We start from the raw sequence: 72,089 nt of genomic DNA on the forward strand, positions 1-72,089 counted from the left end.
GGAATATAGTCAGTCCCTCACTTACAAATGGAGGGAGACAACAGGAAGTGAGTGGCAATCCTACCCCTGTAAGAGTTATCATGGGGAAAAGGGTGTCTCCTCTGAAGCTGTATCGCCAATCCTAGTTTCCCCAACAACCCAATATTTTTAAAATCCAATTGTCATAGGGACAGAAAGTGATGCTATCGAAAAACATAAAAAAATATTTTTTGAGCTGGAGTTACACTTAAAAAAATTTACCTGTTCCAACTTGCATACAAATTCAAACAAAATACATACAAACCTACAGAGCCTCTTGTTTGTAACCCAGACTGCCTGTATTCCTGGTGCTCAATAAAGCTGCCAACTTTAATGCATCTTGTTGAACTTAAGCCGACACATCTTAGAAAGTGGCTGAATTCCTGGGAGTTCAGCTTTAAGCATTAACCGCTTGCTTGCTGACCAGCCGCCTGCTGCAGGTCGGCATGATGCTGTGAACCGTCAAAGCTGTACATCGGTCCCTTTAAATGGGATAGCAGGCGCGCGCCCACTGCACTGTTGGGTGCCAATTCACATGGCCGGCGGTTGTGATGACTGCCCGCCACGCGCGATCACATGATGCAGAAAAGGGACGTGCGTGCGTGCGTGCGTGCGTGCGTGCGTGCGTGCGTGTGTGTAAATCCCTGTTCTGTGAGGAGAGGCAGATCATGAGTTCCTACTAGCTAGGAACAATGATCTGTCATTTCCCCCAGTCACTCCCATTCCCCTATAGTTAGAACACACACTAGGGAACACAGTTAATACCCTTGATTGCCCCCTAGTGTTAACCCCTTCCCTGCAAGTGATATTTACACAGTAATCAGTGCATTTTTATAACACTGATCGCTGTATAATTTTCAATGGTCCCAAAAAAGTGTCAAAAGTGTGGTTTTGTCCACTATAATGTTGCAGTCCCGATAAAAATTGCTGATCACCACCATTACTAGTAAAAATAATAATAATACAAATGCCATAAATCTTTTCCCTATTTTGTAGACGCTATAACTTTTGGGCAAAACCATCAATAGACGCTTATTGCGATTTTTATTACCAAAAATATGTAGAAGAATACATATTGGCCTAAACTGAGGAAAAATTCGCTTTTTTTTTAACCACTTCAATACCGGGCACTTAAACACCTTCCTGCCCAGACCAATTTTGAGCTTTCAGCGCTGTCGCATTTTGAATGACAATTGCATGGTCATGCTACATTGTACCCAAATTAAATTTTTATAATTTTTTTCCCACAAATAGAACTTTCTTTTGGTGGTATTTGATCATCTCTACGGTTTTTATTTTTTGCTAAACAAATAAAAAAAGACCAAAAATTATGAAAAAAAATTGTTTTTTTTTTGTTTCAGTTTCAAAACTGTAAATAAGTACGTTTTCTCCTTCACTGACGGGCACCGATGAGGTGGCATTGATGGGCACTGATAGGTGGCACTAATGGGTGACACGGATGGGCACCGATATCTGGCACGGATTGGCGGCACAGATGAGCATGGATGGGCACTGATAGGTGGCATGGATGGGCACTGATAAGCGGCATTACATTGTACTGATGAATGGCAATCAGTGCCAAACAATAATGCATGCCAATCAGTGATGCCCATTGTGGGCACTGATTGGTATCCCTGGTGGTATAGGGTGGCATACTTGGTGCTGGGCATCCCTGGTGGTCTGGTGGCATCCCTGGTGGTCCAGTGTGGGCATCCTCGGGGGGGGGGCTGCATTGATAATCGATCAGCACAGACCCCCCCCTGTCAGAGGAGCAGCCGATCGGCTCTCCTCTACTCGCGTCTGACAGATGCGAGTGAGGAAAAGCCGATCATCGGCTCTTCCTATTTACACTGTGATCAGCCGTGATTGGACACGGCTGATCACGTGGTAAAGAGTCTCCATCGGGGACTCTTTACAGAGATCGTAGTTGCGGGGTGTCAGACTGACACCCCGCAACAACACTCGCCGCGATGCGCACAGCGGCTCAAAATCCTGAGAACATCATAGGACGCCCTGGTCAGGATTTTGAAATCACTTTGCCGCCGTCATTTTGCTATAGGGCAGGCGGCAAGTGGTTAAAAATAATTGGGGATATTTATTATAGCAAAAAGTATAAAATATTGTTTTTTAAAAATTGTTGCTCTTTTTTTGTTTATAACACAAAGAAAAAACACTGCAGAGGCGATCAAATACCACCAAAAGAAAGCTCTATTTGTGGGGGAAACAAAGGACATCAATTTTATTTGGGTACAATGTTGCAATACCACGCAATTGTCAGCTAAAGCAACGCAGTCCTGTATTGCAAAAAATGGCCTGGTCATTGAGCAGCCAAATCTTCCGGGGTGAAGTGGTTAAAACGCAGCTGTAGCTCACTAATACAAACCAAATTCCTCATCATTTTCACAATAATTCACATGCACCATTTGTTCAGAAATCTGTTCCATCTGCACTGACCCACCAAGGAACCAATGTGTTCTATGCTTAAAGTAGTGCTGAAGCAACCATGTTTTGGAGAAGAATTGGAGCCATCACATCACTGGGGACATTAAACTAGTTATCACAAAACAGGAAGCATGGGGAAATCTTGTATTGGTGTCACCTGTTATAGATATATCTGTGACTTGAGATTCAATAAAGTGTAGGAAAACAAAAAGTGACCCCTCACAGCACAATGAATATACACTCACTGACCACTTTATTAGGTACACCTGTTCAATTGCTAATCAACCAATCACATGGCAGCAACTCAATGCATTTAGGCATCTAGACGTGGTGAAATGGAGCATCAGAATGGGGAAGAACGGAAACTTAAGTGACTTTGAATATGGCATGGTTGTTGGTGCCAGACAGGCTGGTCCGAGTATTTAAAAAACTGATCTACTGAGATTTTTTCACACAACAATCTCTAGGGTTTACAGAGAATGGACCGAAAAAGAGAAAATATCCAGTGAGCGGCAGTTGTGTGGATGAAAATGTCTTGTTTATGTCAGAGGAGAATGGGCAGACTAGTTTGAGATAATGGAAAGGCAACAGTAACTCAAATAACCACTCGTTACAACCAAGGTATGCAGAATACCATCTCTGAACACACAACACATGGAACCTTGAAGCAGATGGTCTACAGCAGCAGAAGACCACACCGGTGTCACTCCTGTCAGCTAAGAACAGGAAACTGAGGCTAAAATTTGCACAGGCTCACCAATATTGGACAATAGAAGATTGGAAAAACGCCTGGTCTGATGAGTCTCGATTTCAGCTGTGACATTCAGTTGGTAGGGTCAGAATTCTGAGTAAACGACATGAAAACATGGATCCATCCTGCCTTGTATCAATGGTTCAGGGTGGTGGTGTAATGGTGTGGGGGATATTTTCTTGCCACACTTTGGGCCCCTTAGTACCAACTGAGCATCGTTTAAATGCAAAAGTGAGTATACCCCTAAGTGAAAATGTCCAAATTGGGCCCAAAGTGTCTATATTTTGTGTTGCTGCCTTTATTTTTCCAGCACTGCCTTAACCCTCTTGGGCATGGAGTTCACCAGAGCTTTACAGGTTGCCACTGGAGTCCTCTTCCACGACATCACAGAGCTGGTGGATGTTAGAGACCTTGTGCTCCTCCACTTCCCGTTTGAGGATGCTCAATAGGGTTTAGGTCTGGAGAAATGCCTCGCCAGTCCATCACCCTCAGCTTCTTTAGCAAGGCAGAGGTCGTTTTGGAGGTGTGTTTGGGGTCGTTATCATGTTGGAATACTGCTGCTCTGTGGCTCAGTCTTCAAAGGGAGGGTGTCATGCTCTGCTTCAGTATGTCACAGTACATAAAGGAAAAATAAACTGCGCTTGAGTGAAACAACACAAACAAAAATTAATAATAATCTATAAAGAAGGCAGCAGCAATAAGTGAGATACACACACCTAACAACAATAAGGAAATACAAAAAGCTGCGCCAACAAGAAAATAATCTATACGTTAACTACCCAAAATACAAAATATAAAAAAATATATAATAAAAATTATAAATAATTAATATATTCAAAACTTATAAATAAAAATTACAATTAATATGAATTCATAATTAAAGAGTTCATGAAAAAGTCCATAGATAATCAACAATTGCGATCCTATGTAAGAACACCGCGGTGGTTACACACACTCGAAATGCGCACAAGTGCCCGTCACCTTATAGTGAGTGCGCTTACCAGATGGAAGCTTAATGAAAGCGTTGTAAATATATTCTCAATCTCCTCAGAATACTCCTCCTTTTAATGGATCAGCTCACCGTAATAGAAAGCAGTATTCACATATACACATCTTATTCCATGATCCCAAAAATTACTGTAGGCCATTTGGATCCTCACAGAAGCCTGGCCACTGTTTCTTGGCAGAGATAATGGAGTCCATTAGACTCCATTATCTCTGCCAAGAAACAGTGGCCAGGCTTCTGTGAGGATCCAAATGGCCTACAGTAATTTTTGGGTTCCCTCAACGAACTGTAGCTCCTCAGTGTCGGCAGCACTCATGCAGCCCCAGACCATGACACTCCCACTACCATGCTTGACTGTAGGCACTTGTCTTTGTACTCCTCACCTGGTTACCACACATGCTTGACACCATCTGAACCAAATACGTTCATCTTGGCCTAATCAGACCACAGGGCATCTAGTAATCCACGACCTTACTCAGCTTTTCAGCAAACTGCGGGCTTTCTTATTCATCATCTTTAGAAGAGGTGCCCTTCTGGGATCACAGCCCCATGGAGACCAATTTGATGCAGTGTGTGACATATAGTCTGAGCACTGACAGGCTGACACCTCCCACCTTCAACCTCTGAAGCAATACTGACAGCACTCATATGTCTATTTCCCAAAGACAATCTTTGTAACACGAATGACTCTCATGACACCAGGGGGGGGGAGATGGGTAATCGGGCCCAATTAGACATTTTCACTTAGGGAGTGTACTCACTTTTGCCAGCGGTTTAGACATTAATGGCTGTGTGTTGAGTTATTTTGAGGGGACGGCAAATGTACACTGTTATACAAGCTGTACAATCACTACTTTACATTGTAGCAACGTGTCATTTCTTCAGTGTTGTCACATTAAAAAGATATAACATTTTTACAAAAAATGTGACATATGTACTCACTTTTGTGAGATACTATACGTGCGCTAACATCCAAATTTTCAGAACCAGTTTTGGGGTTTTTACCCAGTTCAAGGTCAAAGCACTACTAATACAAAGTTTTATCAGATTGTTAATGTTGGTGCACATAAAGTCATGGACAATACTCAATTGTGTTTGTAATAAGGGCACTAATATACAATTGCCTGAAACCTGTCATCTGGGAACAGGCAAATAAAAATTCAATCTGTGCTTTTTTTTTTTTTTTTTACTTTTCCACTGGTACCAAACCTCAGATTCTTCTCATTATTTAACCTTCACCCAGTGATAGGTTTTATAGAAATTGAAAAAGAAAACAATTGTTTGGGACTTTATGAGGTAATGACCAATTAAGTCATGTACCTCCATCACTATCTGATGACAAATGCGGGGAAAAGGGGACAATAGGGGCAAGTGGGACTTTGTATGAAGCACACAGTCTCAGGGAAAACCATCAATATTATAGACCATATAGGTGCTACTCGAAAAAATAGGATTTTTGTACTCACCGTTAGGGATGAGCTTCGTGTTCGAGTCGAACATACGTTCGACTCGAACATCGGCTGTTCGCCCGTTCGGCGAATTCCGAACGTTATGGGCCGTTCGCACCAAATTCGTGTAGCGCTCACGGCCCACAATGCACTGCGATGGCGCAGTGCATTGCTGGCTCATGATTGGCCAAGCATGCACTGTGACCCCGCATGCTTGGCCAATCACAGCGCCGGCAGCGAGGAGAGCCATGATTGGCCACAGGCAGGATGCCTGTGGCCAATCATAGCTCAGGCTGTGTAGTACACGCCCCACACTATATAAGGCCGCCAGCGCGGCGGCCTTGTGTAGTGTGTTGGCATCTGTAGCAGTTAATGGGTGTTCTGTGTACCTTCAACACAGTATACACCGATCGTTATCGGCTGATTTTTCGTTCTTGCTCTTCTGTAGATGTTGTCTGCGTGCCCTGACCGCAGTATACACCGCTATATTCACCTATATATCTAGCGATATATCTATCTTTTATAATAGAGCTGTCAGTCAGTGTTAGGAGATTGTGCGTGCTGTCTGCGTGCTCTGAACGCAGTATACACCGCTATATCCACCTATCTAGCTAAATATCTTGCTCGTTTTAAATAGAGCTCTCAGTCAGTGTTAGGAGATTGTGCGTGCTGTCTGCGTGCTCTGAAAAAGACGGACGGCAAAACTAATTATACAGGGGTGATAACCCTTCCCTATGTTTTCCAAAAAGCTTAAAAATAGTTTTTTTGACTGGAGCTACACTTTAAAAATGTACCAGTTGAAAATTACAAACCGATTCAAATTAACACAAGAAACCTACACAGTCCCTGTCTTGTTTGCACCGCCTGTATACTGCTGTTCTGAGTATATAGGGCCTGGGGGCCACACGTATTTCCTTTTCTTAATATGGGTACGGGGTTCCCCTTAATATGCGTACAAGACCCAAAGGGGCTGGTAATGGGCAGGGAGGGCTACCCATGCCATTTTTCTCAATGATTTTCAACCATATTGCAGGAACCAGATATAACATTAAAACCGCAAGCAGCTTTAAATGACGTTATTTCCGTTAAATGTCATTTTGTGCAGGGACTGTTCTAAACACGGGAAACACGTGGCACTTCACAGGCATACTACATACCACCCCCCCCCCCCCCCCAGGCACCATATTTAAAGGAATATTTCACTTTTATTTTATTTTTTTCATTTTAATCGTCATTAAAATCAGTGCTCCCGCCAAAACGGCCATTTTTAAAAGGTTTTTTTGCAGTGATCCATGTCCCCTGGGGCAGGAGCCAGGTCCCCAAACCCTTTTTAGGACAGTATCTTGCATATTAGCCGTTAAAATTAACACTTTTAATTTCGAACGTTCGAGTCCCATAGACTTCAATGGGGTTCTAACGTTCGTACGAATTTGGGGTCCGTTCGAAAGTTCTGGTGCTAACCAAACCGGGGGGGTGTTCGGCTCATCCCTACTCACCGTAAAATCCTTTTCTCTGTAGTTCACTGACTGACAGCTCCTTTACTTTAGGCCAGGCATGTCCAAAGTCCGGCCCGCGGGCCAATCACAGCCCACCTGGTTATTTAAACATATACATCTTTTGTGGCCCCCGGCGCGGGGTCACAAAAGATATATAGTCCGACTGCCTCGGAGGGAGGAGGCGGGACGAGGGCCGTGCACACAGGAGGAGAATTTCCTGTTTACACGGCAGCTGTAATAGGAAGTCCCATCTCTGCCATTGGACGACTGTTCTGTCCATCAGAGGAGGCGTGACTTTCTCTTAAAGAGGCCGTTGTGTAAACAGGAAATTCTCCTGTAGGATGTCTTTGGCGCTCGTCCTGCCCTCCATGGCTGCACTGATGGTAATGGTGGCTGCATTCCTGGCAATTGCAATTGTGGGGGTGCGTTCCTGGCAATGGTGGGCGGTGCGTTCCCGGCAATGGAGGGCGGTGCGCGTTCCCGGCAATGGAGGGCGGTGCGCGTTCCCGGCAATGGAGGGCGGTGCGCGTTCCCGGCAATGGAGGGCGGTGCGCGTTCCCGGCAATGGTGGGTCTGCAGGTGGGCACTGACCCTTATTTTGCTTCACAGTTCTTTATTTAAAATTTAAATTTTTTTTTCCTGAAGCTTCCCTCTTAAAGTGAAGGTGCGTGTTATACGCCAATAAATACGTTGTATACAAATAATACACTTGAGTTCATCTCTTCACCACACACAGCCACAAAGGCAAGAGAATTATTGTTGGGCCGTGTATTAGTGCTTGGACGAACACACTTAGACCAAATTTTAATGGTTCAAAGAATGTCAGGCAAAATGGTCGGCCCTCACGCATGTTCAGTTCATCAAATCTGGCCCTTTGAAAAAAAAAAAAAAAAGTTTGGACATTCCTGCTTTAGACCATTGGGTTGTTACACCACCTTCAGGAGAGGACTAGGCAGAACATGTTATGTACAAAAAACAGAACTTTCTAGTTCTGCCCAAGGGGCGGTCCCTTCAGTAACAACCCCCCAGCCTGCATCCTGCAGCCTCAGTATGTCAACAAGCAGTATAACGTAAACAATAGGAGGGGAGGGTGCTGTGTCAGTCAGTGAACTACAGAGAAAAGGATTTTACGGTGAGTAAAAAATCCTATTTTCTCTTACGTTCACTGACTGCCACAGCTCCTTTACTTTAGACCATCGGGACGTCCCCAAGCAGTGTCAAAACGAGGGGTGGGAAACAGCATAAAAAAAACTTCACCCACAGAAAGAGTGCTCCCTAACCAGGGAGTCACCACCTTATCTAACCGCATCAGAACTTGCGGTAACAATGTAACAGTGCATTTTACTTAAAGGTAACGGTTTATCAAAAAAAAAAAAAAAACAGAAAAAAATTAAGTGCAATTGCAAATTACATTGCCGTCTTCAAAACTTTGCAGCCAAAACAGGCATCAGCTGATGCATTGACATCTACCTTGTAGAATTTTGTAAAGGTGTGAACAGACGACCAAGTCGCCGCTTTACACACTTGAGCGGCAGACGCTTGATGTCCGAAGGCCCAAGAGGTTCCAAATGCCCTGGTGGAATGGGCCGTGACCAGAAAGGGGGGCACCCACCCCTTCAAGGCTTAGGCCTGTACCACAGTCTGTCTGATCCACCTGGAAATGGTGGCTGACAAGACCGCCATGCCTTTCTTTGGACCAGCTACCGCAACAAACAGAGTCTGACTTCCGAAAGGAAGCCGTGGCAGACAAATATACCCTTAGAGCCCAGACCATGTCCAGGGAATGGAGGGCCACCTCCTTAGGATGTGTCGGTTTAGGACACAAAGATGGTAACATGGTGTCTCCATTGATGTGCCACGCCGAAACCACCTTTGGCAGAAAAGAAGGTTGCGGATGCAACACCACCTTATCCTTATGGATAACCAGATAAGGTGACTTGCAAGACAAGGTTACCAATTCCGAAACCCTCCTGGCCGAAGTAATGGCCACTAGAAAGACCACTTTCTGGGAAAGAGTCAACAAGGGAATTTCTCTGATATTCTCAAACGGTGGTTTCTGAAGCGCCGATAACACCAGGATCAGATCCCACTGGGGTAACGTCGGACCCCCTGAACAAAAAGGTGCTCACTAGAGAGTGAGACGCCAGGGGTCACTGAAAAAAAGACAGCCAAGGCTGATATTTGTCCTTTAATGGTGCTTAAAGTTAACGTTTGGTCTACTCCTCGCTTGATCCTGGAAATAGAATAGGTGCGCGGCCACCATCCTTTCTCCTCACACATGGAGATGTATGCCTTCCAGGTACTATGATATATCTTCCAAGAAGAAGATTTCCGTGCTCTCGACATAGTTGAAATCACAGAGTCCGATAGGCCCTGGTTCCTTAGCATCTGGCTCTCAACTGCCATGCCATTAAAACCAGCGATGGTAAAGCAGGATGGAGAATCGGACCTTGAGACAGAAGGTCCTATCGTAACAGCAGTCACCAGGGGGCGTCTGCCACCAGGCGCACTAGGTCGGCGTACCTGGGACACTAAGGCCAATCTGGGGCAAATCAGAATGACTGGAATCCCCTCGGCCTCCACTCTGCGAAGCAGATGTGGCAGTAGCTTTAGCGGAGGAAAGGCTTAGATCAGTTGATACTGATCCCACGGAGCCACCAGCGCGTCTGACGCGTCTGCCCAAGGATCTCGTCCTGGACACGAATCTTGGCACCTTCTGATTGAGACGGGAAGCCAGGAGATCCATGTCTGGTGTGCCCCATCGCAGGCAGTTGCCTGGACACCTCCGGATGCAGCGCCCATTCTCCTGAGTCCAGCATCTGGCGACTTAGGTAGTCCGCGTGCCAGTTCTCCACTATCGGGATGTAAATGGCCGATAGAGCCGGTACATGTCGCTCTGCCCACTGAAGGATGTGAGCGACCTCCCGTGTGGCGGTCGAGCTTCTTGTTCCTCCTTGGTGATTGACATATGCCACAGCCGTGGCGTTGTCCGACTGGATCCTGACTGGAAGCCTTCGAAGTCTCATTGACCATGTGGAGAGGCATAGCCTGATCGCTCATAGCTTGAGCACATTGATCGGCAACTTGGATTCCTCCTCCGACCAGAGTCCCTAGGTCGACTGTATCCCCAGTACTCCACCTCAGCCAGTCAGGCTGGTGTCTGTTGTGATCATTGTCCAATGTAGAGGTAGGAATGACTTCCCGGACCGAAATGTGGGGGATCTCAGCCACCAGAGCAGGGAGTCCCTGACTGACTGGATCATCTGAATCTGCCGATCCAGGGATAACCCGAGATTTGTCCCATTTCATCATCTCCTTCTGCAAGACTCTGGTGTGAAACTGGGCGTACAGCACTGCCTCAAAGGAGGCCACCATGAGCCCCAGGACTTGCATGCAGAAGCGTAGTGAAGACCACCTGCAGTTCATCAACAGTTTTACTGTGGCCCTGAGAGTCTGCAGCTTGTCTGGAGGGAGAAACACTCTCGCTTCCACGGAGTCCAGCAGTAAGCCTAGGTACTCCAAAACGCAGAGTCGGTATGAGCACTAACTTTTTTAGGTTCAACGGCCACCCAAATTCCTGCAGGGTCTGCATGGTGATCACCACATCCTCCTTTAATTCTGTGGCAGAAGATGCTCTCAGGAGGAGATCATCTAGGTAACCTATGATTGCGATCCCGTGTCGTCGCAGCAACACCAGAACTGGAGCCAATACCTTGGTAAAGACTTGGGGGGCTGATGCCAAGCCACAAACTGGTAGTGGGCATCCCCGACTGCAAATCGCAGAAACTTCTGATTCTGTAGGCATATGGGTATGTGCAGGTATGCATCCTGGATGTCCAAGGACGCCAGGAAGTCCCCTTGATGGAATGCAGAGACTACTGAGCGAACTGATTCCATTCTGAACCTCTGTACTTTCACAAAGCAATTGAGGGCTTTTAGGTCCAAGATTGGACGTACCCCTTCCTTTTTGGGGACTACAAACAGATTGGAGTAGAACCCCTGGAATCTTTATGGCTCCGGAATAGGTACCATCACCCTGCGACTCAGAATATCCCTTACCGCCCCCATGAGGGCCTCCCGGCGAGCCGGGAGTAAGGGTATACTGGAGTGGAAGAATCTGTTTGGTGACCAAGAGAAGAATTCTATCTTGTAGCCAGAGGAAATCAGTCCACAGACCCATTGGTCAGACAGCTGAGAGGCCCACGAGCTGCAAACTCCCGAAGGCGACCCCCCACCCATGAGACGGTCAGGGGCAAACCTTCATACGGTAGCACTCTTGCTCGCAGTTCCAGGGACGCTTTTGTCCTTCAGAGGTCGTCCTGTTGGGCTGGGGACGTTTAGCCGAAGCCCCGGATGGACAAAAAAGCTGCTTGTAAGCAGAAAATGAGGGCCCTGCCTACGGCGTGGCTCCTTAGCATTCCTGGCCTGTGGGAGTAAGGTAGTCTTCCCACCTGTGGCATTCTTAATGATGTCATCCAACGAGGCTCCAAAGAGCCGCTCACCAAGGAAGGGTAAATCCGTCAGGGCTTTTTTAGATGCCTGGTCCGCAGACCAGCATTTTAGCCAAATCAGGTGCCGCAGTACCACAGCTGACACTAAAGCCCTGGAGAGCAAGGGAAGCGTATCCAGGGCCCCATCAAACGTACTTAAGGCCTTGCACTAACTGGTCTGCTAGATCCACACAGACAGGAGAAGCCTGTTGCTACCCCAATTCGCAGTGCAAAAGTTTTGCCCACTCAGTAAGTGTCTGTGACACAAGTGCAGAGGCCAGTACTGGTCGCATTGCTGATCCCACAACCTTAAACAAGGAACAGGCCACTGCCTCGGCCTTCCTGTCCATGGAGTCCTTAAAGGCAGGAGTCCCCTCTTCTGGGATCGTGGTTACTTTGTTTAACCTGCATACTGGGAGGTCCACGACTGGAGGAGCCGACCATTTTTCGAGAAGGCTGTCCTCAAAGGGGTAACGCACCGCCATATATTTTGGGACCGATGGTCCGTTGCAGTCTACCCCATTCCTTGTATATGAACTTATCTAAATAAGTCAGATACGGAAACACCTTTAGGTGCATGGGCTGGCTTACGGGACCCAAAAGGAGCGCTACTTCAGGAAAGGAATCTGCTGTGTCCTAAATCTACAGGGTATCACGCACAGCTGTGATAAGTGCTCCAACTAGCGATTTGTCACGCACGGACCCGGACTCATCCTCACTGTCCGATCAGTCCTGGTCAGCGTCATCTGAAACAGAGCAGGGGCCACCAGCCTCAGCGGGGCCCGAGTCTGCACCAGAGCTCTCCTTGGAGGACGGGGGCCGCTTTTTACCACATTTGCGCCAACGCACCGCCTCCATCTTGGCAACGAACTTGTTAAGGACCGCCGACAAAGCGTCCAGAAGCCCTACACTGTCTGCAGCCAAACTGGTTGCAATTGCCTGGAGTTCAGGGAAGAAACGCCAGTTTCTGAAGCCATGCTGACCCTACCCTGTCTGCCATCTGTTGGAAACTGAGGACAGTGATGGTCCCACCCTCCTAACTGCTGCAGGCTGAGGGGCCCCCACCGCAGGACTCACCACCCTGACCGAGTTCTGCTCCATCCAGCTAGGTGTGCCTGTGTCAGCTCCCAGGTGTCTGTGAGAGAATACCGCGCTGTTCGGAGCCTCAGGGATCAGCGCTGGGCATGAAAAACGTGCTAGGCTACAACAAAATGGCCAAATGTCCAGTATAAAGGACATAATCACAGGGAAAATGGCCACCGAACTACAGAAAAATGGTTCCTGACCATACTTCTCCCTGGTCACACCAAACATGGTTGCCAAAGCACTGTATACAGAGAGGGACAGTGAAACACAGGCAGAGGAAATGGCGGCAGACAGCGCTACAGCAGAAACAGACCTCCAGACACCAAAGGGAGACACAACAGACACCCAGGGCACAGCCACCCACCCAAGGTGTGAGCTCCTCCAGGGGGCCCCTGTCTATGTGGCACACACCGCTCAGTAGCCCACCATGCAGCATCCCCCATGGGGGGGGGGGGGGGGGGGAGAAAGGGACAGGGAGAAAAGGGACACCCAAATCACCCTCCCAGGGAATGCCCAGCTGCTCATCCCCACGAGACAGGGAGAGCTGTACTTACCAGTTCGGGCAAGCTGGGGAACATTCAATCACAGACACACTCTACAATCAGTATGGGGTGGCTGCTGGCCCAGCACACTGTGACGCAGACATCAATAGCCCAGTCATATGTGTGCCCCGGAGCATTGCGCTCACCGGCCACCCCTGGAGCCTGAGGGGCATGTCGTGGTTGGCCTAGCGGGGAGCTCTGGTCTTCACACACTCGCTGGCCAGGCTGGGGAGACTACAAGGATAAGGGTATCCAGCCTGTCACCCAGCCGGCTGTTGATAGCAGATCACAGGATCTTAATCTTGCGCAAAAAGGCAAACTTCTGCAGAAAAAAATCAATGGTCTTTCTTCACTAGGCAGAAAAAAAACTAAAAAAAAAACTGAGGCTGCAGGCTGGGGGGTTGTTACTGAAGGGACCGACCCCATGGGTGGCACTAGAAAGTTCTGTTTTTTGTACATGTTAACATGTTCTGCCTAGCCCTCTCCTGAAGGTGGCGTAACAACCCGATGGTCTAAAGCAGGGATCTCAAACTTGTGGCCCTCCAGCTGGTGCAAAACTACAAGTTCCATGAGGCATTGCAAGGCTGACCATTACAAGCATGACTCCCACAGGCAGAGGCATGATGGGACTTGTAGGTTCACAGCAGCTGGAGGGCCACCAGTTTGAGACCCCTGGTCTAAAGTAAAGGAGCTGAGTCAGTGAACGTAAGAGAAATTTGAATATCGTGCAAAAGTTAATTTATTTCACTAATGCAACTTAAAAAGGTAAAACTAATATACAAGATAGACTCATTACATGCAAAGCAAGATATTTCAAGCCCTGATTTGTCATAATGGTGATAATTATGGCTTACAGCTCATGAAAACCCCAAATCCACAATCTCAGAAAATGTGAATATTACATGCAATCAATAAAACAAGGATTGTACATAGAATATCGGAACTCTGAAAAGTATAAGCATGCATATGTACTCAGTACTTGGTTTGGGCCCCTTTTGCAGCAATTACTGCCTCAAAGTGGCGTGGCATGGAAGCTATCAGCCTGTGGCACTGCTGAATGTGTTATGGAAGACCAGGCTGCTTCAAATCGCAGCCTTCAGCTCTTCTGCATTGTTGGGTCTCATGTCTCATCTTTCTCTTGGCAAAGCCCCATAGATTCTCTATGGGGTTCAGGTCAGGCGAGTTTGCTGGCCAATCAAGCCAGCATGGTTCCCATGGTCATTGAACCAGGTTTTGGTGCTTTTGGCAGTGTGGGAAGGGGCCAAAGTCCTGCTTGAAAATTAAGTCAGCATCCCCATAGAACTCATCTGTGGAAGAAAGCATGAAGTGCTCCAACATCTCCTGGTAGACTGCTGCATTGACCCTGGACTTAAAGGGGTGTTCCAGCATTAAAAAAAAATTTGCTCTCATCAGAAAAGAGGACTTTGGACCATGTCTGTTTTTCTTTAGCCCAGGTAAGACACTTCTGACATTGATTGTTGTTCAGGAGTGGCTTAACAAGAGGAATACAACATTTGAAGCCCATGTCCAGGATCTGTCTGGGTGTAGTGGCTCTTGATGCACCGACTACAGTCTCAATCCACTCCTTGTGAAAGTCTCCAACACTTTTGAATGGCCGTTTTCCTGACAATCCTCTCCAGGCTACGGTCATCCCTGTTGCTTGTGCATCTTTTTCTTCCACATAACTTTCTATTAATGTGCTTTGATAGAGTACTTTGGGAACATCCAACGTCTTTTACAATTACCGTTTGAGGCTTTCCCTCCTTACGGAGGGTGCCAATGATGGTTTTCTGCCCACCCGTCAGGTCAGCAGTCTTTACCATGATTGTGATGCCTACTGAACCAGGCTGAGAGACCATTTAAAGGCACAAGAACCCTTTGCATGTGGTATGGCTGAATTAGATGATTAGCACCTAGAATATTGCACCTTTTCACAATATTCAAATTTGATGAGATTATGGATTTGGGGTTTTCATGAGCTATAAGCCATAATAAATCACGGCTTGAACTATCTTGCTTTGCATGTAATGAGTCTCTCATATTAGTTTCACCTTTTAATTTGCACTGGTGAAATAAATGAACTTTTGTACAATATTCTAATTTCACATATTACCTGTAGATAACATGATTAAAAATCATATTTGATAGTGGTAATGTAACCCGTTAATGGATTACATTACCACTATCAAATATTGTTTTGATCTTGATATCCATGTTCTTTCTGTACCAAAATAAGCATAATTATACTATCGGTAGTTGGTTCTCTCTGAGACGGTGTGCTTCATATAAAGTCCCACTTTTCCCCACATGCTTTATAGAAATTAATTGGGTTCTTTATGGCACTGTAAGACTATTAAAGCTTTCTGAGCACTTGCCCATTTGTGTTGTATCTTTGATAATTACTCCTCTTTAATCTCAAAGCTTATCGCCTTTACGTGTGTCCCCCAAACTTCTAAATAAGTGTCTGAACAGCAGGATTACATAGCACAATGATATCCCTGAAAACTTGGTTCATAGGGCAGAATTAAAAGATTGAAACATCACCTTATCAAAGTTATTGCTATGTAGAAGAGAAGGAAATGGTTTGGGACAAACAAAAAAGTTAAATAATTGGGGAAGGAGTGCCATTCTATGCAGGTTCATATACTGGGCACACAGCAGACCTCCATGGGCTGAAAATTGCCCAAGATGTTTACTCACCAAATATTGAGCTGCTGGAAGGTAGGCAGTAAGGTTCTCCATAAGCCTTTAATAAAATTAAACATCCCTAATTTTAAGGGCATTCAGACATCCAAGATGTAGTGAGTATGTGTATTTTTGTAGGCTTTCAGCTATAAAGAGTGCTTAGTTTAGATTTCAACCCGCCCTATGAAATATTACAGTCAAAGTTGATGTGTTGGGACAGTACCATATAATAAAATAAAGTGCCTTACCATGACTGCCATTCCTTTTGCTATACATGCAATGGCCACTTTATTACTTACACGTTGCTAGTACTGGGTTGGACCCTTTTGCCTTTAGAACAGCCTTAATTCATAGAGGCCAAGATTCCTTAGAGATTCTGGTCCATATTGGCTTGATAGCATCAAACAGCTGCACATTCATAATACGTACCTCCAGTTACACCACATCTCAAAACGTGCTCTATTGCAGCAGTTCTTGGTCTTAAAGTACCCCCAGGCTATGTTGGCAGGTTTTCCTTTATCTTTCACAGGTTCTTTAAATCTCAGTCAATTGCTTGACATTTTATCTAGAATTACCAAAACATGGCCTGTTGGGGGTACTTGAGGACTGAGGTTGAGAAGCCCTGGTCTACTAGATTGAGATCTGGTGACTGGAGCCCATTGGCATACAGTGACCTCATTGTCATGTTCAAGAAACCAGTATGAGATAATTTCAGCTTTGCGACATGTAAAAAATGGTGGCCATACAAATTTTCACACTTTGGACATTGACTTAAGGGGCGTACTCCTTTTGTTGCCAGTGAGTTAGACATTAATGGCTGTGTGTTGAGTAATTGAGGGGACAGCAAATTTACACTTTAATACAACCTGTACACTCACTACTTTACATTTTAGCAAAGTGTAATTTCTTTAGTGTGGTCACATGAAAAGAAACACTTTACAAAATTGAGGGTGTATTCACTTGAGATACTGCAAATATAAATTATACCCCTTGTTTGACAGTTTCCAGCAATAAATCCTCCCAAGATTCTCTGCCATTGTAGCAGATATTAGGGATGTTGTGAATGCATCACATCCAGCATTTTATAAACAAAAGCCATAAAAAAAATAAAAAAAAATAAATAAAAAGCTATTAGTGCTTTGTAAGGAGGACCCATCAGATTCTCAAAAAAGAAATCAATTCACAGAAGTGTAGTGCGTTCATCTGGTGTAGATTTGAAAATATCCATAAAATGCTTCTAGCATGTCAAGTTTGATAAAACCCCACATTTTCTAGTTCTAAACTTAAAGGCCCAAAGCCAGCCATACAGGGATCAAATTTCAGCCAGTTCTGTAGGGACCAGACAAATTTGAACCAATGGATGGGCAGTTTGGTTGTAGCCACAAGTTAGTGTACACCCAGATTGTCAGATTTTTCCCAGAATGACAAGTGCTGCTGGCTATAGCCAACAACCTTGATCACCATTATTGTAGCAGAAAAGGCTGTCAAAACACAGTACAAATATAGGTTGTAAAGTTTAAAAGTGCTACATCCTATATAAGAATACAAACTTTTTTTCATTCTAGCAGCTGAGTTTGGGAACAGGGTACTGATATTGCTATACCACCAGAGACCCAATATTCTTTTAGACATGTCACAGCCAGACTATAGTACATTTTTAAAGTGGAAGTAAACTCCCCTCTCTTTTTCAGCCAAGGAAGCTGCCATCTTTGCCTCTGTTTAATCTTCAACTGCTATGGTGCTGCACATGTGATTCGTTCTGACACCAGCCATTGGATGGTTTGATAGTTTGGCTGAGAGCACAGCCAATGTGCAGTTAGCATTCCCAGCATGCCTTATTTTTTTAACTGTTTAAATTGATGGGTTTACTTCCACTTTAATGCAATAGTATATTTTCACAGGGGTCTTCCTGTAAAAGTAACAAATAGAAGTAAAAAGTTGTTAAAGGAAAAGTAAAATTTTTTGAGTGATACTATTTAAATGTGTGGAATTCCTACTGAACAGGAATACACCTTGCGTAAGGTGCCAAGCAATCCTTTGCTGGATTCAGCAATAGGAGATCAATGGCACTTCCACCTTTGACAGAAGTCACAGGCAATTTTGAGATGTCGTGCTGTGCTTTTCTACCAAGATGGCCACCTTTGTACAGAAGAATAAAAAATATATATAAAAAAAATAAAAAATATAAGACTGCTGGGAGACACTAGGCCAGGAATATGCAAACAGTGCACCTCCAGCTGTTGCAAAATGTAATGTCCCATTATGCCTCTGAGTATCATGCTTGTGGCTGTCAAGAGTCTTGCTATGCCTCATATGGGACTTGTTCTAAAACAGCTGGAGGTCTAATTGCATATCTGTACCCTTGGCAATGCTTGCCCATCTTTATGTTGTGGGTCCTTTGTTGTTGCTTAGTTTTTTTTGTTCACCAATTTAAAAAAAAAAAAAAAAAAAAACGAATCAAAGTTTAATGTTACCAGTGTTTTTTATATAAAATTATGCAATAGTTGCTAACAGCACTTGAGATTGATTTACTGGAACTGAATGAGAGAACCATACTGCAGACAAAAAAAAAAAAAAAAACAGAACAAGTGTAAATATGCAGTGGCTAAACTGAACAATGACATACAATTCCATTTTACTGGCAAATTCCAATGACTCCACAGGCCAAACGCCCACCAGCATTGCCAGTTATCAGGCTCTCATTGTCTCCACCTTTTCCCAAGTCGTCTGCCTTCTCATGGACCTAAAAAACAAATAAATAAAAATCAAACAGGTTTTTATAGTTTGCCAACTTTGATTTTGTTTCAAAGACTTTCCACTACCACCCTTTTTTTCAATCCACACCCAAAACTAAACTCAGAGCACGCTTGTTATCAATAAGGCATATGGAGATTAGCGTACAAAAAAAAAAAAAAAAAAAAAAAAAAAGAAGGTTAAAAGGGTTGATTTGTTTGCAATCTAGAAAGTATGATACCCATCACACAGCAGCATGATTCTGGTCAAAATGAAAAATCATTTTGCTTGGCAAAGATCTTTCACATTATGAAAAAACTGGTTTCAGTTAATTGAACTGTATTTTTCCCCCCCAAAAAAGCGTTCAAAAGACTGCTGTGCAAACGCAGTGTAACAATATCGCAACAGCTGTCATTTTATTCTCTAGGGCAGGGATATGCAATTACAAGCTGTTGCAAAACTACAAGTCCCATCATGCCTCTGGGCGTCATAGTTGTGGCTGTAAGAGTCTTGCTATCCTTCATGGGACTTGTAGTTCTGCAGCAACTGGAGGTCCGCTAACTGCATATCCCTGCTCTAGGGTCTCTAAAATAGATGTTTGGGGGTGCCAAGTAATTTGAGCAGAAAACACTGATTTTAACGTGTAAGCAATGACAGTCAAAAAAAGGCTTGCGCTTTACCCGATTGCCAACCGGCTGCTGTATTTATATGTCGGCAGAATGGCACAGCTGTACATTACTTTGAATTTCCCACTGCAAGCTGTGACTGCAGGACCTGATGTCTGCAGGGATACCCGCAGCGATCATGTCAGAGCTGAAGAACAGGGAGATGCCGATGTAAACACAGCATCTCCCTGTTCTGCCTAGTGACAGGACACCGATAGTCTGCCTCCCTGTCATCAGGAGCAGCGATCAGTGTCGTGTCACTGCTAGACCATCCCCCAGAACGTTAGAATCACTCCCTAGGACACACTACATACACATCCCCCATTTTGTGGGTGCTATAACTTTAGCGCAAACCAAACACTTATTGCAATTTACCAAAAATATGTTGAATATGTATTGGCCTAAACTGAGGGGAAAAAAAAAAGGTGAAGGGGTTGAATTGAGATTGCAACCTTTTAACAATTGTGCAGCTCTAGTGCACATACAATACTGAAGAAATCAGAAGAGTTCATTAGAAACTTGGGTGTGGCACTACATCTCAGGAGCAGGGTTACAAGTAATTGATGACCAAGCTGAGTAGGAGAGGGGAACTTAAAGCAAAAATCAGTTGGGTTTTAGGACAAAATGCCCTAGAAAGCCAACTGCTTTAGAAACGCTGGGCAAAATATAAATGGTTTTAGCTTCACCAGATGTCAGCATTTAGCCTAGTATGTATGCTACATTTAGTAGCTTCAGTGTAAAAGGGGGTTGTTATGCATCAAAGTTAAATTGTGTAATCCCCTTACATTATAATCCAATGTGCCGTATGTGGGTTAAAGGGGATTCAGTAAAATACTATGTTATGGTAATGCTGGGTGCTTGTGACCTGCTGCTCTCCTTCCTTGATCTGAGAACTACAGTGGGAGGAACCATTCCCCCCCCCATTGACGGAAGCCAGTAGGAGGAGAGCAGCAGGATGACGGGCACGTAAACTGACCACAGTAATTAGGGCTCAGCTGCCATGATTACCATGGTCAGCACAGAGGAACAGACAGGTTTATTATAGCTTAGAGGGGGACAAATGAAAGGGCACCATGCTTTGCATCATGCTGTAAAGGATTTTTTTCTTAGGGTTACAATCACTTGGGGGAGTGGGGCCGCCAACACCCTTAGCCAGTGAATAGCTGTTGAGCAGGCTGGGAAGCTGGCTGCCGCATTCTCAACACAATACATAGATTCATACCCCCTGGTCTACATCCATTGTCAAATCACACTAACCCAAAACAACCTCCAAGCCTGATGAAGGCTCCTGCCGTCTGAAAGCTCTTAAATAACCAAGGGGCACCATCCAAGCATGCCTTCTGTTAAGGATGTCACAAGGGGCGGTGCCATCTAAACAGAGCGAATTAATTCCTTTTTATAAATAACGGTCTTAATTTATTTTATTGGTGAATAATTAGGGATACTACAGTGGCTACAAAAAGTCTAAAGACCCCTGTTAAAATGTAAGTTTTTTTTTATAAAGAGACAAAAAGTCAAGTCATTTCAAATACAGGGGTTAAAAAAAAAAAATAGGTTTCATAAGTCTTATAACTGGAGATGTAGCTGTATTCAGACTTCAGCAATCGCATGCAAACTCAATAGGAGTCAGTACTCATCATATAAAGTGCCTCTGATTAAACCTAAATAAAGTTCAGCTGTTCTAGTAGGTCTTTCCTGAAATTTATAGTTGTACCCTACAGCAAAAGCGATGTTCTGCAAAAGGTGCTTCCAAAGCAGAGGGAAACCAAGGTTGAACTTTTTGGCCGCAATTCCAAAAAAAAAAAAAAAGGTATACGTTTGGCTCAAAAAAAAAATAAAAAAAAAAAATAACCTGCACATCACCAAAAGAACACCATACCCACAGTAAAGCATGGTGGTGGCAGCATCATGCTTTGGGGGCTCTCTTCAGCTGGAACAGGGGCCTTAGTCAAAAATAGAGGCAATTATGAACAGTTCCAAATACCAATCAATTGGCACAAAACCTTCAGGCTTCTGCTAGAAAGCTGAACATTAAGAGGAACTTCATCTTTCAGCAGGACAATGACCCAAAGCATAAAAGCGAAAGCAAAAAGGAATAGCTTCACCAAGAAAAAAAATAAAAAATTTTTTACTCACCATAAAATCCTTTTCTCTAATTCACTGACAGCTCCTCTTAGCCATTGGGTTGTTATGCCACCTTTAGGAGAATACTAGGCATTACATGTTATGTAAAACAGAACTTTTCCAGTTCTGCCCAAGGGGTGGTTCCCTTAGGCAACAACCTCTCAGGCTGCCATGCAGTCATCAGTACGTCAACAAGCAGTATAACAAAGAAAAAAAAAAAAAAAACAGGAGGGGCGGGTGCTGTGTCAGTTGGTGAATTACAGAGAAGGATTTTACGGAGAAAACAAAAAAAAATAAAAAAAAAAAAAATCCTATTTTCTCTTATTTTCACCGACTGACAGCTCCTCTCAGCCATTGGGACATCCAAGCAGTGCCAAACAAGGGGTGGGAAAACAGCATTTAAAAAAAATAAAATAAAAAAAAAAAAAAGTATCCACCATAGAAAGTGGGAACTAGTGCAACTTCACCCACAAAAACAGCGCGTGGAAACCACCACAAAACCAGGGTACGACTCAACCGCACACAAAAAAAAAAATTAAAAAATTAAAAAATTAAAAAAAGCGGTAACTAATGCAACAGTGCATTAGCTTAAAAAGTTACTGCTTTTTTTGGTAAAAAGGAAAAATTGCATACACAATGGCAACTATGCAAAACTTTGCAGCCAAAACACTGACATCTACCTTGTAGAACTTGGTAAACGTTGTGGACAGATGACCTGGTCGCCGCTTTACACACTTGAACAGACGCTTGATGTCAGAAGGCCCAAGACATTGCGATTGCCCTTGTGGAGTGGGCTGTGACTGGAAAGGGGGGGCAGGTGTAGGCTTGTACTACAATCTGTCTGATCCACCTGGAAATGGTGGCCGAGACCGCCATGCCTCTTTTGACCAGCCACCAAAAACAGTGAGTCTGACTTCCGGAAGGGAGCAGTGACAAAAAAATAAATAAAAAAAAAAAAAAACACACACCAGGGCCGATTTTTCCTTTAATAGTGCTTAAGGACAATTTCTGGTCCACCCCTTGAAGAAACAGCGGGATCCTTGATATAGAAAAGCGCGGATGCCAGCCTTCCTCACATGGAGATTTAGGCCTTCCAGCTATGATGATATATCTTCCGAAAAGAAGCCTTCCGCGCTCTCAACATAGTTGGGATCACCGAGTCAGACAGACCCAGGTTCCTCAATACCTGGCTCTCAATAGCCACGGCATTAAAGCAGGCTGGAGAATTGGACCTTGAGACAGAAGGTCCTCACAGCGGCAGTCAGAGAGCATCTGCCACCACTTGCACTACCAAGGACGCTGAGGCCAATCTGGGCAACCAGTATTACTGGGATCCCCTCGGCTTCCACTCCGAGAAGCAAAACGTGGTAACAGTTTCAGTGGAGGAAAGGTGTAGATCAGCTGGTACTGATCCCATGGAGCCACCAGCATGTCTGACGTGTCTGCTCACAGATCTCGTCCTGGACACAAATCTCAGCACCTACCAATTGAGACGGGAGGCCAGAAGATCCACGTCTGTGTGCCCCACCGCAGGCACAGTAGCCTGAACACCTCCAGATGTAAATACGTGAGGCTCTGTCCTATGATGTATGATAAAGAAACTAGGATTTTTTAAAACGGCTTACTTGTAAAATGCCTTTTCTTGGAGTACATCATAGAATCAGAATGTGGGTCTCAATAGCCAAGCCGTTAAATTTAGCGTTTGTAAAGTAGGATGAAATATCGGCCCCTGAGATAGCAGGTCTGATACCATGGACCCTTCACTGCCATCTTTATGATCTCTGCATACCATGACCTTCTGGGCCATGCTGGTGCCACCAGCATCACTGACTTTTCCAGCTTGATCCTGCAAAATTGTCGTGGTAGCAACTGAATCAGGGGAAATGCATAGATCAGTGAGAACTGATCCCATGGGGATCACCAATGCATCTGTTCCGTAGGAGTGGGTCCCTTGTCCTGGACACAAAGTTGACTATCTTCGTGTTTAATCTGGAAGCCAGGAGATCTACGTCTGGAGTCCCCCATCTTTGGCAAACAGCCCAAAACACGTCGGGGTGAAGAGACCATTCCCCCAGGAATAACTGCTGGCAACTCAGATAGTCCGCTTGCCAATTCTCTACTCCCGGAATGAAAACTGCCAATAGGCATGGGACATTCTCTTCTGCTCAAGTTAGAATCTGGTTCACCTCTGAGCTGAGAGACTCCTGGTGCCCCCTTGGCTATTGATATATGCCACAGCTGTGGCATTGCCAGATTGGATCCTGACAGGACAATTCTTTAACCTGAAGGTCCAGGTCCTTAGAGCCAGATATACTGCCCAAATCTCTAGGATGTTTATGGGCAATGCTCTTTTGGTTCTTGGCCATTGTCTCTGGACAGTCGTCCTTTCTAGTACTGCTCCCCAGGCTGAAAGGCTGGCATCTGTCGTTACCATTTTCCAGATAACTGGTCTGAAGCATTCTCCCTTCAGCAGGTTCTGGGATAGCAACCACCAATTGAGGCTTTGGGAAACTCTTGGTGACAACCGCATTGGCAAATCTAAAGCTTGAATCATCTTGTTCCAAGAAAATAGCGTACGGTTTTGAAAGTCTCGAATGGAATTGGGCATAGTGAACTGCCTTGAATGAATCTACCATCTTCCCCAGCAACCTCATGCAAAGGCAGATTGAAGGACTTTACCTTGACCTGATCATCCTCACTAGCTCCTGTATGGAGCTGATCTTTGCAGGAGGCAAGAAGACTCTTCTGGGCTGTGTCAATGATCATGCCCAAATACTCCAACCTCTTCAGTGGCTTTAGGGAGGACTTCTTTAGGGTGAGAAACCAACCCAGGTCTTTTAGGCAACTGCTTGTAATGGCTACGCCTTGCTTCAAACGAGCCACTGACTGGTTTATCAACAGAACGTCCAAATAAGCCAAGACAGTAATGCCCTGTGCCTTTAACTGTGTATAAGTACAAGCGCCAGGCATGAAGCCTGCTGAATAGAATCTTTTATAGCATCTATGGCAAAGCATAATGCCCTAGTTAGCTCAGCCAACTCCTGAGCTTGTTGTGCAGGAAGCTCTTTGAGAGCATCTAAATTGGTCCTTTAAGGACTGACAGATGCCTATAGCTGCTATTGCAGGCTGAGTTACGGTCCCTGCTAAGGAAAAAAAGGTTTTTAAACAGACCTTCCAATTTTTTATCTGTTGGCTCCTTGAGCATATGTGCATTGTCCACTGGACAAGTTAAACGTCTGTTCACATTGGAAATCGCAGCGTCCACTGCTGGAACCTTCCATCTTAGTGAATTTTTCCTCCATAGGATAGAGACTAAAGAAGCTCTTTGGAGGGGGGAAAAAGGTTTATCCGGATGATCCCATTCGGCATAAGCTTCTCTAGTAATGCGTGTATGGGAAATGCATGTAAAGGCTGTAAAGGTTTCAGGGAACCCAAGGAAGAGACTGGACCTTCAGCTAACTTTGTTAGAGGAGCCCCTGCACATGACACAGCTGGGCAGTCACACAGCATTCCCCACAGGGAGGGAAGAAAGGGACAGGGAGAGAAGAGAGGGCAGGGACCCCCAAAGTGACCTCCCAGGGAATGCCCAGGTGCTCTGCCCCACCAAGGCAGGCCGAGCTGTACTTACCAGTCCTGAAGAGCTGGGAGACATTCCATTAAAGACCCACTTTGATCAGTACAGGGTGGCTGCTGGCCTCGGCACACTGACGCAGACATCAGTAGCCTGGTCATATGTGCGCCCCAGAGCATTAAGCTCACTGACCACCTCTGGAGCTGAGGTATGTCGTGGCCGACCCAGTGCGGAGCTCTGGTCTGCACACGCTCACTGGCCAGGCTGGGGAGACTACAAGGATAAGGGTATCCAGCCTGTCACCCAGCCAGCTGTTGATAGCAGATCAGAGTCTACCTTGCGCAAAATAATAAAAATAAAAGATATATAAAAAAAAGAAGACCGATGGGCCCCCATCAGGGTTCCTAGGTCCTTCTCTAGGCAAAATAAAACTCACTGCATGGCAGGCTGAGGGGTTGTTGCCGAAGGGACCGCCCCTTGGGCAGAACTAGAAAGTTCTGTGTTTTACATAACATGTAATGCCTAGTATTCTCCTAATGTGTCAGTCAGTGAATATAAGAAAGATTTTTGGAGTGGCCCAGCCCTCAAGATTGAAAACCTGTGGGGTGATCTGAAGAGGTCTGCACAGGAGATGCCCTTGCAATCTGACATTTGGGGTGTTTTTGCAAAGAGTGGGCCAATATTGCCAAGTCAAGATTTACCATGCTGATACCCATGCCCAAAAAGACTGAGTGCTGTAATTAAATATAAAAAAGGTGCTTCAACAAAGTATTAGTTTAAGGGTCCATAATTTAGTTTATTTTTACTTCCCTCCACCTAAAAGATGTGTTTGTTCAACTGTTTTAGTTTAATGGAAAAAGTTATGAAACAATTTTTGGTCTTTCACAGAAACATGACATTAACAGGCATGTGTAGACTTTATAGCCACTGTATTTACATAAGGGCCTCCCTTGTTAAAAAGGGGCTTCCCTATGCCAACAAGCCCCCCACAACCACAGTCCATAGTTGGGAGGGGGTTGAAGAGGCCCTTGTCAACATAGTGACAAGGTGCTTTGGGGCACTGCCCTCCCTGCCCCAAAGCACAACCCATGTTGAGGGGAATGTGGCCTGGTAAAATTCAGGGGCGCTGGCTTGTTGCACCTTTCTTGGCCTGTCAGGCTACAATGACTTAAGGGTAGGCACCCTTGGCCGTCCAGCCGTTTTGAAACTACAAGTTCCATGAGACATCGCAAGACACTGACAATCACAGGCATGACTCCTAGAGGCAGAGGCATGATGGGATTTGTGGTTTCACCACAGCTGGAAGGCTGAGGCTGCCTACTCAGATAGGGCTCTGGTATGGATTTTGGTGGACTACATTTTTAAAAGGGACATGGGATTTCCCCTAAACTACATACCAGACCCAAAGGGACTGGTATGGATTGAGGGGACCCCCATGCTGTTTTACTGCCAACAGCCATCTCATCCATTAAAGACATGGTGCCAGCTTCCCAGCCCCTCTAACCAGCAATTCACTGGTTAAAAACACTGGCAGCCACAGCTTAACACAGAAAAGACAACTGCCAATTGTTGAACACCTGTCTGTTTTTCCGCCAAAACACTGCTGCTCCAAAATGCACTCAGACTAGCGTTTTGTGGCAGAAAAAAATAAATAAAAACCCTATGTGTGCGCATCACCACATGGAGGCAGTTAAACATCTGATGCCCAAAACTGCTGGGGGAGGGGAGAAAAAAAAAAAAAAACCCACACACCACACCCCTGGTGTGCAGGAGGCCTTAAATTCAGCCATCATCTCAGGCCATCCCCACCTTGCATGATCAGTCTGTTATCAGCCTAACTTTTGACAAGCTCAGAGGCCCAGAGATAGTAGTGTTGGAGGAGGATGCTATAAATGGATTAGCAGACTGCTAAACTACACATAGGCAACCTCTGCATGTGTGGAAAGGGGTGTGTGCACCTTTTCTCCAATCAGCTGTGTCTCAGTTTCTAGCAATGATCTCCTCCTACAGGGGCACCAGGAAATGAAAATTCTAACAGAACTTGCACTCAACAGAATATCAAGGTGCAGACAGAAGATATACATGCATGACATATAGGGAGATTTTTCATCCCTGGGCATCATCTGAGGCTGTTCACTTCACATCCACTTTAAGTAAGAACACTTATGGGGGGGGGGGGGCCTTGCAAGAATGGGCGTTTCCTTGGCTGACATTTCAACCGACATCACGGCATGTGGGATTGACATCTTCCTGCCTTATCAAATTTTTTTTTATGGACATCTTAAGTTTAAAGTCACAGGCTTATTTACTTTTTACATAATTCACATTTACTGGGTATTGATGACTTTTCCATTTACAAAAAGTATCTCACTTTAACCACTTCCCGACCAGCGCACGATGTACGTCGACAGAATGGCACGGGCAGGCATATTGGCGTACATGTACGTCCAATATTCGTTGCCGCCGTGCCATCGGGAGCGCGCCGCCGGCGTGCTCCCCCGCGCTGGTCGGGACCCCCGTGAGTCCGGTCGCGGGACCCGCGGACTCGATGGCCGCGAGCATCCCCGCAATCGTCTCACGGAGCGGCCGAATGGAGGAAATGCTGTATAAACAACATTTTCCCATTCTGCCTAGCAACTAGTGACGCTGATCTCTGCTCCATGTGATTTGAGCAGAGATCAGTGTACACTAAATGAAAGCCCAACCCCCCCCACAGTTAGTAACACACCCCTAGGAACACTTAACCCCTACACTGCCACCCACTGGTTAACCCTTTCACTGCCAGTGTCATTTACACAGGAATCACTGCATTTATATAGCAGTAATTACTGTATAAATGACAATGGTCCCAAAAATGTGTCAAAAATGTCTGATGAGTCCGACAATGTCGCAGTCACAATAAAAATCGCAGATCGCCGCCATTACTAGTAAAAAAATAAATAAAAAATGATTAATAAAAATGCTATAAAACTATCCCTATTTTGTAAACGCTATAACTTTTGCGCAAACCAATCAATAATCGCTTATTGCGATTTTTTTTACCAAAAATATGTAGAAGAATACGTATCGGCCTAAATTGAGGGAAAAAAGTGTTTTATTTTTGGGGGGATATTTATTATAACAAAAAGTAAAAAATAATGCGTTTTTTCCAAAATTGTCGCTCTATGGGTTGATCTGCGCAGTGAAAATGCTATAACAAATAAACCAAATAAGCCAGAAACTGCCACCCCTACCCTAAGGTGGGGTAAATAGTAAGACATATGGTACAGTAGGTTTTGGCACTGTTCCTTAAGCTGATAAGGAACATAATATATAAATTTCTTATGAATGACAATTTTTGCAAACAAAAACTTTATACTAGAAGAAAAAAAAAAAAAAAAAAAAAGCTGTGTTAGAACCTCTGGTCTTTTCATGTAGACCCAAAAACTTGTGTGCTAAAATGCCTTTTAATCCTACAGTTCATCTCCGGAGAAAAAAAAGAGGAACCTACTACTATGAAATTAATCGTACAAAATACTTGGTGGAAAAACCCAAAAACCACACAAAAGTGATAGCGATCGCAGATAAAAACAACAACTCCATCCCCCTATATTTTCGTATAAAGGGACTGGTGCATCAATACAAACAAGTGCCTATGTGCTATTGTAAAAGTTGCATCAGTTGCGTTTTTCACATAAAGGGACTCATGCTTGTGAACAAGCGACTGGTGCTTTGTGTAAACCAGCAGGACAAAAAACAAAAAAAAAAAACAAACAGGTAACTAGGTGCTCTCAGAATAGTCTCATGAGTGAAAGTCCAGCATCTCAGGGAGAATTCCTTCACATGTAAATCGTGTGGCGATATGATCTGTGCCCCTAACCACTCCCGGGGTATTGCGCCGTCACAGTATGTGCCACTGTAGCAATTTAGGGATTCCCCGGCTTCCATGTGCTGGCACTACTGGGTATTAGTCTTGCATATTCACCATATAAAAAGAGAAGAGTATGCCCATAGCATAATTTCGTTTTTTGAAATGATAAACTACTCACATTTCCATGAAAAAAAAATACAAGCAATAAGCATGCACGCTGTATCAGCAGAAACTGGAAGTGATGCAATGCTGTTCTACGCATTTGGTCATCAGTCGACTGGACTGCGTAGAACGGCATTGCATCACTTCCGGTTTCTGCTGATACAAGCGGTAATCAAACATGCGCGTGGTATTTTTCCATGGAAATTGAGTAGTTTATCATAATTTCAATTTATGAAAATGAAGTTATGCTATGGGCATCCCCTTCTTTTATATGGTGAATATACAGGACTAATACCCAGTAGTGCCAGCACATTGAAGCTGGGGAATCCCTAAATTGCTACACAGTGGCACATACTGTGACAGGGCAATACCCCGGGAGGGGTTAGAGGCTCCGGTGAGTGCATTGGCAATAGGGGCATGGATCATATCACCACACACCCGATTTACATGTGAAGGAATTTTCCCTGAGATGCTGGACTTTCACTCATGGGACTATTCTGAGAGCACCTAGTTACCTGTTAGTTTACACAAAGCACCAGTAAACTTGTTTACAAGCAAAAGTCACTTTATGTACAAGTTGCAACATCATTTGCAGTTTTTTCACGATAGCACAAGCACTTTATTGTATTGATGCACCAGTCACTTTATATGAAAATAGGGGGACCGAGTTATTTATCTGCGATCGCTATCACTTTTGTATTTTTTCCCCACAAAGGATTTTGTATGATAAATTCATAGTAGGTTCCTCTTTCTCTGGAGATAAACAGTAGGATTAAAAAAGGCATCTTTTAGCAAACAAATAAAACATTTTTGTCTATACGAAAAGACCAGGAGGTTCTAATAGCATTTTTTCTCAAGTTTAAAATAGCTTTTTTTATTTTTATGTACCAAAATATTTGATGGCACCCATTTAACCCAATATAAGGGAAAAGACCAAAAATAAAAAAATAAACTTTTGGGCAACAAAAAAAAAAAATTCCCCCTTTTTCCTTCATTAAAACCTTGGGATGAGTTATTGTCTATGAAGTTTTCTAGCCTAGTATAAAGTTTCTCCTCGCAAAAAAAGTGTCATTCATAAGGAACATAATATATACATACATTCTTATCAGCTTAAGAAACAGCACCAAAACCTACTGTACCATATATCTGTCTAAATGTTTCCCCTGTGCTTCACTAAATGTTTTGCAATGCAAATCACATTATAAAACATTTCCCGGCTGAGCTAGCTGATAACACTGAGCGCTTGACTCCGAAGTAAAGTAGTTTTCCGGGTCACACAAAGGGGAGGAGAGTGAACGCAAGTCCTCTGTACCTCCAGCCACCGGCACCCGCCATGGAGCTCCTGGGAAGATGGACAAACGGAGCCTGGTAAGCATGGCGGGGTATCGGGAGTGTGAGCAATCAGGCAGCAGCCCGAATGCTTCCATGTGACAGGCAGGAGCCTGCCCGTCAGTGTCACACAATCCAGGTGGCTGCAGCCACTGGATTGTGTGATAAACAGAGCTGCCCCCCCATAGGGACCTGGCAACAAAAGGGTTAAACCACCCAAGGTTGACCTAACAAGTCTGCCTACAGTGAAAACTGCATATTTAAACTATTACAGGACAAGTTATCTGCAGCTCAACTTTCCTCTTAAAGTTGAAAAACTTGCCCCCCCCTCCCATTCCTGCCAGTCAGTGAGGCTACATATATTGGAGCAATTAGAACCTAAGCAAATATTCCTCCCCCCCCCCCCCAAAAAAAACCCATCTGCCTGCATCTTTGTTCTACTTGACTTTGGGTCAAGGTAACCTGCTTTTACAATTACAGGCTCTCCAAGCATTTCCAGATTTGTGAGTGAATATACCATCAAGGACTAGTTCCAGCCAGCTCAGTTGGACGCATACCTAAATGCACAAAATATAAACTTGTACACAAACACGTAAGCTGGCTGTGGAAGGAATTCCAGTCACTGACTTGATGGGGGAATTGAGAGATTTTCCTGTGGTTGCAGGAAAAAAAAATAAAAATAAATATATATAACTCAGTCTGGCTGGCCTTATAGGCAAATATAGTTTAACCAGCAAATATCAAGTTGCCTCCCATGGAATCATGAAGGATTTTCCCCCCGCTTCTGTTTGCCTTCCTCTAGGATAAGCGATTATCAACCTCAGTTAAGGCACCCTACACAATCTCATGACACCCAATTCAACAACATCCACCATAAGAGGCAATTTATGCTTACAAAGCAAAATACCCCTTTGCACATGGCTACTGAGTAGTAGTCCGTTTCTCAGTCGAGAGCGAGAGAGCTTTATACTCTTTAAACCCTGCAAGCAATGTACATATTGTTTGTATTTGCACTCTGTAGTGGTCTGATGTGCAGTATTCACTTACCACTGCTGTGCGTCCAATGATAGAATGATTTCCTTTTAAACTAATTAGTTTATCTTTAATATTAATATCGGCAACACCAGCATCTGATGTTATATTTCCAAGGTCTCCAACATGCCTGAAAGACAAAGACAGCTCTGCTCAAAAAAAACAAAAAAAAAAAAAAAAAAAAAGAAGAAAAAAAAAGAAAAGAAAGAAAGGACAACTACATAGCTGAACATGCAAGAAGCACCCAGGAGTAAAGGCTTCATTCAGAGAATGTCAATGTTCTCTGTACAGTTTAGGCTGCCCCCACCAATAGACAAGAGGCAGCTGGACCCATAGGCATCTAAAAATTGCATTAAGGACAGTAAATTAAATAGTTAGCGTTCCATAAACCTGCAGGTCATGTCAATGTCCTGAGCTTGAGGTAGGTTTGCAGCTGTGGTAAACCATCTCAAAGTAAATATGAAATTCCCAAAAAAACAAAAAAAAAAAAAACCAACGCTGAATAAACTTTGCAACTGGCAGGAGTTTTTGCCCAGCCATTGTTTTGGCGATGTTAAACCATTACAAACATGCAGAGTAGAACACCAAGCAAAAGTCAGTGGTAAAAGAAAAAACCAGCTCACAAAAGTTACCCTAAGACAGGGGTATGCAAAAGTCAGCCCTCCAGCTATTGCAGAACTACAAGTCCCATCATGCCTCCAAGTAGTTGGAGCCATTAGTCCTGCAATGCCTCATGGGACTCTGCATACACCTGCAGTCACATTTTTATTGCAAAGTAAGATGGATTGTCTGCTACCACAACCACCCTTGTAGCAAACCAAGAGGGATTTTAATGAAAAAAAAATAAATAAAAATAAAGTGATGTATTTTTATAACAGCTTACCCGTAAGATCCCTCTTTGATCTACATCAGGAGGGACAGAGCCATAGTACTTACCATGTGGATTATAGGGCCACTGATAGACACTGGCACACCCTAAGGCAAGAAGCGTACTCCCTATATAACCACTCCCACTACTGGGAGTCCTCAGTTTTGTAGCCAAGCAATACAAAGTATACCAAGGAGAGAGGGACCTGTGTTCCCTGATGTACATCAAAGAAAAGGATTTTACAGGTAAGCCCTTATAAAAATCCTGTTTTCTTACATCAGGGAACACAGAGCCATAGTACTTACTATGTGGGATGTCCCATAGCAATGGCAACTGAAGGGAGGGGTGACAACCAAAAAGTAGGGCAAAAAAGGAAGCCAGAGGACTTTTACTGCAGTATACTATACTGCGCCTAAAGGCAATATCCTTGTGACCTTTAATATTGATTTGATAAAATCTGATAAACGTATGAGCTGAAGACCAAGTAGCAGTCTTACAGATCTGAGCCATAGAGGCCTGATGATGCACCACCCAAGAGGTACTAATCGCCCTGGATGAGTGCTCTAACATGGGAAGGAAGAATTTTCTTCAAGCTGAAGCTTGATCACTTGACAAATCCATTTGGAAAATAGTGGGATTTCCTCCGTAAGGTAGGATGGAATACCGGACCTTGTGCAAAAAGGTCTGGCTATAACAGCAGAGTCTGAAGTCCACCTGTCAAGTCTATTCCTGGAATGAAAACTGCCGATAGGCAAGGAAGGCGGTGTTCTGCCCAAGCTAAAATATGCACCTCTTTGGGTGGCACAATTTCTCGTGCCCCCTGGTGATTGATGTAAGCCACAGCCGTGGCCTTGTCTGACAGGATAGTCCCATAGTCAGACTGCCCATCAACATTTTTTGGAAGATTTGGACAAGGTCCTCTAACCTGGACCATCTCCCCTGGACAATCTTCTAGGGCTGCTCCCCTGCCTAGGAGGCTGGCATCTGTTAACACTTTCCAGGATACAGGTAGAAAAGATTTTCCCTTTTGCTGGATAAAAAAAAAACACCAATTTAGGCTCCGACTAGGTCACATATTGGAAAACAACAATACAAAAACCAAGGTCTGAATCTATTCCAGACTGACATAATGGTGATTTGAAGCAGTCTTGAGTGAAAACTGCGTGTAAGGGACGGCCTCGAAGGAGGCCACCCTTTCCCCTAACAATCTTATGCACAGCCAAAATGGAAGGATTTTACTTTGTTTTGATAAGTTGAATCAGTCCTTCAATGGAACCGATTCTTGTCTGGGGTAAGAATACCTTCTTCTGTATGGTATCCATAACCAGTCCCAAGTACTGTAATCTCCTTTATGGTTTTAAGGAGGAGATTTCTAGGTTGAGTATCCAACCCAGAGATTCCAGGTAGTTTACAGCTATGAGACTCTGGTTTAGACCCGAGACTGAAGGATCTTATTAAAAAAGGTAGATCTAAATAGACTAGGACCATTATGCCTTGAGCCCTTAATCTGGCTCAAGGAGCTGCCAGAATCTTTCAGAATACCCGTGGTGCTGTGGCTAAACCGAATGGCAGGGCTACAACTGAAAATGATGATTTGATATTTCAAACTGCAGAAATTTCTGGTGAGCGGGAAATATTGGCACATGGAAATATGCACATTTTACATGAATTATAGCCAAGAACTTCCCTCCTTGCAGGATGGACAACCAATTGGATTGGCTTCATGCAAAAGGATCGGATGTTTAAGTGCCGATTCAGATCTAGAATGGGTCTCATCTGTTTAGTTCTGGAACCTTGAAAGGTTTGAAGCAAAACCTGTGCCCTGTTCCACTAAGGGAACCTCTGATATCACCGACTGGGATAATAGATGATCCAGAGCCAGAAAGGCTTTTCTCTGGATCCTTGGGAACATTTGCCCTTAGAAAAACAAGGGGATGGAACCGCTCGCAGCTCTAGTTGTACCTAGAGAAAACTGCAGAAGCCATCCATCTGTCTTGACATTGTTTCTGACAGATCTATGAGAAAGGCAGGAGCCTTCCACCCACCTGAGCAAGCGGGGGCACCCCTTCGAGGAGGCTTTACCATCCTGCTTTGTGGGCTTTCTGCCCACAGATCTCTTCTGACCCTGGCACTGAGCTTGGGGTTTCCCCCTTGAACTGGATGGTTGAGGCCATAGAGCCTAGAGGACGATGCCCCTGGCACAGGAGAGGCAGCACGCTTAATGGAGAAATATTTGAACTTCTTTACTAGTAAAAGAGCTTTTCCCATTAGAGGTACCTTTTTCAAATAGCCGTTCACCATGAAAAAGGGTAAACCGACTAGGAATTCATTTTTACAGGGTGCTTCGGCTGACCAATTTTTCAGCCATAAAACTCTGCGAGAATGCACTAGTCCAAGCATAATCTGTCAGGCTTAAATGATAGAATCTGTCATGGCATCTGTGAAACATCACGCCTGATATGCCAGCCCATTGCTGGGCCTGCTGATCAGGTAGAATTTTAAGTATCTCCATAAACTGTTCCTTAATGGACTGATTTACACCAATTGCAGAAAGCCGGCTGCACTACTGAACTTGCTAAAGACATATTGCTTTAAGAAAGAGGTTTTAACTGTTGGATCCTTTATCAGTGCATTATTCCCAGACATTTGAGATTCTTGCAGCTACAACTGCTGGAACCCCCTATTTCTTATAGAAATCCTCTTCCATAAAGTGTGGAGAATTTCCTAGGAGGATAAATTTTATCCGGATGTTCCCATTCAGAATACACAAGCTTTTTTAGCAATGCATGAATAGGAAGACAGAACCTCCCCCATCTGGGGATGTTCTAATGAACCCAAATTAGAGGTGGGTCCCTCAAGAGCCTGTGCTGCAGGCAGAAAAAGTTGATGAACCAATTCAGTAAGAGAGTGCACAAGCAACCTGTCTTGTGATGCTACTCCTATATTAGGATCCTCGGAAGAGGATAAACAAGTATCTTCCAAATATTTGGAAGATCTACCAGATGCCCAGCCTCCTGCAACTCAATAAGGAGTCGAGAGCACTAGATGTGAATCTGCCATGTTTAGACCCACTATGGAGAGCTATCATAGCATTAATCTTCTTTAAGAATGGTAGAAGAAAAAACCTTGGGTGATGTATACAGGGACTGAAGTGTCTAGCACAGCTGTAACAGTTCCCCCTGACGGCTCATCTTACCAGCCGCATCCCTCTGAGGATAACCCTTTTGGAAATGGATTTAGTTTATTGTGAAACCATTGACCCCTTTAGAACCCTTGGAGTTCCTGGTCTCAAACCACCCATAGCCTGAAGCATAAAGCAGAGGCACTACCAGCAAAAGAATGTACACTTCTAGGTTATAGTCCAGCACTAATAGCCGCTATTAATCCTAGCCTGGTAAAGTATTAAAAAAAGAAAAAAGAAAAAAAAACAATCGGGGGCGCAGGAGGCGACCGTGACCCCTTTTCTTAGTGGAGGATCTGCTTGCGGCTGGAGGAGAGGAGAAATGAAGGCTTCCACTCCATTTCCAGCATCAGGCCGGTGAGTGCTCAATACAGCCCCCAGTGGTGAAACATAGGCATGACAGCATTATACAAAGGGGAAATTCCTGAAAATCTCCCTTATTTTTTCCTCGCAGCAGGGTTATCGGAGATAAACCCGATCTTCACAGTGGGTTCCGAAACAGTCAGGAACAGGGGAACATCAGGTTACCCACAATCCTGGGCCTGCGACAACACCCTGCCAGTAAAAACGTTATGGCCTTACTACCACAAAGTACTGGATCCCAGGGTCTAGCTCTCTAAAAAGGAGCGTGTGCAAGTAAAACCTTGTTTCTTCTGACACGAGGCCCGGGTACCATCCATCTAGCCCATGAAAAAGACATCAGAACGTATCCGGTCAGCATGCCTAGCCCCAGCAAGGAAGCTTCCAGTGGAGCTACGTACATCTTTACTTGTGACCAACACCTTAGACACTGGCAAAAATACAAAAAAAACAAAAAAACTGAGGACTCCCAGTAGTGGGAGGGGTTAAATAGGGGAGAACACTTCTTGTCTTAGGGCCAGTGAGAGATGGACACTGGCATGCCCTATAACCCACATAAGTAATATGGCTGTGTCCTCTGATGTAAGAAAAGTAATTACTATGCATTTTTTTAACCACTTCAATACCGGGCACTTAAACACATTCCTGCCCAGACCAATTTTGAGCTTTCAGCGCTGTCACTCTTTGAATGACAATTGTGCGGTCGTGCTACACTGTACCTAAATGAAATTTTTATCTTTTTCCCACAAATAGAGCTTTTTGGTGGCATTTGTTCACCTCTACCAATAGGCGGCACTGTATTATGTTATACTGTACTAAAGCATGCCAATCAGTGATGCCCATTGTGGGCACTGATTTGCATCCCTGGTGGTCTAGGGAGGATTACCTTTTGCTGGGCATACCTGGAGAGGATTACCTTTTGCTGGGCATACCTGGTGGTCTGGGGAGGATTACCTTTTGCTGGGCATACCTGGTGGTCTGGTGGCGTCCCTGGTGGTCAGCACAGACCGCCCCCACCCCCGTCAGAGGAGCAGCCAATCGGCTCTCCTCTACTCGCGTCTGACGAGTGTGAGGAAAAGTCGATCACCGGCTCTTCCCATTTAAACTGATCAGCCATGATTGGACATGGCTGATCATGTGGTAAAGAGTCTGTCGGAGACTCTTTACCGAGATCGTAGTTGCAGGGTGTCAGACCGACACCCTGCAACAACGATTGCCGCGAGGCACGCCCCCGGGGGCACACAGCGGCTCGAAATCCTGATCACATCCGATCAGGATTATGCAACCACTTTGCAGCCATCAATTGCCTATAGGGCGGGCGGCAAGTGGTTAAAGAGGCATGTATGCTTGTGAATAAAAGTGAAACCATTGGGGCACTTGCTCAAATTAGCAACTAAAATCAGGATTAAACCTATAAAAAAATAAAAATAAAAGTCATAGCACATTATAGTTGACTCCTAAAGTGCAAATCATGTTAACTAGTGCACTGAAAGCACAAGCCATGCTCAATTAGTCCACCTCACTGTGCGCCACCTACTGTATATGCAGAATGGTCCCTCACCTTGAGTGTAGACCTACTCATAGGTCTACAAGAACTTAGTTGGACAATCCTCAACTGTCTACTCCTGTTATTGTACCAAAATTCTCTACACAGTAATCCAGAATTAGACTGCTTACCATAGTGTAAATCAGTATAACAAATTCACTTTATTAAAATTTTACACTCATATTTCATAAGGAATCACAATAGAAAAAAAAAACGTATACTGTGGTCTTCTCACCAAGACTTAGTCTTGGCCGCACCCAGAAGCGGGATCACCTGGCTGCTGCCAACTGTAGTAGCAATTAATGCATGATAAAATTCTGCGCTTTTGCACAATATATTAATCGAAGTTTGGCTTCCCTAGCCCTAATACCACTAACTCTTTGGTTTTATAATCACATCTCCATGCCACAGTGCAGTCTGCCAGGCCTAGAGGCAGCATATGACTTGATCTGTCCATGTGCTTACAGAATGGCAGACACTGATAAGACAACAGCATACAACAATGTGCACAGCTCATTGTACACGTTGGCCTTTGCTGGGGGGGGGGGCACCCCTTATGCCATCTGATTTTTCTAGTAGTGTGGCAAACACTGATTACTACAAGTAATCTCTTAATGTTTACATCTAACATTTACTCTGTTACTTGGATTTTGAACAACATCCAGTAAAACCGTGTATAAAAAGTACAATTACCTCACTTCATCCTCTGGACCACCATGAGTCTTGCCTTCGGGGTTGAAATGTGGACCAGCACTTACACAGCCTGTAGAGACAGAACACCCATTATGAAACAGATCCCATAAACTAGCTATACAGAACAAATTGGTTGGTTGGCTTAAACCGGACACCTCACCGATTACATGGTTTTGGCAAGTTAATGTCGGGGCCTACCTATACAACAAATTCTTCAACTATAGCCAAGGAGTCAGGCTTTGGTACTATATGGTCAGCAAAACCCAAAGGCTATTGCGACGTTATATTAATGTGTGTCGTCAGCCCAACAGCTGCAACTGAAAACTGCATTTTTATCCATTTACCGAATTGGTTGCTTAGGTGGGCATCATCCCTCTGTATCCAACACACAAACCAAAAAAAAATTAAAAATTAAAAAAAACGAGGCTTGGTGACGCTGGGTGGTCCCCAGGCCTTGAATTACATGTCTAATAGTTAAAAAGATGTTCTGAATATTAAAATCTGTTTTAGGGAGGTTCCTCAGTTCTCCATGATAGATACCTGGGAGGTATAAACGCCCAACAGCAGTTGTGTACTCTTGCTTTAACTCCTGCCCCCCCACCCCACACACTCTGCCATGTCCCACATTCACCTGCTCTTTGGCCAGGCCTGCTGGACGTGGGGTTTGGCGTCAGGAGTGCTCTCTCCGATGACTCCCCATGCCTGCTCACCCCACTGTCCATATGTGGAAGCTGAACCCCTTTTGGTTCATTACCATGTTGTACCTGGATAGTATCTGGCTTGAATGGTTCCACTTTTCGTAGCAGTCAGGGGATGGAGGCGGTTGGGTCAGTGTGGGAAGCTTTCAAACATGCCTGCATGATCCTCTCCTGCATTGACACAAAGCCTCCTCCAAAGACTGCATCAACACGCGGAGGAACAGCGGAGATCCTGTGAACAGACTCATCACTGACCCATCAGCAGCCAATGCCTCCCTCATGAGACTGCAATCTAGGCTCACTGACCATTTAAACTTTGAAAAAGGCCAAAAGGGGAATCTTTTAGTAAACAGCATATCTGAGCACAGTGAACATGCAGGCAAATTACATGGCCCATCTTGACCATAGACCCCAGTAGTTGTAAAGCTTCAGTCGGTCTCTGGGGATATGATCAAAGAACCCTCTCAAGTAGCAGATGAGTTTAGGCAGTTTTACTCTAACCTATACACTGCCCATTACTCACCAGACAGACAATTCCTTCAGGACATTGACTTTCCCACTCTCACCCTCTCCCAGGTTAAACTGCTCGAGGCTCCCATTACAACTGACCTCATAGCAGATGCAGTAGCACACCTCCCACCCTCAAAAGCGTCAGGTTACGACAGACTACACCTACGACCCATTCAGCAAGGTCCTTATACACCCCCCCCCCCCCCCAATTGCAAGTTTTATATACCCACATGTTTGACTGCCACCCTTCCAGCATCCATGGGAGAAGCTCTGGGGGTTTTAATACCCAAACTAGGAAAAGATCCACTCTGAGTCATACTGCCCTATCTCCCTCCTACAATTAGATGTTAAGATACTAGCCAAAATTCTTGCCCTGCGGCTAAACAAAGGGATTCTCAGTCTACTACACCCTGACCAGACAGGGTTCATATCCAAGACAGTGTTTAATCTCCAGAGGCTCTTCATGAATCTCCAGGCAACACAAAACATTGGATCCAGGGTAGTGGTCAGCCTGGACACCACCAAGGCATTTGACTCAGTGGAATGAAGTTACCTGTGGGAATGTCTCCATAGGTTTGGCTTCAGTCCCAAATTTATCAAATGGCTCCAACTCATCTTATAGGCTCCCACTGCCCGAACCCAAGTTAATGGTAGGATTTCAGACCCCGTTTGCTCTTTCCCAAGGCACACACCAGGGCTGCCCCATCTCCACACTACTGTATGCCCTGGCTGTAGAACCCCACATGGAACAGGTGACCGAGGTCCTCAGTCTATATGCTGACACTGGCCCTTCCCTTCAAGCATCTTTGAAGTGTATAAAAAGCAATTTGGGGAGTACTCTGGACTACAGATCAATTGGTCCAAGTCCCAGATCCTTCCATTGGATTTACTTACTAACCTCCATGCATGTGATCTGCACAGCAATGCAGATCAAATCACATGCAACGTCTGGCATCGCAGCGTGAACCAGCCCTAAATTTACATTATTTAACTGGGTAATAACTTATAGGCAACACTGATCCAGGGAATATCAGATTACCTCTCAGGGAGATCAGGAAGGATTTCCCCCTGCTGTAGCAAATTAGATCATGCTTTGCTGGGTTTTTGCCTTCCTCTGGAAGAACTGAGTATGCGATTTCTCTTTTTTTGTTGAACTGTATGGGCATGTTTTTAACCTATGTAAATGGAATTATTGGATGTCCAGGTATGCTAGGCATTTCCCTTGTCTCAGAAAACCGACCTTGCAAAATCCATACATACAAAGCTGGAATAGGAGTGTGCTTTTTAGGTTCAGGATGGGATGAATATCCCTTTAGGTACCATAAACAGGTTTGAACAGAATCCTTTTAACTGGTCTTCCAGAAGTACTGCCTTGGATAAGATGGTTAAGGGCTGTCTGCAAATACAACTATCCTTTAGAAGATTTTGGTAGTTTTGGGTAGAGTTTGAGACCACTGACCAAACATGCCTGGGGTGTCTGACCCACAGAAGCAAAACTAGACATTGCAAGTTCCCAAATCCACAAGGTATTGAGTGAGGAGTCCCTTCCCTGGGGTAGACAGTGGAGTCCATGTTCCAAGTCTTGCATCAAATGAAGGATTGAATTTTGGCTAGTAGAGAGGCCCGAGCAAGTGCCTCAAATGGTCCTTTTGAAGAGCATGTGAGTGAGGAGCCCTGTGAGCAGCTTAAGCTCTCCGGGCTTTGCTACAAGACAGTTTATAAAAATCAATGATCGAAAAAACGAAATTAAATTCAGATTTGTTTGCTTTATTTTAATAAAGTGCTTTTGGAGAAGAACCCCCCCCCCCCCCAAAAAAAAAAAAACGCTAAAGCATTTCCTATTTAGGATACATTAATTTATTTAGCATGAAATGGAGCCAAGTTATGCAACATGAGGCTGTATATTCTGCAATATTTACATTTTTGGTAAACTCATTCAATGAATCCAAGCTCTGCATGTGAGATAAAAGGCACTGCGTTGATGCACACAATCTCACAGTAATCATGAGATAAACAACAAAGTTCAGGAATATTTTATCCCATTGTTTTGAAAATCTGTGTACACTACAAACTGTGATTGAATCGGTTCTGATATATTTTACCAACCTGGCAGCTTATTCTAAATATGAAACCTTCATTTTGTCTGCAAATATTAAAGATTGTAACTACCAGCAAGAGTAAGCTCTTACATTTAAAGAGAGCCTGTCATTTCAGATCCATCATGGCAGTGCCTGTTAGCAGGCATCCACTCACCTACTGCTGCCACATCCCTCACCCTGTTAAGGCACTGCTGCATCACCAGCCATCTCAGTGAATGGGACTGTTGGTGAGTCAATAGTGGGTCAGAATAGGAGGCACTGCAGAACAGATGACAGTTGCACAAAAGTTAAAATCTAAATGGAGTTGATTTAAAGCTAGCCCTTTTGCTGGCTATTTAAACCAAATCCACCCTGCTACAAAAAACTGCACATATGGCAAGGAGGGAGGAAGGAAGGCCACTCTGATCTGTGAAAAAACAAAATGTCAGCTGTCATTTTAACTTGGTCAAGATTTAATAAAGAGATAGAATTTCCAGTGGTGGCAGCTCTTTTGTTCCATTACTCTACACATATGGATTGAAATCAGAGCTAGTCTGGAGATTTGGGTCACGAATTCGCTGCAGTTCGACAAATTTCAGCAATAGCTGGCTGCAGAGCTGGGCCTGTAAAGAAAGACTCTCTCCTCATTTCTTTAGCTTGTATGCACAGAATACAGATACATTCAAGGGCAGGAGAACTGGTAATTGGATGCACTGAAATTTCGGCTGTAAATTGCCTTTTTGGAAATTTGCCAAAAAAAAAAAAAAAAGAAGCCAATAATGGAGCAGGGTTCCACCCCTCGCCCCTGGTGCAGCCTATCAGGGGTGCTTTCCATATCGTAGAATAGAGGAGAGCCGTTGCCTGTTTGATTACCCAATCCTGGGATGGGTGATCTGTCTATCAAAGTGCCCGGACAAGGGGGGAGGGGCTGTATGACGGCACGCAGCAGGGAGCACAGCTATTGAAATGAAAGCAGTGACGTTCCTGGCGCTGTAATCAAACAGGCGGCAGCTCTCCTCACTGGCTGCAATGGGGACACAGGCTGCATCTGACAGGCACTGGTGAGGTTGCATTGATCTCCTGTACCATCTCCACAGTCTGACCATCTCCTGTATAAAAATGTTTAATAGTCACTTTCGGTCTGCTTCGTTATCAGTTTTCAGGATAAAGGAAGATTTTTGGTATTTGTACCAGCACCAAAAAAAAAAAAAAAAAAAAAAAGTGCCTTTAGAATCATTTTAAAAGCCAAAACACCATTATGAAAGTCATCCGGCAACGGCAAGCAATCACAGCAGGCAGAGTGATTTCCAAGTAACCGCACATACCGTTAGTGTTATCGCCATATGCATGGATATGAAAGCCATGCTTCCCATCAGTCAGGCCAGTGATTTGACCGGTAACGGTTACTGGTCCATCTTCTTCCTAGGTTGAAAGAAAATTATTAGCATGCAACCCACATCAGAAATAGGACATGAATACACAAATGAGAAACTAACACTGGTCAGCCCTATACCATCTCTACTAGCAAGCGACAGAATCACCTCTCAACGACACTGCCTGGCCTGGAGAGGTAACGTTTACAAAAGAACCCTTTGAATCAGTGAGTCAAACACAAAGACCACCATTAGGACTGGTTTACATGGGCTTTGAAGTTCAACTAAGGTCAGTCTGCAATCACTTTGCGCAGGTGGAACAAGGCAAAATCAATGTACTTCTAGAGCTCTTAAAGCACTGAACCGTCAGTGTCCTTTTAATATACATTTAAACTAGTGCGTTGTAATTCATTATTGTTAATACCCCCGCAGTGCATTTAGAGAACACCATATGAGCACATTTCAATTTTGCAGCGAGATTAGAAACTGAAACTTTGATTTGTCCCCCTTAATTACCTTTCCTAAAAATGTGCAGATTTTTTACACACCCTGGTGCATTTTACTGGCAGGCTTGCAATCAAGCAATCTCCCTAGCAAAGAAGGGGGGGTGTCAAACTGTACAAGATCTGAGAGGGCCACAGGCTATACATAAGTTTAAGAATTTGTGAGGGAAAAATAAATAAATAAAGTGGATCCCCCTGAATGCCCAGACTACATGGGGAGCGTTGCCAAGATAGTATGGACTTGAAGTCACACTTGTTGACCATGTACAAATGGTACACCTTTAACTTTTATGCAAGCGTGCCACTTTAGTTTGTTGGTTATTGAGGCTGTAATTGGGAATTGCCAATTTAGCTTGTGTTTAGATATATTAGTCACCCTGCTACTAACGCCCCCAATAGGACCTGCTGAACCTTGCTCATTGCCGTCTAGCATTACCCCTCTCCCAACTTATCTGCTCTTGTACCCCTGTATCTCCACCCGCCTCTGTGCTAACCCCTGCCAGGATCTGATGGGGACATCATCTCATCCACCAAAGATGATTAGTATGTAGAAGAATTTTTTTTTTTTTGTAATCTTTATCTTTGATCACCTCCTCAACCACGCACTTTGCTACTAAACCTTGAGTAGAGCACGCTCCCCTCCTACCCCATACTACTCAGCATCATAAAGGAGGGGAGGAAAAAAAAAAAAAAAACAGCCTGAAGTAAAAGGACGAAAAAGGACCAGGAGCCCACGCTCAACTGGGCCTGTGGCTCCTGCTCCCACCACTTGTTTCATGCTTGCAGAGGGCACGGCAGACATCCAGCCGTTTTTAAAAAAGGGACTGTAAAGGGATTTAACACGTTATATATGCCTCCACTGTGCAGCTCATTTTGCAGAGTGGCCCCGAACCTGGTCTTCTGGGGTCCCTCAGCAGCTGTCTGAGCTTCCCCCTGCAAGTACTTCACGTTCATGCGAGCTCCCTCACATGGTAAGAAGTGCTTGCGGGCCCTCCCATGATACAGCCAGCGACTATAGCCACTCACTATCACTACATCACCACACCCCCGGCGCAATGTCATTGGATGTGATTGACAGCAGCGTGAGCCAATGGCTGTGCCACTTCCGATCTAACCACTCTAGCCAATCAACGGCCAGGCTGAGTGGCAAAGGGGATGAGGCGAGCGCAGGACTTTCAAAGGGTCAAGTAAGTAAAACAGGGGTGGGGGCTGGGGTCGCTGGCATAGTCTGATGTTTTTCACCTTAATGCATAGAATGCACTAAGGTAAAAAATTTTTTTTACCTTTACAACCCCTTTAAGTCTTCCCAGTCTCAGCTTGCAAAGACCTGAAATACAAACCAGCTGGGGCCTGCCCCTTCCTCGCCATCGGCTGGTGTTCTATCAGAATATCACTACCCATCAGAAAATGCAACAGAAGTGACTTTGCGAACAAAAAACTGCTTATTGCATGCGCTATCCATTCCAATATGGCAGCTATGTGGCTCAATAGACACATGAAGTCAGCAGCGGACATCTTACATCCAGGCAAGTCTTAAATTCCACACTTAGCAGTTAATTCACCTTATATACTGAAATAAATAATTTCACCCAGTCACGATGAAATAGTCTATTTCACTACAGAATCAGTTGGGTGCTCGGTGCAGGTTGAGTTCTTTATATCATTAAGCCTGTCAGCTTGTAGTTTTCAATGAACTACCAGAGCACTGGTGAACGCTCTAGGTAGTTTGACTTGTGTAACTGCTTGCCACTATGAGCAGACAGATACACCGATAGTCTGCAGGAACCCTGCATAGCACCCATGATCTGCACATAGTGGGTGCAAGGCTTTCCAGGCTGCTAATACTTTTTTTTTTAAACGCACTTTAACCAGCAAAAAATAAAAATAAAATGTGCATTTATTTTCTTAAAAGGTGAAATTATCTTTCAAGGCAAATAACATACAGAACTTCAATAGATTGACAGCATTTCCCAATCCACAAAAGGGTTTAAAAAAAAAAAAAAAAGCAGAGTCATCATTACATAGCAAATTCAACTGCCATAGAACATGACTCATTAACCTATTATGGAATCCTTTCCAACATACCATTAAGAGTCCATTCACAGAGGGGCAAAACGACTTGCAGCACGACTTTGGGAGGCAACTTGGACATGACTTGCCCATGAATCACAGCACGATTTGGGGCAACTTAAAGAGGAGGGCCGGTTTAAAAAACAAAAAAATAAAAACCCAATAATTTAAAAGTCAGCAGCTGCAAACACTGTAGCTGCTGACTTTTAATAAAGCACACTTACCTGTCCAGGGCGCCCGCAATGTTGGCCGCCCGAGGCATGACCCGTCCCTCTGCACCGCCATTTTGGCTAAGGGAAACAGGCAGTGGAGCCTTGCAGCTTCACTGCCCATTTCCTACTGCGCATTGCGCGAGTCGTGCAGCGCACTGTGTTCTGGGACACACAGTTCCCAGAACACAGCGCGACCCATTACCCAGAAGATGCCGCACGGAGGAGAGAAGACAGAAGATCTCTGCGGAGGAGGAAGAGGCAGATTAGGATGATGTGCCTAGCAACAGGCATTTTCTGGTAAGTTAAAAAAAATTCTCAATTTTTTTCTGACTTTCAAATTTTTAATGCATTCTCTTTTCCGGGTGGGCCTCCACTTTAAAGCATAGCTTCAAGTTGCCCCCAGGCCACGTTGGCCAATCACAGAATACTCGCTCTCGAAGGGGAACTTGACCCCACATTTTAAATAAACTGGCATAGGTACCCCTCCAAGAGCATACCAGGCCCTTAGGTCTGGTATGGATATGAAGGGGAACTCCCTACAACGTAAAAAACGGCGTGGGGGTTCCCCCCAAAAGCCATACCAGACCCTTATATGAGCATGCAGCACAGCTGGTCAGGAAAGAGGGTGGGGACGATGAGAACCCCCCTCCTCCTGAACCATACCAGGCCGCATGCCCTCAACATGGGGGTGGGTGCTTTGGGGAAGGGGCGTCCTGCAGCCCCCCACCCCAAATCACCTTGTCCCCATGTTGATGAGGACAAGGGCCTCTTCCCGACAACCCTGGCCGTTGGTTGTCGGGTTCTGCGTGCAGGGGGGGCTTATCGGAACCCAGGAGCCACCTTTAATAATGGGGCCCCCAGATCCTGGCCCCCCACCTGTGAACGAGTATGGGGGGGGGGGGGGGGGGGGAAGTCACTTTTATTCCTAATACAGAAGGAACATAAACATCCCTAGGGATATAAAAAGAAAATGCATGACAGGTCCTCTTAAATGGTGGCACTTTGATGCAGCATTGGGGTAAGCCATTTTTGCCTTAGATCCCCTTTCTTGGTGGTTCAGCTTTTTAGTCCAACAATTTGTCTGCTTCACAGGGAGTGGGTGGGCTGGGTTTTAGAGCAGAGAGCCAGGACTAAGTCACCAGCTCTCTGCTCACAGAGCTGTGAGAACCGAGTGATCAGCTCCAAGGGAGGATTAGCAAATACAAAGCAGTCCAGGTTATGCAACCTACAGCCCCAGATTACAAGGAGGTGTATGCAGAAACTTATGCAAGTGCCTGAAATGTAGTTCAGGTAAACATCCAGAATTCTCTCTCAAGTGATTGCTCGGTTCTCCATATTCAAGTCAGTGGGGGATAGATCAATGCTACGTCCACCTAGGTAAGCAAAATTGATACTGTTAAAATGGAAGTTAACCCCAAAACTAAAGTGTCTAAATCTACTTGGATTCACAAGCCAAGACTAACCTATCAAGCCCTATAATGCAAAAAATTGCTATACAAACCTTTCCTTAAGGCAGTGCAGGTTGTAGCGGCACAAGCTCTGTACAGGAGACAGCCAACGGCTGGGAAATTAACGGGATGCAACATTAACGGGATGTGACGTCACCCATAAGCTTACTATGGGGCTCCCATTGTGGGCTGCTTCTCCTGCACCTGCCGCCAGCAGCTCCTGAGCAGATTCAGAAAAGCCATGTATAGCGATTTCTTTACGAGATCGGTTAGTCTTAGATAGTGGATGCCTGTCAATTTACAGATTTTAGTTGAGCCTGAACTCCTACTTCAATTCCACTTTAACATAGACACAAGTCACATTCATGAAAAGGCATTTTAGCAGATCCACATAGGAGACTGCTACACCAAGCTTAGCTTTTCACATCTGATCCGACCCTTCCTGTGTTTGCCTGTTGGTTTTGTCCCTTTGACACAGTTTTGTTTAATGTAAAGTCCAAAGAGCAGCTTGTGACAAGTTACGGTCTCTGCAAAGCTTAGAGGCCTAGCCGGGGTCGTCTAATCCCTCTTCACAGTAATTAGATAAAAAGCCTTATGCTACTAGAGGCAGCGAGGGGCAGAGAAGCCACCCTCTTCCATATAGCACACAAGCAAAGAGAAGAAATGTTTCAACAGCAACCCTTTTTAGGACTAAAATAGTCTGTTTGGCTCCCAGGTGAAAGATTTCTGCAAACTGAAGCTGAACATTGAAATAAGTGGAAGCCAGCTCCTTGCCAAGGGAGGATTAGCAAATACAAAGCATTCCAGGTTATGCAACCTGCAGCCCCAGATTACAAGAGGTGTACGCAGAAGCTTATGCAAGTGCCTGACATGGAGCTCAGGTAAAACATCCAGAATTCTCTCTCAATGTGCAATAAAAGACTGAAAAGCAGGCAAGTATCGCATCAAGTTCAAAGATCATCCTCTGGCAATGTCTGCTACAGCAAGATCAAGACATAAGCACCCTGTAAAATAAACACCTTTAGGGAAAGTGTGTGATAGAAAGTCATTCTTCTACAGACACACGAGGTGCCACTGGTACCAGTCACTTCATACCAACAAGCAAAAGGAACCCCAGTGCCAGGGACCTGGTACCCAACATGAAAGAGTTGGCAACACCCACTATAACTACCAAATCTGCTGCAGATGTATTAAACATTTTACAGTGTGCAGTCTAAAAGTAATTCCATCCAAGCCCCCAGTTACAGTGTATACTCTGGGTGAGCAATTGAGGGGGAAGAGACTGAAAGGTTTTCCAAGGTCACATAACTCGCCACCACATAAATTAAAGGGTAGCCATCTTTTTTTAAACATAGATGTCATACTTGCCTCCTCTGCAGTTGGTTTTGCACAGAGTGATCCAGATCCCTCAGCAGCGCTCCTACGGTAGCTCTTCTACAGTGCCCCATTTGAGAGCTGCTCTCCCTCGGGGCACCCTCCCATGTCCTGCATCTATTGATAGCCAGCAGGCCGAAACCCCGCCTTCCAATCATTGGATTTGATTGACAGCAGCAGGAGCCAATGGCTGCATGGCTATCAATCTATCCAATGAGGATCAGTGACGCCAACTGGAGCTGGTGTGCTCATCCCCATTGCTGTAAAGACCGGGTTCAAGTAAAGGGGAGGAGGGGGGCTCCTGAATCATGGGAGGTTTTACACCTCAATGCATAAAATACATTAAGGTGAAAAACCTTGGGGGTTCACAACCCCTTTAAGCATGTTTAAGTGGGGGGGGGGGGGGGGAAGGCGCATTCCTTGTGCACTCCACACACTGTCTTCAAGACAAACAGCCTTTGCGATCTCCTGCAGATGCCAAAACATTAATGGCACCAAAATGCAGATTGCAAATGCAGTGTTTGCAGGAGCCAGACTCATAATACCATAGTAACATGCATTTGGGTGTGGCTTTTATTTATTTATTTTATGCACTTTGTACATTCCAGTCTAATACCAGCACATTCAAATGAATGGGCTGCAAAAACAAAACAAAAACACACGGCAAGGGAACGCAGACCTGTGCGATTCTGGTGTATAAACCAACACTTAAGCTGAACGCCAAGTGACAGTAGTGGCATGCAAGTCAGACAAGAATCACACCGCATTCCTGTTACAGTTGCATGCAATTTGCAGCCATTCTGCATCACCGCAAGTCGCACTGCAAAGTTGTGTTACTAATGTAGCCTGGCCTTCATATGAGAGGAAAAACAAACACACACTTGCAGTCACTTGGGCGTGGGCGGCACTAGAGACCTAGGCAACTATGTAGAGAACTACAAATCCCAGCAATCCCTTATATGGAAGATCACAATCTGAAGCCCTTACACACAGGTGACCCACAGATACCAGCAATGCCATAGCTGCCAGGCAACGCAGCACTATTGACAGCATAAGTCAGACACGTGACAGTTCCCTCCACCCCTCAGGGCCCCCACAATGTACACCACCCCGGGGCCCTCACATGACGCAGCAGGCCGGGCCCAGCCGTGACAAGCAGAGGAGTGGGGTGAGCTCACACCCCGGGCACAGAGGGCGATACTCACCTGTTCAAAGCGGACCACGCCGGTCACCTCAGAGCTTCCCTTCAGAACACAGATAGCCTTCATCTCTGCAGAGCGCGTATCAGGATGAGAAGAGGGCGTCCCGTTCTTATATAAGCACCCTGACGTCACCGGAGTACCAACAAATGGAAACACAGCTCACGAGGGGCATGAACAGACGAACCACACACAGGGGAGGTCACGTGAGGTCACCCGCTGCGGAGACTGACAGTTGTCTGTCAGAGTGAGCGGCACAGGCAGCGGTGTAGTAAAATTTTCTGCGACTCTCCACTTCACTGCTATTAACAGCGCATGCATACAAGCTGACGGCGAGGCTTTACTGCGCATGCGCAATTTCACGGCGCTTGATCGCGCATGCGCAAAAGCTGGTCGAGAACTGGTATGCGCATGTGCGAATCTTTTGCATGTCCAGAAAGATTATGGACTCGAGGGGGCGGGAGGAGGCAGAGAATTGGTGGGAGGCGTTTGCTGGGCACAGTGAGGCAGCGTTTGCTGGGCACAGTGAGGCAGCGTTTTCTGGACACAGCGAGGCGTTTTATGGGGACAGTGAGGCGTTTTCTGGGCACAGCGAGGCGTTTTATGGGGACAGTGAGGCGTTTGCTGGGCACAGTGAGGCAGCGTTTTCTGGGCACAGTGAGGCGTTTGCTGGGCACAGTGAGGCAGCGTTTTCTGGGCACAGCGAGGCGTTTTATGGGGACAGTGAGGCGGCGTTTGCTGGGCACATTGAGGCGTTTTCTGGGCACAACGAGGCCTCGTTTGCTGGGCACAGTGAGGCGTTTGCTGGGTGCAGTGAGGCAGGGTTTCATGGGCACAGTGAGGCAGCGTTTGCTGGGTACATTGAGGCGGCGTTTTCTGGGCACAGTGAGGCGTGTTCTGGGTGCAGTGAGGCAGCGTTTTCTGGACGCAGTGAGGGAATTTTCTGGGCACAGTGAGGTGGCGTTTGCTGGGCACAGTGAGGCGTTTGCTGGACACAGTAAAGGGGGCGTTTGCTAGGCACAGTGAGGCGTTTTCTGGGCGCAGTGAGGTGGCATTTGCTGGGCACAGTGAGGCATTTGCTGGGCACAGTGAGGCGTTTGACGGGCACAGTGGCAGAACAATGTACTGTACGTGTTCTCAGTGCTATGCACGGGGGCCCGCCCCCCTCTCCAAGCTCCGCTCTATCTCCCCCTCCCACCAACTCTCTGCCCCCGTCTGCCCCCTCGAGTCCATCATTTTTCTGGACCCTGGACATGCATAAGATTCACGCATGCGCGATTACAGCGCGAGAGCATAATATTTCCCAACCAGCTCCCGCACATGCGCGTTCAAGGCCCGTGAAATCGTGCATGTGCAGTAATGCCCCGCCGTCAGCTTGTGTAGCGCGATTAGCTCCCACGCATGCGCTGTTAATAGCAGTGAAGTGGCGCATGCGCGGTAAAGCCCCGCCATCAGCTGTTTCAGTGACAGAGCCGCACCGGAAGTGACGGGGTTTGCTTTCTGCATGAGTTGCAGAAAATTTTACTACGGCGGTGGTGGTGGGGGGCGGGGTTATCCAACATGAACGTCTCCCCAATCATAAACACCAAATAAAAAGTGTCGTACATGTTCCTGTGTGTCTGCTCACACTGTGAGGTCATACAGACCTCTCCAGTCCCCACATTGCATTTCATGTATTTCTAGCCCATTCCTATGAAATCTTCAAGTTTTTAACTACTTCAATACCAGGCACCCCCCCCCCCTCCCCCTCCTGCCCAGGCCAATTTTCAGCTTTCAGCGTTGTCACTTTTTAAATGACAATTGCGTGGTCATACAACACTGTACACAAACAGAATTTTTATCATTTTGTTCCCACAAATACAGTTTTTTTTTGGTGGCATTTGATCACCTCTGTGTTTTTCTTTTTTTTTGGCTAAACAAATAACCAAAAGACCTAAAATTTTTAAAAATTTAAAAGTTTCTGTTAAAAAAGTAAATAAGTAAGTTTTCTCCTTCACTGATGAGGCTGCACTGACGGGCACTGATGAGGTGGCACCAATGAGGTGGCACTGATGGGCATTGATAGACGGCAATGATAGGTGACACTGATGGGCACTGAAAGGCTGCACTGATGGGTACTTATAGGTGGCACTGATGGGTGACACTGATAGATGGCACTGATAGGCATCACTGATGGCACTGGCAGGCATTGCTGATGGGCACTGATTGGCATCATGTCTGGGTACTGACTGGCATCCCTAGTGGTCCAGGGTGGAATACCCTGTGGTCCTGGGTGGGCATCCATGGGAGGGGCTGCACTGATAATCAATTAGCGCACACCCTCCTATCAGGAGAGCAGCTGATCGGCTCTCCTCTACTTGTCAGAAAAGAGTGAGGATAAGGCAATTACCAGCTTTTCCTGTTTACACTGTGATCAGCTGTGATTGGACACAGCTAATCACGTGGTAAAAAGCTTCCATCAGAGGCTTTTTACCGAGATCAGTGTTGCGGTGTGTCAGACTGACACGCCGCACCACCAATCGTCGCGCTGTGCGCCCCCTACGTGCTCACCCCAGCTGTTATCCTGAAAGACGTCATATAACGTCCAGTCCTTTTAACTGAACCCATAGCAAAATGACAGCTGGGCGGGAAGTGGTTGAACTTCAAGACTAACAACACACGATACAAAAGCCGGATGGAAAAATTTGTACGACGAGCTGTCTGCGGATTTTCGGATAGTTAGTACAGTGCTTTCAACAGCCGATTTTGCGTTTTCGTCAGATAAAAGCTGGATGTGCAGACTATAACATTTTGTCCTACATGAACTCAACATCCGATTTTCGTTTCATTAGTACAGTTTTCGTACAAAAAAAATCGTAAGAGTAAGACTACGCATGCTCCGAAACGAAAGCATACATACAAAACTATTCAACACATTACATCACTTCTGACGTATTCTGTCGTACGAAAATTTTCATATGGTGAGTAGGGATGGGCGAAAGGCTCAGGCCGAACTTTAGCTGTTCGGATATTCGACGAACAGCCTAACAAGCGGGTCATTCGACTGTTTGTTCGGACCCCCAAACCGACCACAATGCATTGCAGTGCTGAACAGTGCATTGCAAGCCCTGATTGGCTGAAGCAGTGAAAGCTTCTGCCAATCAGGGCACAGAGCACTGTCAGAGCCATAGTGATTGGACACCGTCATCATGCATAGTGTGCAGCTAGAGTAGGGACAGCTGAGATAGTTTCAGTGTAGTGTAGCGAGACCGTTGATATCAGTAATCTTGACATTAGTGTATAGCTAGAGTAGGGACAGTTCAGATAGCATCAGTGTAGTTGAACACGTCTATTTGATAGTGTTACTGCCAGTTTAACACCATTTACTTCTGTGTGTATTACTGCCAGTTTAACGCCATATAGTTTTGCGTGCATTACTGCCAGTTTAACGCCATATAGTTTTGCGCGTGTTACTGCCAGTTTAATGCCATATCATTTTGTGTGAGTTACTGCCAGTTTAATGCCATATAGTTTTGTGCGTTACTGCCAGTTTAACGCCATATAGTTTTGTGCGTTACTCCCAGTTTAACACCATATAGTTCTGTGCGCGTCACTGCCAGTTTAACACCATATAGTTTTGTGTGTTACTGCCAGTTTAACATAATTTACTTCTGTGTGCGTTACTGTCCGTTCAACGCCATATAGTTTTGTGCGTTACTGCCAGTTTAACACCATATAGTTCTGTGTGCGTTACTGCCAGTTTAACTCCATATAGTTCTGTGTGCGTTACTGCCGGTTTAATGCCGTATAGTTTTGTGTGCATTACTGCTGGTTTAACGCCATATAGTTTTGTAGGCCTTACTGCCAGTTTAACGCCATATCGTTTTGTGCGTCACTGCCAGTTTAATGCCATTTACTTCTGTGTGCGTTACTGTCAGTTTAATGCCATATAGTTTTGCGTGTGTTACTTCCAGTTTAACGCCATATCATTTTGTGTGCGTTACTGCCAGTTTAACGCCATATTGTTTTGCGTACATTACTGCCAGTTTAACGTCATATAGTTTTGTGCGTTACTGCCAGTTTAACGCCATATAGTTTTGCATGCATTACTGCCAGTTTAGCGCCATATAGTTCTGTGCGTCACTGTACATTTGGCACATTATATTGCAGTATACTATAGTGTATCCGTGGAGTGTGTCTGTGTAGCTTGAGTACTCAATTTAAAGTGCACCAAACACCTCTTCACATTGATCAAAGTGCATCTATGTACAGATTTCAACTTCTTCTTTACATTTGCTTATAAGCACCGCCCCCTCCATCCCAATAATGTCTGGAAGGACAACAAGGAGAGGCATATGTTCCCTTGGCACTGTAAGGGGGTCAGCAACAAATATGTTCATAGGCAAAGGTGGACGTGGTGGTCACTTCTCAGGCAATGCATAATTTCCTCTATTTAGTGAGTTTGCCTGTGCTATCCAGCCACAGCATGCAGAGGAGGTGGTGGACTGGCTTACTAAACTTTCCTCATCCTCCTCATCCTCTGTCACGCAAGCAGAGACAAGTGTACAGTCCCCTGCAGTTGCCAGAGTTGATAAACCTACCTCCTTGTCCACATCTATTCCTGCCATTTCCTGCCATAGCCCCAACATCAGCCATTGCGGAGTCAGCTGAGTTATTTGAGCACAGCTTTAGCCACTTGCTCCTTGATGATGCCCAGCCATTACTGGATTCAAATGTTGGTTCTGAGGTTGAAGATGACAGGAACAAGAGCCTAGAGAGAGGGAGGAACACTGGTAGACAAATTGGCATTCATGTTCCCCAAGCCGCAGCGTATTGCCAAAGTATCTCCAGTGGTAATGATGGAGATGATGATGAGGTCACTGTTGCGACTTGGGTGCCAGATAGAGCAGAGGAGGAAACTGAAGGTGAGGCGGCACAACCCCAAGGAGGCTGACATCAAGAAAGAGTAGAGAGCAGCCACCCTATTCCATCACATTCTGCAGCTGTTATCTCCTGGCCCACATCCCAAAGCTCAGCTGTCTAGGCCTTTTTCTGCACATCTGCAGAAGATCGCACTGTTGCTATCTGCAAACCTTGTCTCAGGCACATCAAACGTGGCAAAAACACCAACCATTTGGGTACCACATACCTTACAAGGCATTTAACATCCAACCACTCAGCCTGTTGGCAAGAGCACGTAAAGCCACACAAAAGGGGCACAAATCTGTCCATCCTCCTCCTTACCCACTTCAGACTGCCCCCTGCTATACCAAGTCATTAGCTCTCAGTAGCCTTCACTGACAGGGATGATGGTATAGCACAGGGTGTCCCAGGTCCTAGCAGCACATCGCCAGCAGCACACCACCAGCTGTAGACTGTAGCTGGAAAATTTCTCTGCCCCATCTGCTGCAGCAGAAAAAAAATACATCTCTGCCACCCACATGCCCAGCGTCTAAATGCAAGCGTGTCAAAGCTCTTGGCTCTCCAACTTTTACCTTTCAGCCTGGTGGATTCTCCCACCTTCCGTGAATTCGCACAAGATTCTGTACCACAATGGCAGGTTCCCAGTCGCTGCTACTTTTCACGTAAGGCCATTTCATCTCTTTACCATCACATGGAAGGGAATGTTCTGGCATCGTTGGGCAAGGCAGTCAGCCGTAAAATCCACCTTACTGCTGACATGTGGTCCAGCAAGCATGAGCAGGGACGATATATTTAGATCACAGCACACTAGGTAATGCTGCTTGCAACTCGAAAGGATGCAGGACAGGGCTCTGTGCTGCAGCTTGTTGTGCCCCCACATCTCCATACAGCTGGTGGTGAAGATGCCAGACCTGTAGGCTCTACCCCCTCCTCCTCCTCTGCCACCTCCATGCCCTCCTCTGCAGAATTGTCCTATGAACTTCAGGTACCACCTAAGCGTTCAAAGAGTTATTCCATGAGTCAGGCTAAAAGGTGCCATGCAGTGCTTCAGCTGGTGTGTTTAGGGGAGAGGAACCACAATGAAGCAAATATTCTTGCAGCTCTGCAGGGACAGGCCCAGAGGTGGTTCACACCACGCCAGCTGGAGCCAGGAATGGTGGTGTCCGGTAATGGCTCAAACCTCCTTTCAGCCCTTAGACAGGGAAAGTTGACAGGTGTGCCATGCCTGGCACATCTCCTCAATTTGGTGGTGCAGCTTTCCCTAAATACATACCCAGAGTTGCAAGATGTACTAAAACAGGCCATTTCAGGCGGTCATACATAGCCAGTGCTCGATTGGCTGAAATTCAGCGGAAATTCCACCTTCCCATAAACTGCCTGATTTGTGACATGCCCACCAGGAGGAACTCGACTTTGGCAATACTACAGTGGCTATACATGCAGCAGAGGGCGGTCAACGAGTACCTGTGCCAGTACAGCCATCAGACTGCAACGTACCTTACCGGCAAGTCCGCTTGGGCAGAGGGTGGTCTCCCTTACGTATCCGACTCATGGCCCCTGGTAGAGAGGACAGGAAGCACGGGAGTATGGAGTAGTATGAGAGCCCAGTAATGTGGATCCTGATGCTGGAAATAGAGAATCTTCAGACAGCAAGATGGTAGACAGGTACACAGGCAACAGGTGCTGAGAAGGAGTGGAGCAGGCAAGTCCGAGTTTAGGCCAGTGTCCTATCACATAGTGTCCCCCATCGTATAGTGTCTGCTGTGTACTGTGCATGTGCAGTATACAGGACACACAGATTCCGAAAATAACAGAAGATGAACGGCGCCTGTGCCGTGAGTCCAGGTAATAGCCCCACCATCCAAGTGGACATTGAGTTAGAATAAAAAGAGCCGAGCGCAGCGAGGCCATGCCCGAAGCTTGGCAAGCAAAGCAAGCCCACGGGGGGCCCTCTAATATTTGCAGCCCTATGTCCACTTGGATGGTGGGGCTAGCACCTCGACTCACGGAGCAAGCGCTGCACCTGCGCAGTACGGGGTGGACACTATCCGATGGACGGACGCTATATGGCAGAACAGCGGGCAACAAAGTACAGAGGGGTAGGCAGAAGCGAAGTCAAACTAGCCGAGGTCAGGTGCAGGCAGAAATCCAGGGAGTCCGAGGGGCAAGCCGAGTCGTCAGGTAATCAAGCAGAGACACTACTACAGGAGCAAGGTCACGGGAAGCTGTTAATCAGGCAACAGCGGGCAATGGGTTCAGTGAAACTAAATAGGCGTGTCGGCACCAAACAGTGCGTACGTGTGTGCGCCAATGCACACAGGCGCGAGCGCACACCCGCACGCGCGCCTGGACACCGGCGCACGCACCGGTGCCCACAGAGGCACGCGAACCAGTGCTCACAGGGACATGTGCACCAGAGCGCACATCAGGGCCAGCCAGCACAGAAGTGCCCACAGGAGCGCGCACACCTGCGTGCACGTGCCAGCAAGTCTTACAGCCAGGTAACCTCTCTGACAACAGTACGACGATGGGCTCAGGGCCGCCTCTGCTTTTTTTCCTCACGCCAATGGTTGATCATTAAGGATGCATGCATTGTATTGTCACCAATTGAGGAGGCCACAAGGATGGTGAGCAGTGACATTGCATGCATCAGTGACATAATCCCTGCTGTGTTGCTGCTGGAGCAGACTCTGCGTGGGATTATGGACAGGGCACTGGAGGCAGAGCAGCAGGAGGAAGAGGAGGTGTCAGGAAATGTTCCATCTGCTGATAATATCTGTCTCTTGGCGTGCAGTACTGAGGTCCACCAGCAGGTGTCTCCTGTCAGTTTTGAGCTGTCAGGAGAGCTTTTCCCTGCTGATGCTATATCATCTTTGGGCCGCAGTACTGGCGTCCACCAGCGGATGGATCCTGGCAGTATGGAGCAGGCAGCACCTCCTGCAATCAGGTGTCACTTGAGGCCAATCACAGGCCTATAAATAGCTGGCAAGCAGTCATATGTTGGCCTCGGTATTGTTCCTTGTGCCCTGACCTGCTGCTTGCGATCCTGAACCTGTTCCTGTACCCTGTACCCTGAACCTGTGACCCGTGGCTCTGATCCTGTTTCCCTGTCCTGGTCCCAACCCTGTCCCACCTGTTACCATTATTCCTGTCCTGAAGTCTGATCCATCCATCCTCCCCCTGTCCTGTGTTCCTTACCCCATTTGCTGATCTCCCCATGTATGACCTTGGCCTGGCTTGTGACTCTGATTCTGGACTGCCCTTGTTTATTTGCTGATCCTCTGTGTATGACCCTGGCCTGCCTATCGTTTACGGTACTTGCATTTCCCATTTATTGTACATATCTGTCTGTTGTTGTTTGGGGGTCTTTGTTGGTTGGTTTATTGCACTGTGTGGTTGTATTCATATTATTCACTTTCTTTAATAAATCATATTTCACTTATACACGTTTGGGTTTCCTCTGTTGCAGTCCACACAGTTCTGGTCTTATCTGATACGTGACAGGAGGACTTCCTTTCCTCTCAAAGCCCACTTTATCCAGACACCATCATTCCTATGTCACAGAACACACAGGAGGAGAGAGGGGAGGAGGAAGAGGAGGAGGATTCTGGCACTTTCATAAGCTTCCAAGAAGAGGAAGACATGCGTCAATCTATAAGCAATGGCTTTTCAACCCCAGGACCCTTGGGAGTAGTACGTGGCTGGGAGGAAGAAGTTCCAGATGCTGTCACCCTGAGTGACCCTGAGGAGTCTGCTTCTCAAGCCTTGGGAAATTTGAGGCGCATGGGCAACCTCATGCTTCAAAGCCTGCGAAAGGATCCAAGAATACGTGGCATAAAGAAGAAGGATGATTACTAGTTGGGAGCCCTCCTTGACCACCGTTATAAGGGGAAGGTCTCAAATTCATCCCATTCTCCACAGAGAGTGCAGAAGATAAAATCTCTTGAGGACTTGTTAAAGAGGATTTTATTGAACGGTTTTCCTGACTGCAGTAGGTTAGTGTGGTGGAAAACATTGTTTTGAGTCTTCTGTTGGTCAAGAGAGGAGCGTTGGAGAAGGCGTCTGCCTAAGTGAGGCATTTCAAATTTTCTTTAGTCCTTGCCACCTAGGGCTGTCAGCTTCCACATCCCATTGGCAGTGTCTGCATCACATGGTGGATGATTACCTAGGGGCCAAAACAGAGATGGAGAGCTTTCCAGCTGAAGATCCACTCACTTACTGTGTCATGAGAATAGACCACTGGCCAGAACTTGCCCAGTATGCTAGTGAGTTGTTGGGCTGCCCTGCATCCAGCGTGCTTTCAGAGGTTTTGTTACTGATCATAGAACGCGTCTGTCCACAGACTCTGTGGACCGTTTCATAAAAATGAATACTATATTAAATGCATATCATTGCAATTTTTTACAGCAAGGCCAATTCTTGCTTTTATCAAGATTACCTTTATAGGGTTATGGTGGGAAGGTGCCACCGACACCCAAAGACCAATTTTTGTGCACCCGTTACTTCTATCCAAAGTCAGACACCAGAATGTATCCAAAAAATCTCTAATCTTGTTCCCAGTGGACTGTCATTTGATGCTCGGTCATTTGAATACAATATTTCTAACACATAGCATATACATACCAAAAATGACACCCCAAAATAGATTATCCTACTCCTCCTGAGTACGGTGATACCACATGTGTGAGACTTCCACAGCCTGGCCACATACAGAGGCCAAGTACAGCTGAGTATGGCTGAGCATGGCTGGGTACGGCTGGTTATCACAGAGTATGGCTGGTTATCACAGAGTATGGCTGGTTATCACAGAGTATGGCTGGTTATCACAGAGTATGGCTGGTTATCACAGAGTATGGCTGGTTATTGCAGAGTATGGCTGTGTATTGCAGAGTATGGCTGTGTATTGCAGAGTATGGCTGTGTATTGCCGAGTATGGCTGTGTATTGCCGAGTATGGCTGTGTATTGCCGAGTATGGCTGTGTATTGCCGAGTATGGCTGGGTATTGCCGAGTATGGCTGGGTATTGCCGAGTATGGCTGGGTATTGCCGAGTATGGCTGGGTATTGCCGAGTATGACAAGATATTGCAGAGTATGGCAGGGTATTGCAGAGTATTGCAGGGTATGACAGAGTATTGCAGGGTATGACAGAGTATTGCAGGGTATGACAGAGTATTGCAGGGGATGGCTGAGCATGGAGGGATGGCTGAGCATGGATGGATGGATGGCTGGATGTGACTGCGATTGTCACAGAGCATCGCTGTGGGCATTATAGATCTAGCCCACAGCGCTGCTGCCATCCGCTCTCTCCTCTCACCATGTACTGACCGGTAAACAGAGCGGAGAGAGGAACCAGCATCATGAAATGACGCCAGTTTGTTTTTCAAGTAAAATGCTCCGTCATTTGAGGAAGTGATCACATGGTAAACGGCTGCAATTAGCGGCCCTTTACCGTGATCCGTCTGATCACGGATGTTCTCAGTTGCGCGCCCCAGGGGGTGCGCGAGAACAGTATTCTGGGAGGATGTCATAGTACGCCCTCCCAGAATTAAGCAACTGCAGCACAGGACAAATACACTTAAAGGCTTATCGCTAAAAAAACATTTGCACTAGGACAAAGTATCTATGTGTGTTGTAGGAAGGTATGTTATCCTTGGGTTCCCCTTCATGTCCATGGATGATTTTATTTGGCCTATTTAGTCCCGATAATGGTTAACAATAAGGAAGACCACCTACTTGAGGCCAGTATGTATTCGAGATACCCTCTTAGGCATAAAATGAAGAGAGAATTATATACTAAGGGAGACCAGGCCTGGGCCTGGTTCCCTTCATACACATGGTGGGGAATAGATATGATGAGAAAGCTAAATAATTACTCTAGTATTATTGATGATATTATGGAAAGGAACTCAGAGGATATTGATCTATTAAGTAATAAGCAAAGGGCACTCAGAAATAAGGTAGAATTACATGATCTGGCCATCGAAAGCATGAGTGCAGCACTGACTGGTCCCTGCGAACACACAGAGGACTATGAGTGTTGTACTTGGATATACTGTACCAGTATGGAGGTGCCTGACAGTATGGAGGTACTATGACATAATTGCACAACATTGGAAAGAAGTTAATAAGTTGCACAGAATTGGGATCCTCTAAAACAGGGATATGCAATTAGCGGACCTCCAGCTGTTGCAGAACTATGACTTCCATGAGGCATAGCAAACTCTGACAGTCACAAGCATGATACCCAGAGGCAGAGGCATGATGGAACTTGTAGTTTTGCAACAGCTGGAGGTCCGCTAACTGTATATCCCTGCTCTAAAAGGTCTAGGAGGTTTTGGGCTCGGCGGAAATATTTTTCTGGTTAAAAGATATTGCTGTGACAATTGTTATGGCTTCACTTTTCTTATTATATCTGTATGCATGTTTCAAGCTTATTATGTGTTTAATTACTAGAGCCACTAGAACCCCTGACCCAGGTGCTGAACGTAAAGCTTACCTCTGTCTTTGTTACAGCAGAAACTCTGTAGTAAAGTAAGTCATTTTTTTATGACTTAAGAGGGGATTGTAATAGAGCTATATGATCAACTGCAACTCCATTTTGTAATCTCCCCTCCATTTTGGAATCTGCCCTCCATTTTATAAGCTTGTTTTTAAAGAATGTACGTACCTTATCTTACACTTCTTTCTCGTTAGAGTTTTAGACTTTTTTGCTTGAGCCAAATTTTAATTAAAACCCCTCTGTATGACTCATTGTGTTTAGGCCGATTCTCTGTAGTCTATGTTCTTCCAGATAAGCTATCTTTGTCAATTCCTTTCAGCTGCCTAAACTATTGATAAAAAAAGCTCTCTGTAAAAGCCTGGTTAACCCTTAGAAACTTAGGAGCGAATTTACCCCTCCCCTCTTGTGTTGTAACTCACATATAAAAAATAGAATTGTTAAAGAGTTCAGACTGATTTTGCACACGAAAGCTGACTGTTGTGCATGTGTCATTGGGGTCTCCAGAATTCTGACGGGGTCGCTGTGCATTACCAAGGAAGGATGGTCGGCTGTCCAGTAATCTGTCCTTTCAAGTAACTATAGACCTGTTAGTTTAACTTCTATATTCGGGAAGATACTGGAGAGTTTAACTTCTATATTCGGGAAGATACTGGAGAGTTTAACAAAAAACCACATAGATGAGTTCTTGCTGAAAAAAAAAATTTTAAGCAACATACAGCATGGATTCATGAAAGACAGATGTTGTCAAACAAATCTGATTTCTTTTTATGAAGAGGTAAGTAAAGCCCTGGACAGAGGGGTGGCTGTGGACGTTCTCCATACACGGCTCATGTGTAAGGTAAAGTCTACAGGCTTGGAAAGATCAATTTGTAAATGGATAGAAAACTGGCTAAAAGACAGAATTCAGAAAGTAGTGGTTAATGATTCTTACTCTGAATGGTTTAAGGTGATCAGTGGTCTAGCCCAAGGTTCAGTGCTGGGACCCTTACTTTTTAATACCTTTATAAATTATATAGGGTCTGGGATTAAAAGTACAATTTCTGTCCTTGCAGATGACACTAAGCAATGCAGTGGAATAACGTCCTTACAGGATGTCTCCAATTTTCAAGCCAACCTCAATGCACTGTCTAATTGGGCAACTAAGTGGCAAATGAGGTTTAATGTTGATAAATGTAAAGTTATGCACTTAGGGGCTAAGAATATGCATGCATCAAATATACTAGGGGGAGTACAATGGAGGGAATCAATGGTGGAGATCTGGGGATTTTGGTAGATCATAAGCTCAATAATAGCATACAATACCGAGCTGCGGTTTCCAAAACGAGTCTTGTATTAAGACCCCTTTCACACTGCCAGCATTTTTCAGGTGCTGCATTGCTAAAAATAATGCCTGTATAGCGCCTGAAATAAGCGGCTCCTTTCACTCCAGTGTGAAAGCCTGAGGGTCCTGCCAGCAGCTTCTTTGGAGCGGTGAACTCACTGGTCCTCCTCCGCTGCTCCCCATTGAAATCAATGGGGCAGCGCTGTGATAACACCGGCAAAACGCTGTTTCGGAGGCATTTTGTGGGTGGATTTAACCCCTTTTCGCTAGCAGCCAAATAGCGCCGCTAAAGCGATGGTAAAGTGGCGCTAAAAATATCGCCGCTTTACCGCTGTCGCCCGGGGCGGCTCGGTGTGAAAGCCGTCTTAGAGAGGTACTGTATGTACTCATGAAACAGAGATATCATTATGCCCCCCTGGTCTTTATCCTATAAATAACATTGGCAACCATTTTTTTTACTGGCCAGGTTGGTAAAATACTGGCCAGATGGCAACCTTATTTAAAACAGAATATTCCCAAATTATGAAAATATCAACAAAAAAAAATACAAAACCATGTATCATGATGTGCGTATTATGATTATAATGGAGTTTGTTCCTAGAAAGAACACAATCTACAGCTCTCTTAGTTATAATTAGGTTAAAGAATATGTTACACCAACACTTCATATTCCTGATATGTGCCTGCTGTACCATATAGGATTGCTAAAAAGTATCCAGTTCTCTTGGTATTTCTTCTTTTGTGTGAAATATTGGTGTTTCTTGCCAGTCCTTCTGCCTTCCTATTTCAAAGAAAGCACATCCATTCCAGTGTGGTCTGTTTTCTGGCTGTGCCGAGAGCACAACATGCCTGTGCTGACACCCCCATCTACACAACCATTCACTGGGAAAATCCATGTGCTGCTGTTCCTCCTCCTCTAGCTCTCTGAGCTCCTTATGCAGTTTAGAACAGAAATAATGTGGTAGCTTGTGTGATCATCAAAAAAAGGTATGTAGCCAAGTCCGAGCCTCTCCAGGCCTAATAATGACCTCCAGATTTAGGGACAGCTGACATTCTTCTGTGTACAGTGGGTTACGAGGCATGGTGGGTGCAATGTAAGGTAGTTTAATGGGCGCCAGACACTGTCTCTTAAACAGAGCTGTGGGAGAGAGGGTTAGGGCCAGGACACACTTTAGGAGTTGCAATGTTAATTTAGCAGACGCCGAGACTTCTATAGGTAGACAGCCACGTAGGGAAAAGCATCTAGCAAGACACCACATCTGCATGATTAGGACTGCTGTCTTCTATGGCAACAATCTTGAAACAGTTTCTAACAAAGGTTTTAATAAACTTACTCACTTCTTCTATAATCTCTTATTGTAGATCTTCACTCAACTGAGCTCCCAGTCTTTCACTAGACTTGCTCATCCACTGCCACTGGATCTCCTGAGCTCTTCCAATCTTCTCACTCAGTATCTTCCTCCAGCATCAACCCCGTGTCCCTGCTGGGTCCCTAGCTTGGCACTCACAGATACTCCTCAAGCGTCACCCCACTAGCCTGCTTGGTCCCTGGCTTGTCACACGATATTACTCCGCAAGCGTCACCTCCACTGGCAGGGTCCCTGGCTTGACATCTGCTGAAGTTTCCCGATTCTTTACCATCGCTGGTAGGTGAGAATACTGCTCTGGTACCTGCTCCAGCTAATCACAATGGCCCCTGGTAGTAAAGTGGATGGCCCCTTAGTGGTGACAGCTTTCCCTCTACCTCCAACCATGACAGGTTCTCTGGCCGGCAGAACCGCCACTTCTGGTTGAACTGCAAGCCGCAATGCCAACCCTGCGCTGCTCTCTTGTTTCTGGATAGGCCCTTAGTCAGCCTAGCAGTCCTTGGTATGGGCCTCAGGCTCTGGCCTGGCAGCCCGGGGCAGCACAACACACGTCCACCTAGACAGCCGCCCAGGTGGCACCTGATCTCACCCAAATAAATAGGCTCTCCCAGCAGGCCAAGGGACCAAGAAAATCCCTATCCATTGGCATTCCTAATCTGTCCTTGCAACACCCTTGTCTTATCTAATGCCCCCAGATACCTGGCCATCTAGTGACAGAAGAGAGAAGTGCAGCAATTCCAGAATTAGGGTGAAATCAATTGACCTCCTATCAATTGGCCAAGGCAACTATCAGGGTGCTACAGGTATTTATATATTTTTTGTATATATATATATATATATATATATATATATATATATATATATATAGATATACACACATCTCAAACCGCCAGACATGCCAGACATGCCAGAGCAAGTGTGTGCTCGGAACTGTACAGTGGCTACTGCGAATACTGCTACGTCATTTTTCCTGAAAAATTGTATTAAAAGAATATTGTTTGCATCGTAAGCACGTGTCCCATTGTTTTTCTTGGATATATATATATATATATATATATATATACACATACACAACGGGAAAATTTATATCAAATACTTACCGTAATTTTCCTTTCCTGATGGACTCCATGGCAGCCTACGTATGGGTTAATCCCGCCTCTCATACCTCATTGGACCCCACTCCCATAAATCTTTGCTCCTAATCAGAGACCGTGTTCTGTAACTTAGCCTACTCCAGCAAATGGGAGGGAACTCCTGCTGCCATGGAGTCCATCAGGAAAGGAAAATTACAGTAAGTATTTGATATAAATTTTCAGTTTTCCTGACAGACTCAATGGCAGCCTACGTATGGGAAATAACTAGCCATACACACCCGGGTGGGCACAAATTGCTGGTTCAACAAAAAGGAAGGTTTAATTAGCACCGTTCAAACAGATAGAACATTTAAGCCGAAATGAACAGAAGAAAGAGCCGCTGGCTCAATACAATAGTGTTTCATGAAAGTATTTATCGATGACCATGATTACTTCTGCTGACACGTGTCGGGAAGCTGCCCACGATGTCGATACACCTCTGGTGGAATGAGCAGTCATGGCCTCCAGAGGAGCCAGCCCCTTAACCTTATACGCCCTTTGGATAGTCTGTACGATCCAGCCCGCAATGGTTCTAGAGGAAGAACGCAATCTTCTGTTTTTCCCGTAAAAATAGACAAACAAATGATCTGACTTCCTAAAAGATGCTGTAGCTTCCAAATAGCACTTCAAAACTTTCCCAACATCCAGAGGATGGGTAATTGAAGAATCAACTGACTGAAAGGTTGGAAGAACAATCTCTTGATTCTCATGGAAAACCAATGTCACTTTAGGATTTGATCCTAACATTGGGATCAGAACCACTCGATCCAGGAAGAAGGTAAGGAAGGGCTCCTTAGAACCCAAGGCACTCGGAAAAGAAGTGGTTTAACCCACCATGAGGGGCGGGCACAGGACGTGAGGTTGTGCTGCGCGCCTGAGGGGAGGGGCTGACCCACGCTGACAAGGGGCGAGTGTGCGGGAAGCTGGTAATGGAAGCCGCGTCCCTACCAGAGGAAGCGTGCGGATCCGACCGGAGCAAACGGTAACACGCCACCGCAGCGGCATCCCCCGCTCTGCCATCAGAAACGGACCGTACATATGAAGTACCGCCGGCGGGCGGTTAGCTCGGCTCCTCTCTGCCCCACCTTCGCCTCAGCAGGAAACTAGTACCAGACCCGGATGAACCTCTGGGGGAAACACTGTCACCGTGGAGAACGAAAATAACACCTGCCTGGGACAAACAAAGGACGGTATTGTAATGCGTAACAATGTTTGAATTTATCTGCTTGATAACTGCACAGCTGAGCATGGAGGTGGGAGACTCCCAACCAGTGTAGTCTGAGTTTGGTCTGATATCCCTGTGGAGCATTATAGCTGCTTTACTTAGATAAGAGTTGGGTCCCTGAGAAGTGAGAGGGGGAACTTCCCCAGTCTCCAGGTGCTTTTTGCTCTTTACGTTTTTTTTTTTCTTCCCAGGAACTCCTACTTTCAGACGGGCTTCTTTATTCATAATCTAAGACATAAGCTCAGCAGACTACATCTGAAATAACTTCGCACTGACCCTGTTGTTTCACGTGCCATGTGCGGCGAGTTTTTAACAACTGAGGGATTTCACAGTGAATTATCAATGCCTTTGGGTAACTATGAATGGTATATGGTGAAAGGGAGAACAACTCATTGCTGACAAGAGGAGCAGGGTAATAGCCCCTGGCCGTAGAGGTTTGTGAATATAATGTGAAGTCCCAGAGGCATATGCTGAGGAAGTTGCTTCGCTTCTAACAACTGGTATTCACAGTTACGTTCTGCATCTATGGTAAAATCTAATAGTGTATGATTCCACACTAAGGCTGTATAAAATCTGACTGAGTGGTATCATAAGCAAAGCTATGCAAGCTACCTTGTTACAAAACAGTTAGAAATATGCTGATATAACCCATAATTGACACTGCATAAGTAGGTCTGGACTTAGTTTTGATAAACATATCTTAAAGGCATAGATACATGCTTTTTCTACAGTAAATAAGAAGCTAAGATCATTACTGGCAAGTTATACCGGAATACCTGGGTCGGTTCTATCTAAACAAACAGGGATATCTCTTTATTGGCGTGTTTTGGTGGTTTTTTTTTTATTTTTGTGTTTCTCATCTTGCCTCTTGTGCCCCAGGGCGCTCGCACAGATATAGGTCAGGATCGCAAGTTTTAAAACAGTTAGTAAATACGTAAATTAACACTGGCTGTAATATATGCAGGGCCAGCTAACTAGATCCTTTACATAAAGGTAAATGGAGCCTCTATAGCATTGACTCTAATGCTTTTTCAGACTACCATCAACATATAAGGGGCCCCAACACACAGGAGCCCAGCTTGTTGGAAAAGTTGACTTTAACTGAGGACTGAGTGTAGGGGGAAAATTCCATCAGAAAAACTATAACCTTGAATCATTACCTACAATTATTTATAGGAAATACAATGAGTGCACCAGAGCCTTAAAAAATATGACCTGGCCATTATTAAGCGGACATACTAGGCCTGATTGAAGGAGGTGAAGGGAGGAGGAGCAAGGAGAGAGAGAAGATAGGAAAGAGGCAAAAGGATCGCATAAGTCATCATGAGTAAATCCGCCAGTAAAACCGCTAAAAGCGGAACTTCGCGGTCTTCTAAAGAGAAAGGCTTAGACACTACTATTCAACAATACCTGACGCAAGGAGGAAGCCCCAAACATACAGGCACAGCCAAGAAACATTCAGACCAAGAGCAAAGAAAAGGTCTAGATAAACATCAGGAGGAGACCACCGTACTATCAGGAGCAGAGATCAGGATGGATAGTAATATTGACATCAATAAAGCTGATGATTCAAGGATAATAGACCTACCCCCTACAAAAGGGGAGATGCGAGAGATGCTCTTGAGTCTTGAAAACGCAATCAAGGGGGATATTCGGGGGCTCCGAGAGGATCTCGGAAGCCTATTAGAGAGGGTTGAGGCTACGGAAAATCGCATTGAACAACAAACCCTAGAAGTAATCAAAATGAAGGAGCAAGTAGATATAGTAAGACGAGAGCAGAGGGAGATATGGTATAAATTGGAAGACCAGGAGAATCAAAGCAGGAGAAAAAATCTACGGATCCGATCTGTCTTGGAGGAAAAAGGAGAAGATTTGAGAAAGATATTTGAAAGTTTATTCGAGGAGTACTGGAGGGATGAGAGAGAAAATGCTCCAAAAATTGACAGGATTCATAGAATCGGCAAAACACGCCAAACCGACACAGAGCGACCCAGGGATATTATTGTAAGATTTACTTATTTTGAAGACAAAGCAACACTCTGGAGAAAGCTCAGAGGGAAAACCACACGACAGTTTAAAGGCCGAGAGATACAAATTTTTTCGGATCTATCTTATGCGACTTTGGCAAGAAGACGGCTTCTGAAACCGCTGCTGTTAGAGATGAGTGCGCGAAACGTGAAGTATAGTTGGGGTTTCCCAGCATGTTTGATGGGCTTTAGAAATGGTCAAACAGCGAAGCTGAGATTTCCGGAAGACCTGGCAGATTTTTGTAAAAGACTGGATTTGGGTATTCCGGAACTACCAGGCTGGGCGTGAGAGAGGAGGGTTTATCATAGATGGGAGGAACGTGATATAAAATCCTGCTGGGGGGGAACAGGGGGGTAGAGGGGTAAGAAGTATGGCAAGTAGAGATGGTGGAAGGAGGGAGGGGGATGTAGGGAATGTGCCCTCTATCCTGCTCAATTAGAAGAGGATAGAGGAGGCGTGGGTCAAGGAGCCTCAGACCCTCAGAACAAGTTGTCTGGGAGATGGTAAGGGTATTTACGACCATCTATCAGACAAGGGCCGAGTCTAGGCCACAGGAAAAGGGGAGGAGGGGGAGGGGGGTGGAGGCGGAGGGGTGGGAGGGGGGGTATGGGAGGGGTAGAAGGGTGAAGGGGTGGGCATTGTGGAAGAAGGGACGAGGGATAGGGAGGAAAAGTAGATCACTTAAAAAATTTTATATTATTACCCAAACAGGAGAAGTGAGGAGTCTGGGAATTAGGAAGTTATTGGCTAAATGAACGGTATTAACTTTTTAACATACAACGTAAAGGGACTAAATACCCCAGCCAAGAGGCATAAGATCTTGGCAGAGCTAAAGCGTTATGAGGCAGATGTGGTGGCTCTTCAGGAGACACATATCTCCCTGACATCAAATATTAGATTATACTCAAAAAACTTCCCCAGTTGGTATTACAGCGATACAATCTCCACAAGGAGTAGAGGGGTGGCGATAGGCTTTTAAAAAAAAATGAAATTTCAATTAGAAGATAAGATGAGTGACGTGGAAGGGAGGTTCTTGTTCTTGAAGGGTACACTGGATGAGATGGAGTGCACAATAGTGAACATCTACGCCCCTAATACAAACCCCATTGGGTTTTTAAAGACGATATTAACCAAGTTAACTAACTTTAAGAAAGGATACGTAATATTGTTAGGAGATATCAATTTTTGCCTCAATCCGGGAGTAGATAGCTCGTCTGGGACACAAAGGATGAGAAATGATCAGCTAAGAAACATTCAGCAAAAATTATTTTCTGGCCAGCTGGTAGATGAGTCGAGATTATTCATTCTATTCCCCGGTACACGCGACATACTCCCGTATTGATTATATTTTCATAGATCACGGGTTACTAGATCAGATGGTTGAAGCTAGAATTGAAGTAACCACCCTTTCAGATCACGCTCCCGTTAAGGTTAAAATCAACAATTTAAGTAATAAGATAAGATCTTCGACATGGCGAAGAAATCGAACACTACTTTGCATTAAATGATATCCCGGAAACCTCAGGTCAAATAGTCTGGGAAGCACACAAAGCTTATATAAGAGGAATATTGATTGCAGTAGGGTAAAAAAAAAAAAAAATTAAAGCCATGAAAATTAAAAGATTAACGGAGGAAATTTATAATTTAGAACAAGAGCATAAAAAAAGTCAGCCCCAAAGAGACATAATATATAGAAAACTAGTTAATACTCGTGAGGAACTAAAAGACCTCCTAGAACAAGAAACCAGGAGGGTATTTAATAGCAGAGCTCGTGAACGCTACTGCTGGGGGGATAAAACGGGTAAATATCTAGCTAAAATAGTGCAAAAAGAAAAGACAAAAAATTTTATCGGTAAAATAATGAATAAAAATGGTAATATGGTATTTCCAACGAAAGTGATCGCGGAAACTTTTAGGAAATATTTTGAAGAGACTTACTCAGATAGAGAGCATAAGGCACAAGGCGAAACTCGCGAGAAGAACATCTCCACTTTCCTGAAAAACATCAAACTACCCAAAATTAGTACGATAGAAAGGGAGACCCTTGACCGACCAATCTCGGTCGAAGAAATAAATAAGGCTTTGACAAAATCAGCCGCGGGTAAATCTCCTGGCCCGGACGGGTTTACAACACTCTATTATAAGATCTATAGAGAAATTTTGACACCAAAATTATGCCACTATTTTAATGGGTTGGGAGAAAAATTTAGCATGAGTAAGGAGGGCCTATCGGCCACAATTACATTAATTTACAAAGAAGGGAAAGATCCAGCCCAATGCACCAGTTATAGGCCCATCTCGCTACTCAATACTGACACGAAATTATTTGCAAAGATCTTAGCGGAGCGATTAAGGGTCTTGTTGAAAAGCCTGGTCCACCCAGACCAGGTGGGGTTCGTGCCAGGACGGGAAGGGAGGGACAATGGTTTAAGAACCCTATTGCTGATCCAACAGATGCAACGGAGGGAAACCCCCAGTCTGCTTCTGTCGACGGACGCGCAAAAGGCGTTCGACAGAGTGGACTGGGGGTTTATGTTCCAAACAATGGTTAAGATGGGAATAGGCCCGAAAACAATACAGAGGGTGAGAGTTTTATATAACCAACCCACTGCGCGAGTAAAAGTAAACGGACAGGAGTCTGCTGAATTTGAATTAGAACGGGGGACAAGACAGGGATGTCCCCTGTCGCCCCTCCTGTTCGTAATGTCAATGGAACCCCTCCTCGCATCAATTCGAGGTAGTCCTGATATAATAGGGGTAAAAACCGGGAAGGAGGAACATAAATTATCTGCCTTCGCTGATGATATAATATTTTATATTTGTAATCCCAAACGGTCTGTCCCAAATTTAATAAGGATTTTAGAAAAATACGGAAAAGTATCCAATTTTAAAATAAATCGCTCAAAATCCGAAATTCTAAATATAAATACCAAGAAGAGAGAGGCGCAAATAATTCAACAAGATTGGTGCTTTCCGTGGAGAAAGGAGATCAAATACCTGGGCATAAAATTGGCTAACTCTGAGAAGAGACTTTATCGCACTAATTACATACCACTATTAAATGAAATTAAGGAGGAGTGTAAGAGATGCAGTAAAGCCTCGATATCCTGGCTAGGGCGAATAAACATTGTGAAGATGATAATATTTCCAAAAATCTTGTACCGTTTTCAGATGTTACCGATAGCGTTACCTAATTCATATTTGGCGAAACTTAAATTAGTTTTAAACAAATTTATATGGAAGCATAAAAAACCCAGAATAGCATTTGCAAGCTTGAGACAACCAAAAGATAGAGGTGGGCTGGCGATCCCAGACATCCAGTTGTACTACAAAGCGGTAGCCTTGTCTAGGGTGAGCGAATGGACCAAAAGGGATAATATAGAAAAAAAATGGGTAAAACTGGAACACGAAAGTTGTGGAGCACAATTAGGGAAACAAATATGGAACCCCCCACATAAGAGGCAGAAACTAGGGATAGGAAATAATTTAACACGTAACACTTTGCGAATATGGGATATGGTATATAAGTATGTCAACGGAAAATATAATTCACCCCTCATGGCACTTAAAGAGGAAGTAAACCCTGATGGGTTTACTTCCTCTTTTTTTCCCTGCAAAGGTAAAGCATAATGGACTACTATGCATCGCATAGTAGCTCATTATGTGTCACTTACCTGACACAGGAGCCAGCGAAGTCGCCGCTGTCCCCTGTAGTCCGCCGCATCCATGTTGCTGGTGGCGTCTCGCAGCTCCGACGAATCACAGCGGCGCAGCCGCGATGACGTCACTCCTGCGCATGCGCACGGGAGTCGCGTCTCGCAGCTCCGCCGCTGCCATACGGCGAAGCCGCGATGACGTCACTCCCGCGCATGCGCACGGGAGTCGACAAATTAGGCAAATCCATTCTTGGACTTGCCGCATTTAGTGCGCCTGCGCGCCGCTGTCTACGGCGCATGCGCCGTAGACAGCGGTGCCCATTTTCGGGCAAATATCTCCTAAACCATATAGGTTTAGTAGATATTGCTTGGACCTACAGGTAAGCCTTAATCTAGGCTTACCTATAGGTCCAA

The 72,089-nt window shown here is 45.2% G+C and overlaps 1 protein-coding gene across 1 annotated transcript; it reads right to left on the minus strand.

Annotated features, from left to right (window-relative positions):
• Positions 1–18,427: 18,427 nt before the first annotated feature.
• SOD1 (superoxide dismutase 1) lies at positions 18,428–49,876 on the minus strand. The gene is made up of 5 exons (XM_077479996.1): positions 49,550–49,876; positions 42,690–42,786; positions 38,079–38,148; positions 31,446–31,560; positions 18,428–18,707 (listed from the first exon to the last, which is right to left on the minus strand). Exons 1-5 carry the CDS (start codon positions 49,610–49,612, stop codon positions 18,600–18,602), a joined length of 453 nt encoding a protein of 150 aa, XP_077336122.1. The 5' UTR covers positions 49,613–49,876; the 3' UTR covers positions 18,428–18,599.
• Between the last annotated feature and the right edge of the window lie 22,213 nt (positions 49,877–72,089).

This window comes from Lithobates pipiens, unplaced genomic scaffold (genome assembly GCF_037356315.1).
Source record: "Lithobates pipiens isolate NorthernLeopardFrog02 unplaced genomic scaffold, aLitPip1_a1.2 Scaffold_16, whole genome shotgun sequence".
Classification (NCBI taxonomy): Eukaryota; Metazoa; Chordata; class Amphibia; order Anura; family Ranidae; genus Lithobates; species Lithobates pipiens.

Bases quoted from the DNA above. Each gene is read 5' to 3' on its own strand.
- SOD1 (XM_077479996.1), bottom strand. From the start codon at position 49,612: ATGAAGGCTATCTGTGTTCTGAAGGGAAGCTCTGAGGTGACCGGCGTG. The intron at 31,561-38,078 runs GTAATTGTACTT...TTTGTCTTTCAG, and splicing joins GGTCCAGAGGATGAAGTGAG to GCATGTTGGAGACCTTGGAA. The intron at 18,708-31,445 runs GTAAGTGAATAC...TTTGTTTTTTAG, and splicing joins TCATTGGACGCACAGCAGTG to GTCCATGAGAAGGCAGACGA.